We start from the raw sequence: 66,709 nt of genomic DNA, 5'->3' as shown, positions 1-66,709 counted from the left end.
CCTTTGTTATGGGTTCCGACATCTGGGGTTTTAACAAGCTTCTGTTAAAAGCTAATTGAAAATCTAAAGAATCAAGTTCTTTAACTTTCTTTTTTATTTCGATTTTATATTCTCGAATTTCTTCGTTATAGAAAGCTATTTTTTGAAAATAGGAACGGGTTTTCATTTTACTTTTAAAATGATTTTCTTTTTATAAAAGAGTTGTATGGGTGTATACTACCTTCTATGGGTACATCTACTTTCACTGTTATCTTTCTTCTATGTTCTTTTCCTCCAGGAGTCTACAGTTCTACTGCTTATCTTTCTTAATTCTTAATGTACTGTTTCTCTAGTGTGCTAAGTGTCTAGGTCTCTTGTCTATGTGGTCTTGGGGACTGGTCTCTTGTCTATGTGGTCTTGGGGACGGGAACACCAAACCGTGTCCTGCTCATTTCGCAGCCTCCTGCCTTTTCGAGTGACGGCGGTCTATTCAGGCTTACCAACGTCTTATCCGGTACTTATCCGGTTACCTCACACTAAGACCTCGAGACTATGTCTTAACCTTGACGGATACCTCACACTAAGACCTTAAGACATTTCGTTAACACTATTTGACACCGGAGAATAAACACATTAAGGATCGAGGAAGACAAACAAGTAGTTCTGTACTACCAGCCGGTTATAAGAACATGATAAGATTATAACAGGATTTCGACTGAACCTGTTATAATCTGACGGATCCTTTAATTTGTACAGAACTTGCTTTGATTTTGAATAAATCTCCACCTTTAAGGTGGCTTTAACTAAAAAAAAAAAAAAAAAAAAAAAAAAAGATCTCTTTAAACAAAAATTTGGCAAAGAAAATAATTCTTGAAACATCGATGGGATAGGATAAAGCCCATGGATTGAGGTAATATGGTGGATACTCGTTTTGTAGTCAAACGAAGCCATATAGGCCAAAGATACTACTATATTTCCTATCCCTATGGCGTGTTGTAGTGTTTTGTAAGGTTGAGTTTTACTCTTAATCCATAGCCACAAAAGGGGGTGCGTTTGAGATGCACTTGATGGATTTACTTCGAGTTTTACTCTTAATGTTTCCACAACCCGTCGTAGTGGTCTTATCGAGAAGACTTAATGGATTCACCGTTTGATAAGAGAAGGTTGATCTTATTTTTTTGCTCAATGATTTCATAGCCTTAAGGTGGTCTATTTGAGATAGACTTGATGGAATCATCTATGTGAATGTAAAGGTGTGGTCGCCTTTTATGAAAGACTTGGGCGAGTCTTTCTAGCACTCATAAGACCCAGGTGCGTGCGTGACCATAAAAATCACTTTGTTAGTATCGCGGAGTTTGCATAAAATTAAGGATATCGTATGTGTTGTGGGGGTCTCGACTTATGTCAATTTAGTTATAGAGTACTTCACTTTGGGGATAATAGTTGTTGCCTCATTTCACTATGTGTTAATTCAAATCGAAAGATATTGACCCTTAAATACATGTTCCTTCTTTTGCCCAAATTATTTCTTATTATTTTTTTGAGATATGTGGGGGATTGTAAAATATATATAATTATATCATCAATATCTCAAATAAAGAATAAGAATTTGCAGGTTTGAATGAGCGAGAGTTGGGTCAAATTTAAATGGATTAAAACGGCTCATAGTCCTATTTTTCTAATTTTTTCTTGGATCAAAATAGCTCGAGTCAAGATTGGATCGTTTTCTATTTTCCATATAAGAAAATGGGAAAATTATTATATATTTTTCTTAAATTATTAGCACAAGTTTTCAACTTTACACAATTTTCTATCTCTAATTTCTTTTGGGCATGTTTGGGTTTGTGTTGCATTTTGACCCGTTGGGTGATACTATGTGATCCCAATATACAATCTGATGCGTCATTTCAAGTTAAACCTGTCAAGTCAAGTTAACCAACGGGTCATAACCCCCTTCCCTCACCCCTGTCCCCCCACCCCCGTTTAAAACTTAGGATATTCTATCCTTCTAAAATTAATTTGGATCAAAATGGACTGAGTCAACATGGGTCAAAAATGGATCACAATAGCAATCCATCATGACCCAACCTCCCAAAAAAATTTAATTTTTCTTTTAAAAGAAAAGGTTTGGATTGCATTTTGACTCGTTGAGTTATACTATTTGATCGCAATAATTTGGTGAGTCATTTCAAGTTCAACCTGTTGAGTTAATTTAATAAATATGTCATGACCCTGAGCATTTAAACGTGGACGAATACTAAAAAATGGGTTGATTTTTACAGCTCTATTTGCAGGGATCACTATTGCAAAATACATAGAAGAGGTGGAGGCATTAGAGACTATGTAAGTCAAGAAGAAAGACAGAAAAAATATGCTATGTTTATGCAAATGGGAGGTTACCCTGCAGGATTTTTCAATGGACAAGCTAGTTATATGCAACCTCCATATTAGTATTATGGGCCAGATTATGGTTTTTATCCCCCGGCCCAGTCCATGTCAAGTTTCTTTTAGGTCTCCACTATTATATTTTGTGAAGATTCTCTAGTTCAAAATTTTAGTTTAGCTTTTTTTTCCACAGAAGTTATGCAGTACTTTACAACTTATGGTAGTTATTCTTTATACTTTTTTACTCTTTCTTGTTTCCTGTCTTTTCCTAAATGTATTGGTTGTGGTTAGAAAAATATTTACTCGCGCCCTATGTGTACAATTACATCAAACAATTTAACCTTGACAGTCATAAAGTAACATGAGAATACCTAACATATAAATGGTTAAGTGACAAGTTTATGTGCAAATGCTCATTACAAATTGCCTAATAAATTTTAATTTATTCTATTTATTTGTTTTGGGTAAATAGTGTCTTCTATTCAACCAAAATGTTCTTTACAAATCAGGACTTGCTGACCAACTCCTATTCTACCTTTGACAAAACCTATACACAACACAACTAGCATCTAGTAAACATAAACGTATTACATCAGATCCTAACTACATACTAAGGTAATGAGTTCAATGATGCAAGATGTTGCTGCCAGCTGGGAATCTTGTTGCCTCTGATGTGTATATGGAGTGCAATCTCTCTACCAATTCTATCTGCCGAAGTACTTCTTCCCTGAAACCTGAGCCTATTTCTGTCCCTCCAAACCAAGCAGACAAACATACCAAAGACATAAGCAACTATAGCCCAGTATCCAGACTTCCTCTTAGCACATTTAGTCACCTATTGCACCTCATCTTGCCAAGTAGTGATTGGCTTGGTCTGACCCCGCCATGTCAACAGCCTGGACCAAATAGTTTTCACATAGAAACAGTCAAAGAACAGATGCCCAAACAATTCATCAGCTAGACCACAGAAAACACATGATTGGAGGACCTGAACTCCAAATTTCTGAAGCCTATCTACAGTAGGCAGTCGACCATGAGCTGCAAGCCAGAGATTGAACTTAAATCTGGGATGTAGACTAGGCTGCAGGATCATACTCTTCCAAGGCACTTTTGGATATTGAGGCTGAAGCAATTGATATAGTTTCTTAATCCTAAACCTTCCATCAATGGTCTGTATTTGTGTCAATCTGCTCAGGAGGTCACCTTGCATACACTGAAGTCCTAGGATGAGACTTCTGAGGCCTATAATCTTCCTGATAACCCAGGCTGCATTCCTTGGTATAAGCATTGATTCCACATCCTGATTCTTTATATAAAAAGCATGTAACCATTTAATCCACAGACAGTCCTTCTTCTTGGCTACAGCCCAAAGATGCTTAGCCACAGCTACTTTATTCCAGAGATGGAGATTCATAACATTCAGACCACCAGCAGCTTGAGGCATACATATTTTCTCCCAAGAAACTAATGCTTTCCTTGAGATAATAGATTTCCCAGTCCAGAGGAAAGATCTGCAGGTAGCTTCTATCATTTTCAATACTTTCTTAGGGAGTAGGAAGATTTGAGCCTAGTAGGACTGCACGCCAAAGAGTACAGACTTAATCAGTTGTAGTTTTCCTGAATAAGACAGCATTTTGGAGCTCCAACAATTTATTCTTACAGTGATTTTATCCACCAGTGGCCAGCATTGTATGATGGACAACTTCTTAGATGCTAAAGGCACTCCAAGGTACTTAAATGGCAGTTTTCCTTCTATGTATCCCAGCTCATTAAGTATGTCCTATTTCAGATTTTCAGAAATGCTAGCTAAGTATATGGAACTTTTATCTGCATTTGCTTGCAAACCTGATGCCAATGAAAAATTTATAAAGGCCTGCTGAAGGAGTCTAATAGAAGGAAGGTCAGCTCTGCAAAACATTAACAAGTCGTCAGCAAAGCACACAAGTATTACACCTAGTCTTTTGCATCTAGGATGAAAGTTGAAATTTCTGTTCAGTGCCAACTGTGCAAACTCCCTCTGTAAGTATTCCATGGCCAACATAAATAGATAGGGAGACATAGGGTCTCCCTATCTAATTCCCCTTTGCCCTTTGAATGGTTTTGTAAGACCACCATTTAAGGTTAAAGAGTATGTGACAGTTGAAATGCATTCCATTATCCATATCACAAACTTCTGAGGAAAACCAAGGTCAATCAGCAACTTCTTCAAGAAATACCAGTCTAAAGTGTCATATGCCTTCCTGAGGTCTACCTTAAGAACACATCTAGCTGAGATACCTTTTCTTGTGTATCCTTTAAACAATTCATGTGTAAAAAGGATATTATCAGTGATACTTCGCCCTTCTATGAAAGCAGATTGTGACCCTCCAACCAAATCACCTATGACACCTTTAATCCTGCCAGATAACACCTTTGTAATGATTTTATAGAGGGTAGTACAGCATGTTATAGGCCTATAATCCTTCACCTGGGTTGGGGAGGATATTTTGGGTATAAGGGTGACTGCAGTACAATTTATAGCCCTATGCATCTGACCAGTGGTGAAAAACTCAAGAACAGCAGCAAGCACATCATCTTTCACCTCTGTCCAGTGTTGTGTGAAGAACTCTATTGGGAAACCATCTACCCCTGATGCCTTATCAGTGGGCATACTCTTGATAGCATCTATAATTTCCTCAGAGGTTACATCCCTAATCAGGTGAAGTTGTTGACTCCTAGACAAGCAAACACCCTGTTTAATGATTTCAGTATTTGGACAAGGTAGGATATCTGCTGCCTCTCCCATGATCTTAGTGAAAAAAGTGATAAACTGGTTTTCCACCTGTACAGGATCAGTTAATTTAACCCCTGTCTCAGTGTATACAGAATTGATAGAGTTGAAACTGGTCCTTATCTTCCATTGGGCATGGAAATATCTAGTGTTAGAATCACCACATTGCATCCAGTTGGCCCTGGATTTTTGTCTCAAAACCTGCTCCTCAATATTACTCCACTTCTCCATTTCAAGTAATACTTCCTTCTCTTGATCATTAAGTGATTAACAAAGTGGTTGCAGATTTATACCAATCTGTACTATCTCTAGTTTCTGCCTACTCTGGGCCAGTTTTTGCTGATATGAAGCCATATAACTATTCAGCTCCCTTAAAGCTTCCTTCAACCTCTTAAGTTTTTGCCAAACTCCTTCCATGGCCCCTCCATCCCGTACCTAATTCCATGCCCTTTGCACTATGCCTTTAAAATCTGGATGGTTCATTACAGTGCTATATAACTTGAAAGGTTTTGGATGCAAGTTTGTATGATGGCTAGCATGCTCACATTTTAGTAGAACTGGAGAATGGTCTGACACACCTGGGTTTAGGAAATCAGCCTCTATGTGTCTAAGGTTCAATACCCACTTGTAGTTACCCAAGGCCTAATCAATTTTACTATATACCCTTGCTTGTTCATCTCTCTTATTACACCAAGTGAAATGCCATCCAGTGCTTTTCAAGGGTGTTAGTTGCACTTTATCAAGGAGATCTCTGAAGCCTTGAGTTTCAGCCTGAGTAACCGGGGCCCCAATCCTATCCTTTGTATTTAACACATTGTTAAAATCACCACATACCAACCACTCAGTCTGCACCTGGCCTCCTATAAGTGTAAGTTTATCCCAAAGCTGTTGTCTGTGCACCAGTTCATTATTTGCATAAATCACAGTAAACAGGAACCTAAGCTGAGTAGCAGGATCTTCCACCTCACAATGGATGAATTGAGCATCAGCCTCTAGAATCTGGACCTGTATATGTTCCTTCCAAAGTAGCCAAATCCTACCATTATAGGCATGATCATAGTTATAACAAGCTTTCCAATCTTTTGCTACTATTTTAGTGATCTTCTTAGATTGATTTTCTTTCACCCTTGTTTCTATTATTCCCATGACTTCTATCTCATTCTTCCTCAGAAAGAGAGACATCTCCTTCTGTTTTGAGGGCCTATTTAGCCCTCTAATGTTCTAAATGCATATGATCATGAAGGTTGGAACTGGTCTGTATCTCTTTCTCTCAAGGCTGGAGAATGATGATACTGACTAAGCACTTCAAAGCTGTTGGTGACCACTGTAGCACTAGTAGAACAACTAGCGTGGGTGTAATTTACAGTTTGCCTATGCAGTCCATCCCAGCGACACTCTTTTCCTGTGGCAGTTGGCTTAACTCCTGAGCTGGTTGGTTATGAGATACTGGTTCCTTTTGCATTGGAACCATGGCCTCAGAGGCAATATTTGGTGCCTTGGTACTCATCTCATCAGCTAAGTGTTCCTTGTCGTTGGCCAACCAAGTTGGAACCACCTTCTTCCTCTTCCTATTTCTTCTCCTTTTCTTCGTCTGTTTCTCAGCTTGTTCAGTTTGTTCCTCATTCCTAACTTTTTTCCAACACTCCTCAGGGTCATGACCAAACTTAGCACAATCCATACAATATTTTGGTATCCAGTCATAGCCTATACTCTGATGTATCACACCAGAGGGGTTATGGATTTCAATACATCTGGGAAGGGGTGAGTGACATCAGCCTCAACTAACACCCTGGCATAGGAAATTCGATCCATCTCAGCTGTAAAATGATCAGTGTACATAGGCTTACCCACAACACTAGCCAGTTTACTCAAAGATTCAGTGGACCAATAACCAACAGGCAGACCTGGAAATTTAACCCATAATGGAATCATACTCAAACAATCAGGGTCAAAATCGAAATCTATAGTCCAGTTCTTCAAGATAAAAGGCTTGTTATGGTACGTGTATGGTCCAGATTGCATAACACGATCTCTATCCGAAATAGAATCGAATTGGAAAATGTAATAACCCTCATCATGATATAAAATCTTAGGTTTGACTACGAAATTCCAAACATTCACCACATAATTCTCCATAGACTTGACATAAGGGGTATCACCCAATACATACCCAATTAGTGATGAACTCCAATATTCCTCCTGCTCACGGTAATATCCTTTTCTTCAATTTGGACAACAAAAGTATCACCACGCATAGCAGGAGGGATGTATGTAAGTGGCTTACCCATTTGCGAGCTGCGATTCCTTTGATAGGGCTTTTCAATTGGGGGAGTATCCGCCTTTTCAGACTGCACATTCACCGGAGGCGATATAGCCGATTTGTCTGGGATTGCAACTTCTGAAAATTGTAGTCGGCGTAGAATTTCAGAACCAGTACGTCGAACTGCACGTTTACCCATTGGGTCTGGTTGTATCTCAGTGTGTATCCCATCCTCCGATTCCTCAGGGATTGGTTGAAATTTCTTAGGTAGAAAACTGCCAAACGTTAATGGAAGCAAGTGTTGTTGAACCCCACTCGCCGGTGTGACTAGAGATGATGTCATCGCCGGCAAAGGTATGCTTAGCCGAGTAGAAGTCATTTCTCACAGACTGCATACGTTAGCAGACCTCATAAGTTGGTAATATCAAGCAAGGGGTTTTTATTTTTACAAAAACACAATGTCGCGATTTAGCTTATATTTTTGCGAGAGACTTTTTCACACCATAAACTCCCATATCACGCGACGGTAACTCTTACTGTTGCCCCCAAATCCCATCATAACAAAGTATGAAAAGGTTAAACACCTATTTTTTCCAACAAAAAAGCCTTCTATTCCAAGAGAATGACATTCTGCACATTTTGATCACCGAGTATAGTACATTACATTTTCACTGCCCTCTTTCAGTTTACTTGTGTTGACATTCTGATGAAGAAGGCCTAACATAAGCTAATAGAAGGAAATAGAACAAATGAATACTTTGATTGTAATTCTTAACTGATTTTGGTGACAAAACAAATCAAAATACGAGTCGTGTCTCAGAGACCGTCTTCTGATCTTCAGAAGTGGCATTAGAAACAGTCTTACTGCTCCATCTGGAAGTCCTCTTTGTAGCAACAAGTAGATTATTCTCCTCATCATCAAGTTCTTTCAATATTTCAAGTTCAATCCCTCTGAGAACGGGATGCAAATAAGCATCCTGGAGATACTCTTTCAAGTTAAAGTTTGGTTCTGTAGTTCGTTCTACTGTATCCTTCACCACTGCGTCCTGCAGAGTGCATCAACTAAATATATCATAGTGGAATATATCAACAATAACCTTGTGCTAACAGCACCGAACAAGTGTCCTAAACATAACGTAGCACAATATCTCAAACTAGTTTGGCAGTGATGCGTTATTGTTGTAAAATGATTTTATTCTCGAGAATATGATGGTTTTTTAAAAGATGGTGCAACAAAAAAGATTGCAAGAATGATTGACATTTTCTCTCTTTAATTCTGTTACGCATAGAGGCTTTAAATAGCCAACTTAACAATAGAAAATATGCAGAATAATTTCAAAAACCTAAAATATCTCAACAACCTAATCTATCTAACAAAAATTTAACTTTAAACAAAGTAGACTCCTCCTAGTAGATTACTTATTATTCTAGTAAATCAATAGTAACAGAAGCAAATTTCAACAGAATATGTTGTATAATCCCAAAATTGGAACCTCATTGCTTAGAACATCAAGCGTAAGAGGTAAAGAACACTAACCTGCAAGGGGAGTTTGACAAACACAGACTCAAATCTGTCCTTGCAAAATTTATGGAACCAGATTGTCAAAACTGTAAGCACTATCAGCAATGGAGTTGATTTGGAAGCATGTCTGGTGCTCAAGAGACCAATTAATAGGAGCTGGGATATTCCCAAACCAATAAGTATACGACGATTGACATCTGGCCAAAATGATGCACCGCTCTCATACTTCTGATCGTACACATTAATGATCTAGCAATAAAGAACTAGTTTCAGAATCTGATACAAATTGAAAGATACAGAATGTCGTGAAAGTAATATTATGCATATGTGAAAGTAATATTATGCATATGATGCTTGAGACCTAAGAATAATCATGTTCTTATCTAAAATAGATGAAGCTGCATTATCAAATATTTTATCACAGGGTCCATTCTATCTCCTTAACATATATTCCCTCCATCCTAATTTACGTGACACTCTTTTCTTTCTAGCCAGTCTAGAAAAGAATGACGCGTTACTATATTTAGTAACAATATTACTTTAAAATGTTTATTCTACCCTTAATGAGATGATTTATAGCCGCACAAATATCTATGACTTATTTTAGCCCACAAGTTTCAAAAGTCCTCCTTTCTTTATTGATCTCCGTGCCCAGTCAAACGCCATCACATAAATTAGGACAGAGAGAGTATCTATTATTTGTTCCAAAAGTAATAGCAAAACATACCTGATGGCGGAAAACCATATAAGCAAATGCAAAGAAGACAATGATGAAAGGCAGGAGAATTGGTGTGACCACCGAGTACACAAGGCCTAGTAAGAAGTACAGTTGTAAGCGAGGCTCTGCTACAGAAAAGTTCAATGAACCAGGGTCCATTGCTTGTTCCCTGTCATGTTCTGTCTTTACTAGAAATGTATTTTTAATGTGAAACATAACTAACGGAACCAATCTAAGGATCTCCGCAGCAATTCCAGCCCAGCCATCAACCATTATGAAGGTAATAAAAAAAGTAGCTTTCATGGGAAGAGTTACACCGATGGTTTTCGGAATCCTGTATTGCAAGCGAATTTTAGTAATTTCATATATTCTCAAGTGCAGAAGCAGAGATGTTTGCAGAGTACATCACCAGTAACTAAAGGAACCCTTTCACTTACACTGCAGATAAATTATATCGGACTGGTGGAACGGGTCAATTTAATGGTTAATTAAATGGATAGCTTTTTACTTTAAGAATTTTGGCTTTCAAAAATTTCCACGTCAGCAATATCTACGGAAAATTTCACCTGAGTTGGTCAAGTTAATTTGTAGGTTAAATGACAATAGTTGAGTGACTTTTCTATTCCAAAAACAAAGAAAAGTGACTTTCTGAGATAATAACTATTAGTTGAGTCACCATCTGAGAAATGAGTTATCAACTCATGATAAATAGTAAATAATCCTATGATTAAGGTATTGTGTTTGCTATGTAATTTAGACTTCTATCCATTACAAGCACTCCAAATGAGAGTGGTCGGCAAGTTAATATGTTTTACTTTTAGATGAGGAACGGAACTCACTCTGTTGGAGACTGGTGGAGAAATCTCTCAAGCTGTTCAAATGCAGCACCAGTTATGATACTTCCAAAGAAGACATTTACAATGACAAATAAATGATATTTAGCCGCTGATCTTCTGTCCAAAGATGAAAGCGATGTAAAGCCTTCTAGTTTTGACATGATCATTAGAATCATAGGAAGAAGAATCAGAAATATCTTTAATACTATCCCGGGTAGAAAACCTTGGACAAATGATTTGATAACATCCCTGCAACAGAAATTCCAGCAGCACGGACTTTAGATATCGATTTGCAAAAATACAAGAAGGTCCATAAGTACAACTACATTCAAAATAGCATTTAAACTTTGAGTCTATTCAGATGTTTTCTTAGTTTTTATTTTTATAAACAAACTACAAGCACACATATAGCAAATTTATCCAAGTTAGAAGGATCACTTACATATCAATTAATGGCTTCAAGAACGGAAGAGCCTTTTCGATGCCATCAATGCTTGCAAATGCTTGAACGAATCCAATTGGGATCATAAAAAAGAAAGTAAGAAAGAATAAAGCAACAGCCATTAGCAGTCTCCGGACAGAGAGTTGAACATATGGTATTGAAAGATTATCCCAATAGACATCACGTGGTTCAGGAGCCCAATCTGTCAACCAAATGGTTGAGTTTCTTGATTGTTGCGTTTGAGCACATACAGCTGCACCCCAACGAGATTTAAACGAGACAAATGCTGCAGGAACTATTGCGTTGGGATCACTTATAACCTGTTCTCTTTCTTCAGCTTCCTACATCAAAGAGAAAAGTCAATTACTGTAATGCAAGTGTGCAACAAAAGATTCGATATAATATTCTTTAACTGCTTTAAGCTTTCTCTACTACCAAAATTTACCCATAACCCATGGTTAGAGAAACTTACTTCTTCGGTCAACTTCTCAATTTCAGTCATATAATGGTCGATGGCATCCACGGATTTTCCCCAAAGACCCCAAAATCCTGTCTATACATGACAGAATATGAGACTCAGTTATGAGCAGAAAATCAATACATTTACCATGAAGAAGAAACAGATAAATGAAATTGAAACAAAATCTCGATAAACAAAGAATAATACCTTAATTTTTGGTTTCTTCTCGGGGTTTCTCTCATACTTGGTTTGGTAGTAAGTAAGCCAATTATGGAAACTCTTTTTCTTCTCCACCAATTCAGCAACCTTATTTGCATTATAAACAACCTACAAGTAGCATGAATTCCAGATAGAACATACTTTGACTAAGTAATCTAAGACGAAAGAGACATGATATATCTTTGCCTGTCACATACTTCATACAGAAATATTGCAATTCAAACCTGATGTCCAAGATAATGATCTGGATGATTCACACGAAAGAAATGTTCTACGTGCTCGTTCACTGATTCATCAGGATCTGGTGGGACATTTCTAACAAGGACCTATGAGAAGAATCAGAATTTGTAAACTAATCAAACTTTGTTTTTGGGAACACCCATAACAGTTGTGGTCAATAAAATACGTAAACACCCACCGTGAACTGATCTGGCCGACGTTTTTCAGAGGAAAGAAAATGCAGTCTCATTGTTGATATTGTCTTGTATTCTTTGTACAGAATATAGAAGGTCCAAAATGTGTATACATAAGCCATCGCCACGTGTGCCCAAAACCTGAAAGAATATAAAACTAAGCTTTTTATTAGGAAAAAATCTGCAATGGCACGAGTCACTTCCTATGAGAAACGAAAAAACATCAAATTTTGTAGAAGAAATACATAATCTAATTCATTCCTTTGCAAAAATTTCTTATAATCTTCCATGTGGATACTATAGTTTGATAGGTTATCATGGTTATGTGTGCAACTTAAGGTAAGTGTCCCACGGCCTGCCAAGGATACTAAAATGAAGAACTACTTTTGGTACACTTTCTGTTTTGTGTTATAGAATGGAAAAAAAAAACAACAACAAGACTGCGGATTTTGTGTCATGACTACATGCTCATAAATATCTTTACAAACATACAAAAAGTATATGAATATATCTTTAAAACCTTCAATATAGCAACTTATGATTTTTGACAAACGTGTTCATGATTTCTGATGTGCATTTGTTCAACTAACTGTCAAACATTTTCTACCAACAAACTCCTATAAAAAAAAATGGTTGGTTAGAAGCAACTAGCAAGTACTCTCATACAACAAAATCATATACTAAATGGAAACAAGTTAACCCTCACCTCGGTGATCCTGAAGGGACATTGGATATGGAAAGTTTATCAATATTACTGAATGTTAGATCCTCAATGTGATCCAATGTTTCCCCAGAAGTCCAATTAACAGGCACTAAAACCGCAAAAGAAAGTACTGCGATAGGAACAAAGATTTTCAAGCTGCATCAATAATTCAGGAGTTAGATCATAATTAATATACAAGGAACTCAACAATTTGTAAAACAAGTTTCCAATGTCTACTACTTATCCTTTTAACTTTCCAAATAGTTGTGGAACTCACCCAAGAAGATAAATCCGTATATACACTGCAGAATCAAGACCAGCATGATGTATAAGCTCTTGTTCTGGCATTTTTAGAGCTGCAGGCATCCAGTTCAAGAACCTAATGTATGTTCTGAAGTCCAAATTGACAAATTTATTTACAAATGAACCGGAACTTCTAGGACTTGCTCGTATACCCTTCAAATACCATTTAGGGAAGTACACTCTGTCATTGATTGGCTGAAGCCTTACAATTGCAAAGGCCAGCAGGAAAACAAGTGCAGATACAAGGTTGATCGCAGCTGAAACAGAAATATCTTGAACACTAGCCATGTCTCCCTTGAAGTGTTAGCTATCACCTGTTATTTGGGTGGAACATTTTTGAGAATAATTGACAGGGTAAAATGAGCAAGTATAGATATTATTGACATTACGCATATAAACTAAGAGATACTGCTTAGCCTTTTTCATAATTTCTCATTCCAATATTGAAAATATTTGCCAATAGTGGCTGAATGAGAAAAATAAGCAGTGTTTAAACAAAGCAGCCTGATAGAATTTGATCATCCAATCCAAAACATTAAAGAAATAAGCGGAGTGGCCTAAGACACCTTTAGATGGCTTTGAATATAAACACCTCCTGCACGTGTAAGCGAGTTCCCGGTGGTGGAATTTACTGCAAACTAATAAGTATGACAAGAATTTGCCAAGATTTATTTTGAAAGGGTGCAAGCATCCAATCTTCTTGAGCCGAGGGTCTATCGGAAACAACCTCTTTACCTCTCAAGGTAGGGGTAAGGTCTGGGTATGTTGTTGTTGGTACAAGCATCCAGTCCTACAACTGAAAGGTAATAAATGGAGTGATCCAAAGCCTTTACAAAGCCATCTTGGATACCCTTTTCTAGCCGACGTGAATATATCAAAAAGCAGAATCACATACATATTGCCAATCTTTTGTCATTATCAATAGAGTACTATTTTTGGGATGTTGAGAATTCCACAATACACTACATTTCTAGATTTAACTTCCTAAGCAAAGCTTCTTCAGAACTTAATAGCCTGTTTGATCAAGCTTCTCGAAAGCCAAAAATGCTTCTTTTTCAAAAAAAATTTTTGCTCATTTTAGAGCTTGAGGTGTCTAGCCAAGCAGAAATTGCTACCCTAATTTTGGTAAAAGTGCTTTTCAAATTGATTAGCAAACACAAATAGTTGTTCTCTAAAAGTATTTCTTACAAAAAACACTTTGCAAAATAAGTAGACTTTGAAAGTTTGGCCAAACATGTTATTAGTTTTTGAAAACATGGGGAAGATCAAGAACTGTGACTCAAAATGTCAGCTTTAGAAGAATAAAGTAAGAAACTAACCAGAAAAATGCCACTGCCAGAGGAAAATGCGATGTAAGATTCTTGCACACAAAACCATATGCATAATAACTTGGCCTTTGTGATCATAAAAGGTGAGAAGAAAGGAAGAATTGAGTTTAAGAAAATATTTGGTTTGCTTAGAAATATAATACATAGTAGAGTTTATTAGCTGGATTACTTGGTCGGTAGCGGGACCTGCGAGGGCGGCAACAAGAATGGGATCGGCCGGCTTATGGATGGGCAAGACCATGTGTATATATCCGTCGCATCCCAGTTTTCAAAAGTTAACTGCTAAACGGATAGCACAATATTTGATTTTTTTTTTTTTGTCAATACCAAATCTAGTTTAGTTTTCGGATTACTCATACTCGTATAAATATTTTACATTATTAATGTAGTTTCACATAATATTATTATGGTTGTTTACTTTTATTTTAGTATGCCAAATCAAGCTTGTTATAAGTTATTGGAGGTCAAATCAACTTGATTAATCTATTGCAAGAAATTTATACGTTGTTAAAGGCATTTTTATACGGTAACAAAATAATAGTATTATCTTATCAGGATAATCTTTGAGAATCTATATAATCCCTCCGTCCATAATTAGTTGTCACTATTATTACAAATATCCATCCTTAAATACTTGTCAATTTATAAAATCAAGATAGAATTAATCCTTTTTTTTTTTCATTTTAATCTTAAAATTAATTTTTTTGAAAGTAAACAATAGTAGTATGGATTAGCTTAGCCTTGTAGTTTATGAAGAAAGATAAGGGTAAATTAGTAAAAAATACTTTTATTTATGATTTTTTTATTGGGTGTGCAAAGGGAAATCATGACAATTAATAGGGCTGAGTTCGGAGATAAAAGAGTATGTTTGTCCCTATCTATACTCAATGCCAAAGCATTCTTCATTTTTTACTTTGTTCCATTAAGGGATCGATTAGTTTGAGGTACTAGGAAAGATAATTTTGGTATAAACTCTTGCACTACTTACTTATCGTGATTAATTAATGTGTGTTAAATGCGTAGTGAAAACAAATCTTGAGTACTTAACTTGGGCACGACCAAATTTGTTTGCTAGCTCTGCTACTCGAAAAACAATTACATGGGTCAATGCCCATATCGAATTAAACAATTTAATGTACACATTAAATGATAAAAGTATACATATAAAATAGTATATAACTTGCATCTAGCTATCTTGTGCAAAATTAGTTTGTTTATTAGCTCCATCTAGTCAAAATTTTAAACATTGGCTCTATCTCATGTTGCTACTGCTGGCCTACAGCACGGTTAGTTGGTCATTGGCACATGTTAACAAATAGTGTTACTATTCTTGCTTGAAAAGGGGTTCTAGTTTTATCTAAGCTGTTCTCATGTTAATTAATTACATAGAAATAGAATGCTTTAGTGGAAACAAATCTTGAGTGCTTAATATTAACACGAAAAACAATTACTTCCCTTAATATTTATATCAAATTAAACAATTCAATGTGCATATAACATAAACTTAATTAAATGATAAATAGTATACATATGTGAAAGAACATGTATTGCATCTATCCATCTTGTCCAAAATTAGTTTGTTTATTAGCCCCATCTAGTCAATTTTAAACATTGGCACATGTTAGCAAATAATCCTTGCTTGAAAAGGGGATCTAGTTTATCTAAGCTTTTTCGTGTATTATAGCGCTTAAATTAGAATCAGTCCACATTGTCAAGTTAATTTAATGAATGAAAAGTTTATCCTAAAAATAGAAAAAATTAAACCAATGATAAACTGTAAATTAAACAACAGGCTAAACTACAAAATTTATTCATTTCATATTCTCAAGTTAACAAACAACAGGCTAAAGCTACAAAATTTCCCTCCTCTCTACTCTTTCTCTCTCAAGAATTAAGCCCGTATTCAAACCATTTAAAGACCCATTTATCACTACCTGATTACCACCATTAAAATAAGCTTCCTCACTGCTATCTTCTTCTTCTTCTTCATCATCACCGTCGATTTTTTCTTCATCTTCATCGGACGATAAAGGAACAAGCCAACAAGCCCCATATAAATGCCCATTAACACACACAAAATACTCTACCCCACTTTCCATTGAACCAAGCCGCCGCGCCGCACTTTTAGGTATAAGCTTAGCCGCCGTCATACTCCAAACCCTAGCTCCACAAAACGGACATTTCCCTCCTTCTTCAAGCTCAACTCTTCTTCTAATCAAACACGCCCTTGTTCTACTCTTCATAAATCCCCAAAATACCCCTCTAAATAACCCTAAATCATCATCTCCAGTTGGATGCTCACACGGATCACTCACATACAGCAAATCACTCCTACATTTCTTCACTAAAAAACTCCGACCCGAAGTCTTCGAAAAACGAGAAGTCTTCACGAAATGACCCGGTGCGGGTTGACCCACTTGGAAATGTCGGGTCGATTGACATCCGTTACAGAAAAACATCAATTTTGCCATGGCTTGCCATCCGCCAGCAATTCTACCGCTTGGTGAGCCGTTAGTTAACGCCGTTATCATTTGCGGAGCGCGATAAACACAAAGCTCTCTCCATAGAATCCTTCTTGCTAATGCACGGAGTTTTTTGTTAACTGACGCCGTTTGACAGAGTGTACGGATATCCCAATTAATAGACCTAAATACGAGGATTAGAATCCTTTCATCGTAGATTCCAGAATCTTCTGAAACCGACGACTCTCCGAATGGATAAAGTCGCTGTCTTTGGCTCCGATTGCCGCCACTCATACTTTCCAACTTTTTTTCCGACGACAATTTTGTGTTTGTTGGCAACTTAAATAAACGGATAAATTAACTGCCTATCATTGCTTCCCAAAATAGAAATTTATTGCTACGTGGTGTGTTTTGATTGGACGATAGAGACAATGCGCATATGATATTTCTTTGAGTCAATGTAATCTTGTGGAAGCAAGCAAGGATCTATCGACACGTGTCCTCTTGTTAAATGTTATTTTTTGTGGCTCGAAAATATCTTGCGTAATACGTGGCGGGGTTTTGCATATTTGGGATTTTGTATATGTTTGTGACGCTTTCTACTACAAGTGTGTCTGATAATATAGGGTACACGTATCATGTTTTGACTTGTTTAGAGTACTGATTTGAAATCCAGAGTTTTGTAGGTTTGTATGAGAGACAAATAGCATGTCCTAGGTGGGCATTCGATTTTTTGAAAGTTAGGTTCGATTTCGATTTTTTGAAAATGGACATTGAATACCGCACCGAATTAATTAGATTCGATTTTTAATTCGATTTTTTTCAGCATGGGCCTGAAATGGGCTAATTTCTGCTTGTAAAATTAGGGGTGGACGTTTTTATCAGCTAATAATTATTTTATCGAGCAAGGTCAATTTAATTGGATGGCTCTGCGTAGATTGTAGAGTACTGATTATTGAATGTTTATTGATTGTTTCAAAATGAGATGCTTCATATATATGACGAAGTCCTATAGATAAGTAAACATCATCACCAAAATATTGACTTCTATGTTAACTTCCAATTCCACATTGTTTTGTTACATAACTTAAAAGTTAAAACACATAAGAGGACATAGAAGTTGATATCATACAGAAAATAATATTAAGCAGCTAAGAATCAATAAGAAAATGGATCATGAACAAAGCCTATCAAAGGCCAACATAAAGAACAGTTACCAACGGTTCTGAACTTCTGATATACATAAACTAACCAACTGAAGATGTACCAATATTAGTTATATTCGAGACAGACATCACATTTAAAAATGAATACTAAAAAATTTGAACTCGTGATGTAATCTTTTGTATTATGGATGTCAAGCTGATCATTAATTAAACTGACTGCAATTCATCATTTCATTAAACTGAGGACATAGGAGAGGAACTGAAGAAATGAAGTTAGGGCTTAAGTCAAGTGAATGAAATTAGGGTAGGTCTATACTTTATAGAGATGGACTTGGATACATTAATTTGGGCAGTGGACTGAGTGTTGTAAAAAAAATTGTATTCATGTAGTAAATCTTCAAAAAAAAAAAAAAAAAACTTCGGTTAAACCGAAATACCAAAGAACCGTTGAGCCGGAACCGAACATCGAACTGAAACACCGAAAAACCAAATTAATTTGGTTCGGTCCGATTTTTTAGTTTTCGGTGTTTATGCCCAGCTCTATGTCCTATTACGGATTGAGCACTATAAAAGAGGGAACTTTGACATTTGTTATACTCCCTCCGTCCTAATTATGTAGCACTTTTCGTTTTTTGAAAATCACTTTGACTAAATTTTAAAGTTAAATTGGATTAGATTAACTCAATACTTTAACATTAAAATTTATATATTAGAAAACTGCACGAGAAGTACTATAATGGCAACTTTTCTCATAGTAATTTGCTGAAAAAATATATCTTAAAATGTTGATCAAGGTTCATGCAATTTGAATCTCGAAAAGTGAAAAGTGTCACATAAATTGGGACAATGGGAGTAACTTGTTAGTTGAAAGATATTTGTTGAGGTGCCTAAGATGGAAGTAGTTGATAAAAGCGTGACAAGTGTTCTCACCCGAACACATATACAGTTTATGAAATTAAATTATATACGCTAATAATATATTTTATTGTCTAAGTCATCTTTTAAGTGTATAGAAACTGTATTTTGCTGTATAGGATGACCCAAGAAACTTAAAAGACATTTTTAGCCTTTTTAAAATAATTTTATTTTTAGCCATTTTTCAACTAATTTCAGCATATGTATAAAAATCTATCATATGTATAAAAATTGTATCATTGTTGTATAGAATATATACCCCTACAATATGCGTTTAGAAAATGTATCATTGTTGTATAATTTCTGTTTAATAATTATACAATCAACATATACTTACTAATTATACACATATTATACTTGTTTTGGGATATTTCTTGAAGGCTCAATCAACGTATACTTACTAATTATACACATATTATACATGTTTAGGATATTTTTTGAAGGTTCATATATATGAATTTTTTCCTCGACCTGTAGTAGCGACTTTTTTATCTTTGTGGCGAAAGCCGCCACAAAGAGTCTAATCTTTTTGAAGTGAATCTTTAGTGGTGACTTCTTGATCTTAAAGTCACCACAAAAAAACTGACATTTTTGTAATGAATCTTTAGCGGCTACTTTTTGATCAAAAAGTCTAATTTTTTTTGGGCCGTTGGGCTAACACCTGGGAATAATTTGGACCGAAAGGCCAACTCGCACTATTAACCCCAAATGTGAACCGAACAAATTCTTAATGGCTAGGTAGTGTCCTTTTTCCCGAATAATTTTGCCTTAACTCAGAATGGTAGATACTAGATACATTGCTTTTAATTCAGAATGGTAGATGCTAGATACATTGCTTTTCTCACGGGCTTCTCTTTCCTTCATGTTTGAGTATGGTTATATTCTCGGATTGTCTTTTTACCAATGTGAGACAACAACAACAACTTTATTCTTTACTTAATTCTTTTTATCTTCATGTTCCACAGATACCATAATTTTGTTCTCTTTGTTCAGTGATCATAATAATTTAATTATCAGTACTCCTGTATAGGAGTGTATAAAGAAAACCGATAGACCGCACCAAACCGATAATCCGAATCAAATCGAGAAAAAAACCCGATGAGTGGTTTGGTTTGACTTGATTTGGTATTGGAAAGAAATCCGATCATAATTGGTTTGGTTTGGTTTGGTTTTAACTAAAAGAAGTTAAACCGAAACTAAACCAACCCGATATTACATGTAACAAATTTTTTAAAATATTTTATACATAAAAGATTTACTTATAATGTAATCTACAAATTTTTAAGTTTTTTCATAGTTTTTGTCTTTTCACATATTATTTCAAGCTTAGAATTAGAAATTTGTATGTTTCAATAAGTTTTATAACCCATAGATATTAGTAACTCAAATAAAGTCCAAACCAAAACCAAATCAATACTAATGCTAATAACAAAAGCAATTGAATCTTAACAATAGGAATGACAATAGTGTTGGATATCTATTCTTTATTTTTGCATTGTTAATTAAGACAATAAAATACATAACTTAATTTTTTTTTCTCTGTCATGTAACTAATACTTATTAGCTGTATTAGTTGTACTTATTTTAGCATGACTTAGTATTTTTAGATTATGATCATTTTCATTATGCCTTATTAATTTGCAATATTTATTTTATGATATTTCATTATTTTTTGTTGAATATTTTATTACAATACCATCACTCATTTTCACATTTTCGTTATTTTCTTAAGAAACACTTTAAATGTATAGTTGTATCTTATTAGGACTAATGAAATATTTGAAGTGAAAGTTATATTTTGTATGAAGATTCTTCCGGGAAAAAAAATCGAAAAATCCGAGAAAACCAAAAACTCCAAAAAAATCCAACTTTTATTGATTTGGTTTGGTTTATCGATTTAAAAACCCGACATAATTGATTTGGTTTGATATTTGAAAAACCCGAACCAACCCGGTCCTCTATATTACATTGAAGTTAACAAATATTCCTACATATGCTAGATAATTTTTGATTTATTTATTTCAATTGTAGAACTTTTTAAACCTTTCATACAGTAACAAATATGGCCGAAAAGTAGGAATATATTTAACATTCATTAGAAGCTAGTTTCTAATTCAGTTGAGGATTCCCTCATTGTAATTAGTAAATAATTGGGGGGAGCCAAAAGGAATTAACAGGTCACCTATATATAATATTTCTATATATAATATTTCTATATATAATATTTCACCGTAATAATTCTTTCTAGTTGTCTTGGTATAATAACAGATTGAGAGGCTCAACTAGAAGGAACAGACAGGAAAATTTTCTGATGTAATTGACATTTCTCTTAGGGATCGTTTGATTAGTGGGATAAGGATAATAATCATGGGATAAAATTTTAGATTATTTATCATGCGTTTGGTTATAGATATTAATTAGTTTCAGGATTATAAATTGATGGGATTAGCTATTCTATATAGAAAGTGAGATAGCTAGGGATCTCATTGTCTATCCCATTCCACCAACAAAATGACCCCTATGTATAAATGTATGTCTAGTAGTAGGTTCTTTGATAATCTTAGGGGAAAATATATAAAAACCCCCCCAACGTATACTCGGATTAATTATGACGCACCCAACCTTTGCGGGCGACCTATTACCTCCCTGGCCTTATTTTTTCTGTATTTTTGTACCTTTTTTGGCTGACGTGGCAAAAAAAAAAAAATTAATAGCGAGTGAAAGCAAGAAAATAGTTTGTATATTTTAATAAAAAATAATTTTTAAAAATTTATTAATATTTTATCCTCTCACCCAACTCTCCCCCCCCCCTCCCCTCTTTCTTCCACATTTCAATAATTAAAGGTACTAGTTGCAATTTATTTTTCTCTTTCTTCTTCTTTCTCCTCAACCACCCCCACCACCGCCGGCGCCACTGACGCTGCCATGATTGAACATAGCCTAGAAAGGAAGAAATTGCACAGTTTGTCCTTCAAATGGCAATTTCTTCAAATGGGTGTCAATGGCAATTTCTTCAAATGGGTGGGGCAAGAGGAGCGAAAGTTGGGGGGGGGGGGGGCGGCGCAACGACAATGAGTAAAACAACTGTCCGACCCATTAAAACATAATGCCATTTCGGTGGAGGAGATATTTTTGTGTTTGATTTGCCTTCAAATGAATGTGTGTATTAATAGAGGAAGAAAATGGGTTGAATGTGTGTGTTAATGGAGGAAGAAAATGGGTTGAATGTGTGTGTTAATGGAGGAAGAAAATGGTTTGAATGTATGTTGTTGATGGAGGAAGAAAATGGGTTGAATGTGTGTGTGTTAATGGAGGAAGAAAATGGGTTGAATGTGTGTTGTTATTGGAGGAAGAAAATGGGTTGAATGTGTGTTGTTAATGGAGGAAGAAAATCGGTTGAATGTGTATTGTTAATGGAGGAAGAAAATCGGTTGATGGATTTCTTGAAATGAAGAAGAAGAAGAAGGGTTTAGTGATGAAGAAGACAAAATTAATGATTTAATGGTTAATTAGAGGTTAATTAGTGTAAATATAATTAATAAAAGAAAAATCAAATGAAAAAAAAGAAAGGAAAAGTGGCAGTGTCGTGACAATGACATGGCAGTGATGTGGCACTGACGTGGCACCAATGTGGCGGAGAGTGTGCAACTGGGCATCAATTTTTTTTTTTGCAGTCAAAAAGGGGTACAAAAATACAGAAAAAATAAGGCCAGGGGGGTAATAGGTAGCCCGCAAAGGTTGGGTGCGTCATAATTAATTCGAGTATACGTTGGGGGTTTTTTATGTATTTTCCCATAATCTTAGTGACTCTTATATTCGAAAATGCACTTTTAATGGTTAAATTATGCGATTTGCATCGACTATATTTAGCCTGGTTTTGTATATGGTAAATTTGATAAATTGAAAACTTCTAAAAATGTATATATCTATTTTAATTTAACCGTACCTATTGCTAGGCCTACCAAATTAAATGCCGGATCAATTTGAGTCCGGAACCAAAATGACCCAAAAAAAAACCTTTTGAATCAAAATACCCCAACAAAAAAAAGGTGACATAAATACCTTTAGCGCAGTAAAATACTGCGCCAAACCAAACTGTCTCTCTCCTATAGCGCAGTATTTTACTGCGCTATAGGAGTCTACCATTTTCCCAAAACAACCACTTATTACATTTTCACGCTTTTTTACGTAGTTTAGCCGTATATTAATCATGCTTTGATACTCCGGAACTTCAATACTTTATATAGAACCCTACTTATATTTGTACGATTAATAAGGTAGGCTCAATATTTCAAGAATACGCAAAAGTTTGGATTGTCGTTTTAGTGGTTGAAAAGTGCTCGAAGTTCATTTTTGTTTGAAGACTTGTAGTCATTAGCTTTACGTTATTTATTTTTTAGGATTTCGTGTTATTTTTAAATTAATGCTTAACTTTATTTCGAATGTATCACCTTTTTTTTCTATTATCAATTTAGGATGTGAAACTATAAACAATAATAAAGACTAAGATAATATTTATAAATATAAATATATATACAAAAAATATATAATATTTACGATAAATTGTACAACACTAATGTATATACACTATCGTGAATGGGTCCCACATGTGGTATGCTTGAGACTATCCTTAGGCCTAAGGCTCATACCATTCCCACCGCTCTCGCCATCGTCTCCATCGCCCTTTTTCCTCTTAATAATCGGGCGCTCCAAGTCATGATCATCTTCTCTTCCCCTGGCCCGTGCGCCCTTGACTAGAATGTTCTTCTTCATGGGATCTAGTCCCGCTAGCACGGGCAGAACCTCATGTTGACCTGCATCTGGAAACTCAACCTCTTCCTCGTCGGGAGTCGCCACCGCAGGCGCCGAAGGATGAACCTGAAAAGTATATAATAATTAGTACCATTTCTTATTTGTATTGAATACATTAACGTTTGTTGAATAATCAAACTTGTGTATCAACGGGCGCCTGAGTAGGCTCCTGAGATGGGTCTGTAGGCTCCTGAGATGGGTCTGGTGCAGAATATGAGGTAGTCTCCTGGACGAGATGTTGTTCGAAGTCCAAATAAAGGTTATAAAAATTAAATAAATATTTACCTTATATTGAATAAAATTGATTTTAAGTAAAAATCTTACCTGCGCCTCGGTAGTCTCATGAGAAGACACCTCTGCCTCGGCAGGCTGATGAGAAGGCTCCTGAATGCGCCTATCCTGTGGACCCACAGGCGTCGAATCCTAAAATATGAAGGAAAAAAAACGAAATAATAAGTAACATACATATTTAAAATAAATATTTTAAATAATCAAATATGTATTTTAAATATTGTCTTTATATTGAATAAAACTAATTTTAATAAAAAGCTTACCTGTGGCTCACAATACATGGGAAGACACCGCTGGCTTGGCCAGTGCCCATGAGAAAACGCCCGAGTGGGTGGCTCTTTGTGGACTGGCCCGCGCGCCGAATCCTAAAATATAAAATATTACTAAGTAATGAGTAACATATATATTTAAAATAAGTAATTTAAATGAACAAATAAGTATTTTAAATACTAATTGGGATAAAAAACTCATCGAAGTCAAGAATCCTGGCTCCTTCTGAATTCATCACAGGCCGCTTATCAACTAATGAAGCGTGTAACGCCGCCCAATCGACGTTATCACGCTCCTCCATGTATGCATTCTGACTCAACTGTGATGAAGACCTAGGTATCTCTCCCATGCCCATAATTGTAAGCCCTATTAGAAAATACGATTTTTTTAGTCGTCGTTTCAAGAGGTTTGTTTACATTAAAGGAACGCGCACTTAAAATAATACCTGGGGAAGAGCAAAAAATCCACACCGGTGCGAAGATGGAAGGTATGTGTCTCCGGGCTCCACCGCTCAACCATGGTCGTAATGAGCGCCCAATCATGTTGTACCCGACCAACGGACACGCAGGGATAGATGCCGCCAAGAAACAATATCTCTAAGACGCGAGGGTGTGGGGGCGCTCGCGTAAAAGAGTTCACGCTCTGCAATGCGACCTCACGGGGACGGAGCCTAGTCGATATCCCTAGTACCCCATAATAACTCTGACCTATGATTGCCTTGCAAAGACAATACTGATCTATCAGCGGGCCCCGGGTGAATAGCGGGCCCCGGGTGATCATCGGGCCCCGGGTGATCATCGGGCCCAGGGGGAACATTCGGATCCATGAAAGAGTCCGGTCTGTACAAACTAAATTAGTCATTATTCTTGAAATGAAAGATAAATTATATTAACTAATTAATAATTTGTAGGGAATATGTGAATTATGTTGTATTATATCTTGTGAATAATTAATATGGGATAAACAATTTCACAAATAAATAAAATAACAATGGCATAATTAACATAATAGGAGATTACTATATTTTGGGGGTATGTAGTCTCTATGTACGTCCGCTACACGAATATTTCTTGTCGATTTTTATAATATTATTTATATTCTATTGATAAGAAACTTGAAAAAAAAATATCTACTTATTATCTTGAATACAATATTTAGTTTGAATGTATAAATCTTTATTAGATAGTCTTTTCCAAAAATTATTTTCACTCTCCAACCAAATATTGGAATAAAAATAATTATTTTCAACATAACTTTCGTCATATTAAATGTACAGTAAATTTAATATATGATAGTAAAGACACATATGTGATGGCAAAGACTTTCAAGTTAATTAGTTTTGAATTATGTGATAGCAAAGACTTTTAAGTTAATTAGTTTGGGAATCGAAATTCCGCAGTAATATTTGTTTAGAACTCTATTTTGAATATGTGATATATTTTTAGTTGACCAAATAGCCATCACAACTATGATAAAATTAGACTAAAAGAATATATTCGTCGACCACATATTTTCCTACAAACTTTACATTTTTATCGTTAGCTTATGTATTTATGAAAAGAAGAACTTTAACTATTCGTTTTTAGATAATCTTTTTTTATTTAACATATATATTCATGCTTTTAAAATAATATAGATTTAACAATTCATAATCATTTACAACGTGTTTGGATGGTTGTTACCTATTGTATTATATTGTGTTGTTAGTTTAAATACAATGTTTGCTTTGATTGTTACTATAATTTTATTGTATCGTATCGTTAAATCCATCGTTAGGTAACGACGAAAGGTCCTATTTTATGTAACGACTGATTTGGTCCTATACAGTACAACACAATACGATACATTATGAAACAATACATAACAATCTTCCAAACAAAGTGTTAACAAAATAATAATTCATCAACAATCAACTTCTTTCAATTCATAACCAATATTTAACAACTAATTAATTCATAATCAATATTTAACAAATAATCAATTAGCAAAATAATAATTCATTAACAATTAACAATTAACAATTCATCAACAATTAACAATTCATAAATAATTAACAATTCATAAACAATTAACAAATTAACAACTCATAAACATATAACAACTTAACAATTCATAAACATTTAACAAATTAACAATTCATACACATTTAACAATTAATGAATTTGCCAAAAAAAAAAAAAAAGGGAACAGTGGCAAAAGCCACTGCCCAGCCGATCAAACCAAAAAAAAAAAAAAAAAAATTGACTTTTTTTTTTTTTGGAAATTAAGGACGATTAAATGTTAAACATGCGTACAATGTAATGTATATAACAAATTAATGACAAAAGTTCATAGTAGAAAACCTTAATCGAAGATTTTTTATAGAATTGTGTTAATCGAGTTGTACACCGTTTCCCACAATTCGAAACGTAATCTTACTCGACTTGAAATATGTTAATCTAAACTTTCCCGACGAAAATTAATAGAAAATGACATTTTTTTTAAGTTGGGACCACCTTAAATCGCCTCCAATGGCATTTTTTAAATTTTTTAACGCCACTGTATAATCTTTGGTGGAGCCGATCGAGTTTTATGGTGGATTCTATAGCGATAAAGAATTCGCGCTTTATGAGAATACTTGGTTTTTAAGCCGCAGATATTTTACTACGCTAAAGTGCTTAACGGCTTCGTTACGGTTAAGTGCTTAAATACTGTGCTAAAGATATTTATGTTACCTTTTCTTTTTGTTGAGATATTTTGATTCAAAACGTTTTTTTTTTTTTGATCATTTTGGTTCCGGAGTCGATCAATTTTGGGTCGGACCACATTAAAAAAAGTCCAACTGCAAGCTGTAGTTTGTGGACTGCCTCAATTTTCTGATCATGGGGACCTCCTTCATCTTTCTTAAAAATTTCTTCATTTTCTCTTCCGTTGAACCGAGTTGCCAAGAATCTCCCCTACTCTTGGAAACTATTCATCTTTTAACCCATTAATAATTGATGAGTTCTGAGAGTAGGGGGACATAGAATTATAAACAGAGACCTATATTTCCCCTATCAAATGGGTGCTTCTCCATCAGTTCCACAAAAATCAATACACGAATTCACCGTCAAGGTAATGCTCTTACAAAATCATCTTGTTCATTTTCCTCTCTTATCAAGGCATTATCATTCTCGTATGTACGGGCGGATTTAGAGGGTGCCGATGTTGTTCAACCAAACACCTTGTGCAAAAAATTACAGGGTTGATTTTCTGTGTTTATATAGTTTATTAACTTTTGAATATCTTGAACAAATGTAAAAGGTTAGCTCAAGTGGTACAGAGTGTTCAAAATTATTTGTAACATCCTAGGTTCGATTCCTGGGACAACATTATTTTTTACATTTAGCTTTTGTTATTTTTTTCAACCCCCTGAGTGAAAATCCTGAATCCATCACTGCTCATATGTTGATCTTTTGTTTCTTCATCTTGTTTTTGGGGTTGTTTCCAATTGACAGGATAGCAAAGGAAAGGATGTAGACCTCAGCATCTACAAAGGAAAAGTGCTTCTTGTCGTTAATGTTGCTTCCAAATGGTTTCCACTTTCCCCTTCTTTTTCATTTTTTGATATAAGTTTCAAACTTTAAGCTTTACTGTATTAATTTCTACTTTAAACTTTAGCTTTTGTGTTTGTTTTTCTCACAACATTTTTTGTATTGTTCTTATGATAAATTACGTCCTTGCGCATCTGGTGATGGTGTGCGTGTTTGTTGTAACAGTTCATTCACAAACTCAAACTATACCCAGTTGACTGAACTCTACAACAACTACAAGGATAAAGGTGATTTATACGTTATAAGTGTATACATCATTTGACCCTATTTTTATCTGAAGATGTGATTGTTACTGACTATACATGATGACATAATCATATTAAATGTAATGCACTTGGCTCATTATTTTTATCTGAAGTATGTTTATCACTCTGTACACGCGCCAACATATATGTATATTTTAATTTTAAAATCAGGCTTTGAGGTCTTGGCCTTCCCTTGCAACCAATTCTTGAAACAGGAGCCAGGGACAAGTGAGGAAGCACAACAATTTGCTTGCGTAAGATTCAAGGCAGAATATCCCATTTTCCAAAAGGTAAGATGACATAAATGATAGTAGTATCTTTTATATTTATTATTGAGACCTTTTCACCTATTGACATTGATTTAGTTATTGTTACAATTGCACTGATGCTCTTAGTAGTCTCTTAGGGTGACAAAACCAGCTCACAATTTTCTCCGTTGGATGCTGAAAATGTACAAATATAAAGTGTGCACAAATCAACTAGAACATAATACTTGTAAAAAGCATCTCTGTCCGACCTTGATGCATTTTGAATCCAATCATTCCATCGTTTATGATGGCATCATTTCCAGTTATTACTTCTTGTTCGTTGTTTACTCTTTACTTTTGTTCAAACTTTCCAAGAGCAAGTTTCATATGTGCTGCACCCAAGGGTGTGGCCCAACATTCAATAAAGCTGGACTCAACACCAGAAGAGACCAGGGTTTGAATCCAGCAGAGGCAAGTAAGATATACAATTTCTTCCTATCTGCCGATTGAAGAATTACTTGGAACGTGCACTGGTGGGAGGATATAGGTACCTAGTGGGATAGTCAAGGTGCGTGTAAGTTGGTCGTTTGTCGGGTGGCCCAGACAAAAGAATCTCAATTTGTCTTTGTTGTCTACTTATTATCTCTGTTAAAACTTTTCGTTAGTAATCCTCGTTTGTGTTTGTTGTTTGCTTTTTAACTTACGTATTTCTATACCATATGTCAATTTTTCACTTTGGATCCTTTCTTGTTGCCATATGGTCATTGTAGCATTTGATATCAGTTACTTTGCAGTATCTGTTTTTAATTCTATTGGTGAGTATTTTAGTTTTAGAGTTATCCTACTGAAAACTTATCATTTTGCTAGATTCTTCTCAAAGAAAACTTATCATTTTGCTAGATTAAATCTTGTTACAAGACCAAAAAGCTGATCAAATGTATTCGAAATGATAGCCATTGTTGAAAATGGATTATCTCTTTACCATTTTGGCGCGGGACTTCCCTAATCTAATTCTGTAGACTCGGCACAGATCAGCAGGAACTGTTTAAAGGCATTGTGTGGGGTAGTAATTGCTTTTTTTCGCTCTGCTCCTTTACTTTTTAGCCATTTGTATTCATTTTCTTTCGGTATTTCAATTTAAAGGCAATAATTTAAGTTTTTCAATTATGTTGTATCATTGAACATGTTTCACCTTTTACCAGAAGTTGGAAGGACCTTTTAGCATTTCATGTATTAGTCAGTCTTGTATATCAAGATTTTGAAGAGTCTATCTCAGCTGGTTATTGAGAATAACTTTAATTGTTTTATTGCACTCTTGTGGACCTAATAACAAACTTGTAAGTCAAACTAGGTTCTAGTTAATGGTCCGGACGCAGCACCTGTCTACCAGTTCCTCAAATCAAGCAAAGGTGGTTTTCTTGGTTCCAGCATCAAATGGAATTTCACCAAGTTTCTGATTGATAAGGAAGGGAAAGTTATCAAGCGTTATGGCTCCACTACTACGCCCTTGGCAATTGAGGTTTTCCTCTCTCTAAACACAGAAGTTTATATGGTTCTGCTTGCCCTTGCCTTTTCATCTCAAATCTTTTAACAATTCTCCACTAGGATGATAAAAAACTTATGTCCTCTATGGTTGTTTTTTTCCTAATGAAGCTAAAATACTGATTCCTGCAAGCCTTTCTTCTATTCGAATGGCCATGAGCCCATGATTGGTTGGACAAGATAATTTGATGGACAAATTTATCCAGAGCTTACTTGGTCTCATGGGAAATGAACCTATCCAAGATCTTTATCTTGTTAACATTTGCATAGAATTTTCATTTCAATGTAGTAGTAGAAAACATGCCTTGATCAGTGCACTTGCAGTTTAGAATTTTCCAGTCAGGTTGAGGAGGCTTCAAGTTGCTGCCATCTCTTCTCACTTATATAATGTTCATTTACTTATTTCTTGATAAGCAAGATCCCCATTATCTCATGTGCTAATGGAAGATTACTAGATTTACTGAAAGATAATTTTGGTTGACTCCAAATCAAGAAGCTAATTTAGTGCCCTTTACGAGGTTCATGTACATCCTCTGAGGCGTTTTTGAGTCATTCTTGGTTTTACTTGCAGGCTGATATCCAAAAAGCACTAGGGGAAGAGTGAGAGGCTGTCAAGTTCAAACACTTCAGTTGATGAGCTCATTTTATATAAATAAAAAACAGAGAATGGAGATATCTTGCATATTCTGTTTGTTCAACCTGCATGTGCTCTTGTATGTCTGGGGTTCAGTTTTTGCATGTCTCCTACCTCCCTATTCCTATCTCATCAATGTAAATTATATTGAATACAATATATGGTCTCTGTTTCATGGTACAAAAAATGTAAATTATATTATATTATATTATATTATATTATATTATATTATATATTATATTTATTCTTGGGCACATTCATGGTGAGAACCTCTCAGAGTTGCAAGATATCAGTTTGCTGTTTAAACTGTCCAAATATAATACTACTAACAATATTCAAATGATTAAAGATTTTGGTTACAAAAATGATCAGAAGAATTTTATTTAATAGTAAGATGTTATATAACCAAACGTAACACAATGAGTCATACTACATTTAATCTTTTAGGAGGTTAATTAAGCTCTATATCCCCTCCTAAATATCTTATCTTATTGTCTATGAATATAGTAATAGGAGTCTGTCAAACTCCATGCGACGTGATGTTTTAATAATAAAACAGAAAAAATCATCTGAACGTACTTCTGTTATGAAGGTAATGAGATATGAGCATCATGGAGATTGCGGTGACTTCTGATCATTTTCAGAACGCGGTGATTTCTCATCATTTTCAGACCGCGGTGATTTCTGATCATTTACTACCCTAATCGACGAACTACACGTGAAAGTGACACTGCAAGCTGGATCAACCACAGCAGTATACTGATGGATAGGCCTAGCAAGGAAAGTAGGCAAATGAGCCAATAGGGCACAAACACATTCGCTATCGACCGTTCTCATCCACCTGCAACATTCTTCTTCTGCAGGTGTTTCTATGTGGGGCAGGCTCGGAGGAGAAGGAGGTAACGGTTCTGGTGAGGGCGCGGGTGTAGAGTCGGGTATAGGTGCTGCTGGAGATGGTGGAGGCAAAGGAGAATATGGCAGAAATCGACATGCATTGTTCACAAGTGCAAATTGGTTGAGACAAAGTGGACGATTGACAATAGTGGGCCAAGGCATAAACTGACAATTTGATCCTCCTAGGTGAATTACTAGGAATAACAAAGTTGAAACTATTCCTTGGATCATGTTATGTCTGTTCATTTTGCTTGTTATGTTTGTCACTAATAGCAATGAGAAAGTAGATATATATCCTTCATTGATCCTATGTTACTTATATAATGACAAAGTTGCATACATAATCTTTATATGTTCTCATAGTTAGGTAATTTTTTTCTGGTTTTGCAAGTAAAGAAGACAAAAGGGGGTGAGTAGGACTCATTCTTTTTATGTTAACAACACTTCTTTAATCAGCTGACGATAACTTAGGGGTACACAAAACAATTGAAACACCTAAAATCATCCTAACTGGCCGTAAAACTGAATTTCTTTTACGTACTCGTAGAATTCAATTACATTTGACTAATAATAATAGGATTCAAGATATATTCTCGGCAGTGTATAGTTTTTTATCACTATTAAAATGAATTTTAACCTTTGATAACATGTTAGTTATCATTTTTACCATATTATCAATTAGCGTATTGAGAGATTTACCTTTAATTATCTAATAGGTGATATGATTATGTGAATATTATTTACGCATTAGTGTAAAAATGGTAAATGACCTGCTATCACAAGTTAAATTAAGTACACTGTAATTGCAAATAATATTTGTACCATTAATGTAATTTAACCTTCAGATTACCAGTTACAAAGACTATATACTACGCCCTCTGTCCCAATTTATGTGACGCTTTTCGGCATTCAAACTGATGAACTTTGACCAACATTTTAAGATGTATATTTTCACCAAATTGATATGAGAAAAGTTGCAACTTATAGTACTTCTCATGTAGTTTTCAAATATATAAATTTTCATGTTAAAATGTTGAGTTAATCTAATCCAATTTAACTGCAAAGTTTAGTCAAATTGACTCTCGAAAAGCGAAAGTGCCACATAAATTGGGACGGAGGGAGTATCATTTTTTCAAACTAAAAAAGATAATTATTAAGAATTACCTACCTATACTTATCTTTTAAGTAGTATATACTCCATGCAACTTTACCATTGTGTTTTCTCAAGGCCACAACGTTTCATGCACGGTGCGTGCATGTTAGCTAGGTCAGACTAACAATATTTGCATCCTTATCCAGGGAAATTCTTCGGAGTACCACAAATTAAATTTTCAGATTTACGTTTAATGACATGTCTTTACAATTTAAATACAAGTTCCGAAAATCTGCATTTTCTCTTAAATTTTGTATCTAGTCAAACAATGCGGCGACAAAAAATAAAATAAAAATGAAGGCAGTAGTACGTTCTTACTGTCTTCACGTCAATTTTGATAATCTGAAGCAGATCAAGTTGGTGACAGTCTTACCAGCTGAGCCTGAGAGTGACATACATTGAGGAATAACAAATTAAATTATGTTTATGCCATAGGTGGACGTATAAGAATGTTATCTCCCAGTCCCAGAACTGCCAATGCCACTGGAGTACAAATTTTTTAATTGTACCACAAGGTACAAATTAATGCACAACTTGCTAATCTCTCTTTCTTATCTATCTAATTAAGTAAGTGTTGGGATCGAAATAACATGGCGTCATGCGGAAGCTAACACGATAAATCAAACAACAATAAAAATATACTAAAAAGTTATAATATTATAATATGATTTGGTCAAGTGACCTACGTATTGAAAAAACTCATATAAAAAAGAAAACATTAAAACTATGAGAGAATAAATCTCCCCTTAAATGAAACTCTTTTAATGACTACATTGTGGATGCTTTTCTGTGTGTTCTATTATATGAGAGGGATTCTTCAATATATAGAGGTCCGAAACATTTTCCTCTGAGAAAAGGACTAACCAAATATGAAAGAGAATTATATTTTTCATTTGGAAAAAGTAAAATCAATTATGGTAAACTCTTTAATTTGCCCTTCCTTCAAGAAAAAGTAAAATCCAAATATGATAAGAAAATTAAGGCAAAATCCTAACAGTAAGATGCTTCTGCCATATCCAAAATATCTCTGTTAATGTCTGTCCCATCACTACAATTCCTATAATTTTCACACAAGAATTTAGTGACAATGTTTTTGCTCTGTCCCACCACCAAATTCTTCCATAATTCTTCTGCCACCTCTTTCTCCTTCTCATTTCCTCGTTTTTTAAACGTGATTTCTGTTGCATCCAGTCGATGTACATTCCATCCCTTAACATTTGTCAAACGATTTATCTTCTCTAACTGCTGGCTTGCTAATTTACAGTTGTTAATTTTGACTTTGTTAATGGCTTCTTCAAGTAGCTTAACACGTGTCTCCGCGTCGACGGATTTCGATAATTCAGCCCGGAAATAACGATCGAATTCTGGGACACCAATTGCTTTTCGAATGCCTCTTGAGTAATCTTGATTCCTTGGATTGAACATGTTTCTTACCTCGTTGACCATTCCTTTCTCCACCATTTTGTCCACTCGTTCAGCCAAATAAGAACTTAGTACGTGCATGGACACGTCGACCCAAAGGAAACAAAAGTCGTACCTGGTTAAAACGTAATTAGATAAATAAAAATATGTTCTCTTGGATAGTTTAACCGTTTAGATGACATTGTAATATGAGTCTCTGTTTGAGTTATTTGTTTATATTAAATTAAAAAAATTAAACTACATGCATACGGGATGTGTTAAAAAATGAATAAAGGCAATTCGCAGGAATGCCCTTATTTTGGGGTGGTCTTTAATTTTTGTCCCTCAAATTGGTGGTCTTTAATTTTTGTCCTTCACCTAATACCATGAGGTTTGGGGTTCGAACCCCGGCTCGGTAAGAAAAAAAAATTCGCAAGACAGAGTTTTATGGCAAACCTAGGCTAATTCAGGCCAAAGTTAGGCTCGGCAGTGTAATTTTGCTCGCTTTAGGCGGCATACCTCTGCAACGTGAGCGGAGCTACCGCTCGCGAAACTCGCCTTGCGAATCAAATTCTTCCTGCTAGCGAGTTTCGCGAGCAAACTCGCCTCGCGAATCCAAATTCTACCTAGCAAATAAAATTTTTGACTGAGCGGGGTTCGAACCCGGAACCTAGAAGTTTTAGGCGAAAAGCAAAAATTAAAGACCAACCATTTGAGGGACAAAAATTAAAGACCAGTGCATTTGAAGGGCACTCCGCACAAAAAAATGAATAATTAAATGTTGTAATTTGTGAAAGGGATTATTTGCACCATCTAGCCTTTTCTGGAGCTACTCTTTAAATTTTGTTCTCTTTTAATCCAGTGGGAAAATTTTTTGCCTTTAAAAGTAGTTGAAAGAAATTTTTTTAGACAAATTTAGTAGCTCACTAGACAAATGGCGGACATAATATAAAGTGTGGCCTCAAAAGGCCATTCATACAAAATCCCCATAAAAATGTGTCCTCCAAAATAGTTTAAACTTTTAATTTAGATGAAATAGTCACACAATTTCAACAATACCTTGTAGATAACTTGTAAATTTTATCATAAACGAGTGCCTCGATGAACGAATTGGATCCTCCGGCGATGATGGGGAGCTTTCCACGGTCGGTTATGGAGTCGATAGCAAGTGAAGCCATGTTACAAAAGCTGTTGGCGGTAAACTCATTGTGAGGATCAATAACACCTAGTAGATGGTGAGGTATCCCACAACGTTCTTCTTCGGTAATTTTGTTTGTTGCAATGTCAAGTCCTTTGTACACTTGTATTTTGTCGGAGTTGACAATTTCTCCTTTGAAATGAGTGGCTAGGTCGACTGAGAGTCTTGATTTTCCAGCGCCGGTGGCTCCCATCACCACCACAACCTTATCCATTTGCGGTGGTTGCCGATGATTCCTAATATTTAACAATGGCCACGTTTGGTTGCACATTATTGTAGATATTCTCATACCAATCATACAACGTAATTAAATTGTAAGAAAGTTCGTAATCAGAACTCTAGTGTTTCTCCTCTTTTAGATGTTTTGTATATCAACTGAATATATACCATGCATGTATGATGTATCTAGTCTACTTGTTTTCCGCAGCCAATGTCGAGTATTTATATGGTGGAGTATCATAGACCATTTGCATCAAATATTGTTCGAATAATTTTATTCTTATAATACTGCATCAAATATGATCGACTTTACAAAATTGGTAACAAACTTGCTGTCACGGATTAAAATCCATTATTTTACACTGTCAATTTATACAACATAAATCTATCATGAGCGGATGCAACTTTTCTTTATCGAATTCATTTGAATCAAATACTTTTAGTGCGGAACATATATAAATTTATTATATGTAGTTGCCACAAAATAGTAAATATAAACTTATAATTTTATCAAAATATAACGAATTCAATGTTAAGAGCATTAAAAGTTAACCCATAAAGTTATATTCAATCGCTTTCTAAAGTGAGTATGAATTTTGCATTATATCTAAATTCAGTGGGATATAACACTTTTCACCTTTAAGTTATTCTAGCCATGAGTCGTTGAAAATGATATTGAAATTCTTGTTGTACGGAAGTGGAAGAATATTTTGTGGAAGTGGGTTGACGCTTTTATCTGTTGATAAACTGACAATAGGAGAGAAACATATCCTCTTAAGGAGAGAGATACATAGAGAGAGAGAGAGAGAGAACTGACAAAAGGAGCAAATGGAATTTTATCCTTATCACTTTCAGGGTAAGTTTGTTTAACTCAAAGATAACATAAACAATTTCTTTAATTACTTTAATGAAATGACCATTGATACGCATGTTTGTGATAAGCATATGCTTAGTGTTCTTAAATTACAAAATGGGAGTTAAATAATTTTAAAAGTAACCAATCAGATGATAAAATTAGAACTTGTGACAAAGCATGAACATGAAACAATGTACTCCTAGTTTATGTCTTACTCTGAGTAATTTGAGAGGCATTTTAGTAATTTAACTAATTGTTTTTCATGTCATTTATTAAAGTTCAAAACTCCCTCTAGGCCCACCACTTAACTGTGGTTTCGCGGTGGTCAAATTACTAAATTGAGAATTGTCCTCTAAGGAATAAATACCTTACGAACAAAATGAAATATGATCATAACTAATTAGTGCTAATGGAAGTCGAATCATGTTTTGTCGCTAATCCTCTTTTTTTTTTTTTTTTCCAACCTTAACAAAGTTGACCGAACTAGCTTATCCATGACCACGGGAAAGTAAAAAAGACAGATGCGGACGGTGAAATTTCAATATTCAAACCTTACTAAAGTCAATATTTTCACATCTGATTCCTTATCCAAGTGGGAGGTTGATATAGTTTCTTCACTCTTTCGCCATCGACTTTTCATTAACTAACGAGTGAATATACTAATCACTTGTGCTGGTGATTAGATGTTAGATCTTTTGTTTTTCTTAACCACACCGAGTATTTTAATATACATGGTTTGATTAATTCAGATTCATACGGAGTATGTCTATTATTGAATGAAACACTTTCTACCTGAAGTTCTTTATCCCATTATTCAAACCCGAAATTTTTGATTAAAAATAGTGGAATTGCAACAAGTACAGGCAGCTCTAATATTTTAGTAATATAGGCCTCTATCCTATTCATGAAATCAGGTAAGATCTTATGATTCGCAAGCTAACTAATTAAACAAATTAAGGAATAATAGTGCTCTTAAAAAAGAAGAGACTTATTCTGGATAGAAAACATTCACTTATTTAATTTGATCATCCCCACCCCCCTACGCCAACCTAACTAGAAGTTTTTTGATTTATTGGGTTCTTTATTATGGTGGATAACAATTTGTTCCTTTTGTAATATATGGCCCAAGTTAAACCTACTGACAAACGTATCTACGCGATCAATAGGTACAATTGAAAGATTCACTCGGCTATAAACCTTGTAAACTTGTTTTGAATTGGCCTTTTGAAGTTTCAAGGGACAACACAGAAACAACTAGCTCGTTGCACATTAAAGGCTTTGTGTTTATTTACCGATTTCATGTGTTATTTTTAATGGTATGGTATACTCAAAAAATTTACTTTACCGAAAGGGTAGAATCACAAAATAAAAATAATAAAATGTAGAGTTTGGATGGCATACGACAATGGGGTCAATTAGTTTCGTAGTCCGTTAGAGATTTATAGGCACAAGAGATCTGCAAATTCCTTTTCTTTTCATAGGCGCACGACAACATTTGACGAAGCCAACGTGGCAACTCATAAGAAGGATAGGACAGATATTTAGGCCTCGTACTATCAAAAATATAAAAAGGAAAAATGGGAAGGCCGTGGTTGATCCACAAGCTCGTACTGGAAAATTGGAAACTGGCCACCATTGCATCCTTAATCATCCACAATTGATAGATGAATTATCGTTTTCCTATTTCTCTATTCTCGGTCTTTTTGTCGTTGGGTTTATATCCCCAATTTAATTTGAGCGACATAATTTTGTTAGAGGCAATGTTTAAATTTGCACATCGCGCATTGCATTCTCACTATACATTAACTAAAAATTCTGGACCCAATTAGCTTAAAGTTTTCTTGATCTCGCCTATGAGCTTGTTTGGATGAGCTTATAGTGGCTTATAAGCATAAGTCATAAATTATAAATTTAACTTTTATCTTTTGGCTTATTTTTATTATCTTGGTTTAAAAATAAGTGCTTAAAATCATTTTTGTTTATCTTACTCATAAGCTACGAAAGTACTTAAAAGTTATTTTGACTTAAAAGGATCTAAAATAAGCGAATCCAAACAGGCTCTATGACACGCTCTTGAGGCCTTGATTGATGCTCGGTGACAGTTTATTTTCATTCAATAGGGAAAGAAGTTTTTGAGTGCCAAGTGCCAACTTATTAACAACTTACAAACTAGTGCACAACACATGTTCCATCAAGATACAATCTTAGCTTAGGCATTTGTATTATATGGTCCTAGAAAATGTGCAAGGAAACTGCAAAAGAGATGGTCCTTGAGCAATGGACCATATCAGATGTGAATTGATTTAGGAATTGACCACTCCCTCTTTTGACTGGATCCACCTTGACTCAACTTAATCATGAAAACTCACGGGGCCAATGGCTTTGCTTTTCCTATATGGCCCTATAGTTGTGGTCAACCCTACTGATATCAAAAGAAAATGTGCCCCCCGAACAATATGTAACCAGTACTTTGAACTTTTTGGTTTTGAAAATGATGCCGAATCACAACTCGCATGCATTTCAATTATTTCACTGAGTCTATTCCTTTACTATATCGCAATACCAGGCCAGTAACTCTCTCCACTAAAACTCAGACATATGATAATAAATCATCAACCTGAATTTCTCATCATTTTCATCGCAAGTTATTAGTAATTAGACCATACTCTTGGTTACAAGTAGTAAGTGGACTACTAAAAGTAGAGAAAATAGGAGAAAAAAAGCATTTAACTATCTGCAAAATATAAGACTAGCTATCATTGGCAGCTATACTTGTTAGCTAAGGACATAGGGAAGTTGAATAAGAAAATTGTCTAAAGTAATTCGAAAGCATCCTTCAAAGTTGCCACTAGTACAGTGATCAAGAAGATCCACGGATGTAACATCTCGGACAATTATTCTCTTTATTGTACTGGAAGAATTAATCAAGAATCCATGAATATGTTCCATGATCAAGAAGATCTAGGGATGTAACTTTACTTGATATATAGTACTCCCTGCTAAACTAAAATATACTCTCTAGACAAAGAGATCGTCCTAGTACTTTATTTCTAAAGATTTTGTCAATTTTTTTTTTTTTTGGGTGATTCAATCTCCAGTCAGTTTATTGTTCAAACTAAAGAACAAATGTGATATAAGCAATACCTGCATTATAAAATCCGTTGGGATATCCCATGGGATAAAATAATCTCGTGACTAAATAATACGCATTGCCACACTCAGAATAAAATAATCTTATGGGATATCCCGAAATTATTATCCTTATCCTACCAACTAAACGACCCCAAGTGTTAAAAGAGACTTCATGTATAAAAATTCAAAACCACGTCTAGTCGATTGTGCCTTCCTATTTCTGCTAAAGATGAGACAGCGAATGTATTGTTGGCATTTTTTTGCGCGTATTGACCATCAAATGCACTGGCCTTTAATTTTTGTCTCTCAAATTGGTGGTCTTTAATTTTTGCCCATCGCCTAATACCATGAGGTTTGGGGTTCGAACCCCGGCTCAGTTAAAAAAAAAAAAAAAATCGCAAGGCAGAGTTTTGTAGCAAAGTTAAGTCTATTCGGCCAAAGTTAGGCCTTTAGGCAAAGTTTTGCAAGCTTACAACTGAGATAAAAAAAAAAAATTGTCTTAATGCAAACCTCTAGAGTTTTGGCTTATGCCTGAAGTCAAAACTCTGCCTTAAGAGAGACTTTGGCTTATACTTGAAAACAAAACTCTGCCTTAAGGGAAACTTTGGCTTATACTTGAAAACAAAACTCTGCCTTGCGAATCCAAATTTTATCTTGCGATTTTTTTTTTAAAATTTTTGATTGAGCGGAATTTGAGCCTGCAACCAAGGAGTTTTACTGAAGGGCAAAAGGACAAAAATTAAAGACCACCCCCGAATAAGGCCAATCGTACAAATTGCCCTTGATGTTAAGTATATGCAAGTGTACATATAACCAATTTGTGAATCGTTATTAATTAAAGGATGACTGAAATTTTTAGTTTTTGTAAGTTTAGCCCGTGAAGTTGAAAAAATTGAGGTCTGAAGTTACAAACTTTCTTACATAAGGTTTTGGCATGTTGTTTGCGCTAGAAAACTGAAGTCTAGGTATGTCTGAAGTTTGATAATGTATTCATTCCACTCATGGCACTTCATTCATTTCTTCCGTGGTATCTCGACTTAACTTATTACATTTTAGTCTGAAATTGATTTATTCCCCGAAATTTCACTCACGGTACCTCATCTATTTGATTTATGACACCTCTACTTACTTATTCCTTTTCAAATAGAAATTAACCCAAATTAAACATAGAAATTTATGAAATTTTACGATATAAAAACTGAAACACAGAGAAAAAAAAGAAAAAAAGAAAAAGAGCACTACATATATTGGTAGCTCGCATAGGAAATCTCTATTAACCAACATCAGGAAAAACTTTTGAAGAAGGAGGGGAGGGGCATACTTTTGTTTAAGTTTGTCAAATCGACTTAAATACATACTTCCTCCGTCCCAACTTTATGTGACACTCTTTTCTTTTTAATTTATAATCATGTAAATTTCTATGCCTTATTAGACTAAAAATTTCAAAAGTCTTTCTTTTTGATCTTAACCTTGGCGGAGGATACAGTAATATTTAAAAACTAGATATAATTTAAATAGCAAGGAAAAAAACTGACTACTGAGTGCAATTACTACATGAGACGGCGGCCCACGTTTAGTCGATTGGGCCTTGCTATTTTCTGCCCAAGATGTGCTCCGGGGCACACATAAAATACACGACGCCGTTTATAACGGGAGGTTGTGTTTTTGAATAACCCTGGCGCTCCTTGCCCTATTTCCATCTGTGCTTCGACTTCAAGCCCTAGCGTGTCTTCTATTTCTTCATCAACAATGAAGCTCGTCAGGTAAATGCCAAGTTTCAATTTATTCTCAGTGAATACTTTTTTTGTGAGCTTAGTCTTGGATTTAACTTAAATTTTTTGTGCAGATTCTTGATGAAGCTGAACAACGAGACTGTATCAATTGAGCTCAAAAACGGCACCGTTGTTCATGGAACCATTACAGGTCTCTCTCTCTCTCTGTGCCTTTCTGTCAATTTTGTTTTGGTTCTTAGTATATAACTTGTGTAGCTATTTACTTATATTAGGTATAAGTTAAAATTTTGCACACTGTAAGTAGTTGAATTGCTCACGCCAATATGTGTTTTTATGGATTTGATTTTCTGAGTAGAGAAGTTATTTGAAATTGTGGCTAACTGAAAGTGTTGTTGCTGGGAGGGATATGCAAGTTGCTAAACTGAATTTGATTAATGCCACAAGTTTAAGTTAGTTCATGGTAGATGAATGGTAACTGCAATAGTTTACTTCACTCTCCTTTACTCCACGAGTCCGTATGTGTATGTCTATAAATACATGGAAGCTAGGGAAAGAGAAGCTATATAAAGTATAAGACGTAACCCTTCTCGATTTGTCTTCACTTTCATTACGAGTCCCTATTATCCTCTCTGATTCTCACTTTTTATCTCCCCTTTAATCCCTTTTCAACTCCGAAGTTCAACACTAATAAGAATTAATTCTGTAGTGTAGAGCTATTACTGCCTATCGTAACTGCAGTTTATGCCTAGAGCGTTGTAGTTCCTCCTCTCTGTTAGTGTAACTTTTACCTTATCCAAAAAAAGATTCCTCTGTCAATGAGTTCATTGTACTCTGTTCCATTGTAAAGGATATCTTTCGTCCTCTTTTCCGAAGTTCAAACTAAAAGTTGGATTATTACACAAATCGACGAAATTGAAGTGTTGTATATTTACTATAATCGTTCAACAATTCCTTCATGAAAAACCTTTTTCCAGTACTATGGGACACTTGTTTTAGGCTCTCTAACTCTGATATAATACCTTTTCAAGAAAATGATGCATGGAGCCACGGTCAAGAACTCAAGTCTTCTATGAATTTCTGCGCATTTTACTACAACTATTATGTCTCAATCCCAAACTAATTGGTTGCCCGTATAAATATCCTATATGTGTAATGCTCTATTCGGACCAGTTTGTACACTTCATGTACTGACATGCAAATCTCTAAACAACCAATAAAAAATTGTGGGCGTGAACATGGGATTCATACAAAATTTTTTTTTGTCAATTTTCTTAATATTTTTCATAAGTTATCCATTCACAAATTCTTTTCTTCAAAACTTAAAACTATGTTTGGTTGGGGTGAAGAAGCTTAAGAGGAATGTTAGGAGCTAATTTTTTGCAAGTAAGAAGGGATGGGAAGCAAAACTGGATGGGAAGCAAAACTAGATAGGTTGTGTATCTTCCATCTGGAATTTTCCTTGTATCTGAAATTTGTGGAAAAAGAAAACACATTTGTCTTACTTCTCTTCCAACCATATCAAATAACCAGAAGCATACCACTTCTCTCCATTTGAGGGATGTAAATCACGGAATAGCCAATAATCGACTTAAGGGAGGTAAACCAGTATGACCAATGCTTCACTTAAGGGAGGTGATGAGTAGAATCTCTCTCTTTGCTGTACCCTTCCGTCAAGGGAACTTTTTATTTTTTTTTTATTTTTTATGTTTTATTTTTATAATGAACTTCCTTCAATGACAACTTGAGGTTGAGATCTATTGTATTTCCTAATCCTTTTCAATTTTCACTTGTAAGACTGTTACCATTATTTTATACATCAGTAGAAAATATAAATAACTTCTAGTACTTTTACTTTATTTTTATCATGAATAGTATTTGTCCGAGATAAGTTAGATGGAGTAACATGTGTCAGTGAGGATTCATATAGCCGACCCCAACTTTGTTTGGAACTGAGATGTCGTTTTTGTTGTTGTTGTAAGACGGTCACCATCATTTTGTCTATGCAATAGGTGGATAGCGTAATGCTCTCAGAAACTTAGGTTATCATTCACGTGGCTACAGATCATCATGCTACTATTGTTCTCAGTTCCCTACAAGTGAAATTTCTACGCTGGAATCATTTGGTCCAAGAGCTTTCTTACTTTTGATGCAAAACCCTGTTTCCAAGATCTGCGTTAGTTGCTCTTATCCCCACAAAATATAACATTAATCATCAAAACCTGTGTTCAATGATCAATTTCATCTGTATAAATTTTGATTACCTAGTTGTTGCTATGTCATTACTTTATCTTTGGATAACTGATTATATAAGCAACAGCCGTGATGCCTTCCCTATTTGTCACTGTTCATATGAGGCGTGAGTAAGCTATTAGGTTCCAGCTTGAGGTTAAAGTTTTAGGTACTTAAGATCAGAAGTGAACACATCATGTTGAGTACTATAGGCTGGTCACATTTGATATTTGGGCTTGTAGAACTAGAGAATAGTGAGAACGTGGCATATGAGATGTTGTGTACTCCAGCAGTCACTTTTGCTATCAATGTTTACTGATCTTAGATTAAACTAGACAAGGAGCTAAAGTTGTGTGTGGGAAATAATAAATGTCTAACTCCTGTTTTTATGACGATAACACTTAGTGGTGCATGTATGATTCTTTTCTGTTGTTGTACTCTTGTTGTCAGTGCTATATACAACTCATTGTACTATACCATATCAAACAATAATTTATCTGCTGTAGCCTCTTTGTCTGGCAATGGAGGATGCTACTTAGCCATGGTCTCTTAGCAAACTTAGATAGGTACTTATGGTAAGTGCTATAGCTTGTGCTGGTTGCGGGATGCATCGAAAATGTCATTTGCTTTCTTTCTCCCCTTCCTACCCCCACGCCCATTGCTTTCTTTCTCCCCTTCCTACCCCCATGCTTGATCCCCACAAAAAAAAAAAAAAAAAACAAAACCAAAAAAAGGAAACATGAACACATTTTTACCATGCGAACCAGGGAATCAGCATCCAAGTTATGGGTCCTAATTTTTCATGGAAGCATAGTTGATGGCTATCTCTGTATTGCAGAAGTTTATCTCTGCTGGAGACCTAGAATAGTCAACAATTAATGTTTGTCTTATCCTCCTCATATTTAGAGACGTATATGCATTTTTCCTTTCTCTGTTGGTTGTCCTTTCCATGCTTTTGACTTTTATTCCGTGAGGGTTGTTTATACCAACAAAAAATTGCTAGATATATTTGGTATTTAAATATGTTTTCGAGCATATCAGTATGTGTTTTGATGTTGAGTAGGCACAGTGGCTACTACTAAATCCGTCTCTTTATTGACTTTACTAAATTGAGAGTTGTGTGTTAAAGTTTCTAAAGGGGGTTATATTTTATAGGTGTGGATGTTAGCATGAACACACACCTGAAGGCTGTCAAAATTACACTCAAGGGAAAGAATCCAGTGACGTTAGATCACCTGAGTGTGAGGGGTAACAACATCCGTTATTATATCCTCCCTGACAGCTTAAATCTCGAGACGCTGCTGGTGGAAGAAACACCTAGGGTGAAGCCAAAGAAGCCAACAGCTGGTATTGTCATATTGTTAAGGATTTTGTTCAGACGTTTTTCATGCCTTATGGCTGTACTGTTTAAATTTCCTTGATGCTTGGACATCCTATTAATATCCTCTTCCTTTTATTCTTTCTCTTCAGGAAAGCCTTTGGGACGTGGTCGTGGGCGCGGCCGTGGTCGTGGACGTGGTCGAGGCCGCTAAATGCATTCCGGCTGCTCTAATTTTTTGCAGTGTTGCCTATGTAAACATATGTACGGATTGAGAGATTTGCTCTTAGTTTTCCGGCGGAAAAAAGATTGATCTTATGCAACAATTTATTCTGGATCTTTAAAGTTTGAGCACGTTATTTTGTTGCATCATATGGACTACTAACATTACTTTCGTATCTTGTTCAATTTTGAGCCGCCTAGTCAAGTCACTGAAGTATATTCGTCACTTTTGCCTTTGCTTAGTTGCATTTTGCCTATCTGATTTTTCCTTACTGATGTATTACTTTTAAAGCGTCTTACTGCATTAGACCTTTATGAACCTCCGTAATGCTCAGACTGACTTCAAAATTCTTTTAGAGTCGAGGTTGCGTCCTTGTGCATGTAAGCTAAGCTTCTAAACAAAAATACTAAAGGATGTATCTCTTCAAAAATTCTTTTTTGACTAATTAGTCGAGGTTGCGTCCATGTGCATGTGTGTGATTCTCGAATTTCTATTCATAACTTGTTTATCTATCAACAAAAATACTAAAGGATGTATCAACTAATCTTCTGTAAAATAAATAGTGTTTAATTCATTTTTTGACTAATTATCCAAGATCACATTAACCAAACTGTGAATACAACTCTTTGTGCGAAGTACTTTATTGAAATTATAAAAGGTAAGAGGAAATGAAAAAGAACCAAGAATAGAGTTGCATACTGCTATTGCTATAAATTTGCAATTCATGTAATATTTGAAATTTCATATGACTAAAGTTTAGGTACATACGCTTGAAGTTTAGTCAAGTACATGTGACTGAAGAAAAATATTTTTGCTTGAACTTTAACAAAATGTGGTTGATTTTGGTAATTTTACCTACACTTTAACCATTTTCCCCTAAACTACAGACAAAAATGTTTGAATTTTAACCATATAATAATATGTTCGGATATCGAATTCATATCTAGAGTTACGTTTTCGGTGCAACTTTTTGATTTTTTTTATTTTCTGAAACGTGCAAATAGATTTTAAAGTTATGTACAAATTAAATAGCATGTCCTAATACCCCTATGAAGATTTGAGGTAAATTTAGACTTTTTTATTTTATTTTATTTTTACGAAATTTTGAAAAATATATCCTAAAATATAGTCGGGGTTGGTATTGAACATTAATCAAAATACAATTAAAAATATGTCAAAATTTTTGGCTATGGTCTTTAATCTAACCAAAAACAACCAAGAACAAACGGTTAATTAATTATTTAGAGTTGCATTAACGTCTTCAAACGAAAAAAAAAAAAACGAAAATATAAGTTAAATACACGAAACTAAAAATCGGCTATAGAATCTAAAAAGATTTGAATTATTGAAATTAATGAGTAGTTAATTAGAGATCTTGAAATATTGTAAAGCGAAAATGGAGGAAATTAAGGGATATTGAGCATAATGGCGTGTATTTAAAGTTAGAGAGGGACTTTTTTTTTTTGCTTAAATTTAGGGGTAGAGTTTGAATGAGTAGTAAAAAAGTATAGCTATAGAAAGTAAATATGTTATATTTTAGTTTTTAATTGAGCGGACAAAAATTAAAGAACAGTGTGCAAAAAAATGGTTTACTTTACCAGTCTACAGTTGGACCAAATTGGGAATTGAAGGCCCTAAGTAATCGGGCCCAATAGGATTCGGTCATAACGGGAGCTGACCCATATAATTCCCCTTGTCGTCGCAGTATAAACCTACGACTGACAGTAGTAAATCGTCTTGAAAGCTACAACCTAAAACCCTCATCGGCACGTATATCTGAAAACTGCACTCTTTTCTCAATGGCGAAGAATAACAACTCATTGAAATCGACAGCAGTGGTATTCGGAGCCCTAGCTTTTGGATGGCTGGCAATAGAGCTTGCTTTCAAACCGTGGCTTGAAAAAGCCCGAGCCGCCATCGACAAGTCTGACCCTACTCGTGACCCCGATGATGATGATGAAGCCGCCGATCAAACTTCAGAAGCCGCCAAGTCTCAGGTCGATGTTGATCCTCCCCAGAAAAATAATTGATTTCAGAGTTCCGTTTAATTTTTGGGATGTAAAACCCCCAATATATATGCTTTAATTTAACTTGGTAATTAAAAAAAAAAAATAGTTGGAATATTATGAATATGGTGACTTGTTCGTTTCTGTTTTCCTTCAGTATGTGTTGCTAGAAGTTTAAGTGAGATTTCATCTACCTTGCTGGTGTTGATTGGAGAACATGTCAATAGGCTATCTATAGTGGAGTATAAGCTTTTGAAATATCATTAGATTGCCCTTAATATAAGCATTTGAACGATTTATTTTTCATGTTGATATAATGCATATGCATACTTATATCTTTTGAAAATGATAATGTGAAATTACTTCTGTTGGAATTTCATCTTCCACAAACTCAGATTTACAGAGAACATTGAAACAAAAGAGAAAAGAAAAGGTCTTGCTCAATGATTTCAAAGACCCGACTGTTTTTGGTACACAAAACACGCGGCAAGATGAAGTGGGCAAAAAGGGACACCTGTCAACATACAAAAAAATAAGGATTAGAAACTAGACATAAATTAATTTCAGTTTTGCATTTATTTTAGTCACATTGTATAAGGAATAATATTGTACGAGTGGCAAAGTTTGATAGATAGCTTGTACAAGTTTGTTAGAGAGAGATTCCTTTTTGATGTGTATATATACGTGCAAGACTGCATACCGAAAATAGAGAAAATTTCCAAATACTGCTTTATTTTATTGTTTCATTTCAAATGGTATCGGAAGCGGGGATAAACATCCTGCTAACTTTCGGATCTGCTATTTCTTTGTTTTGTTCACGGTTCATTATTTTTTTTTCTCGAATTTTAAATTTACTTAAAACTCTTTTGATTCTTATTCCATCATGAGTGATGAATCCATTCAGGTAACTAAGGTGGTTGAATCCAAGTTAATGGATTCCGATCCCTCTATTATCTTCATTCATCGATTTCTGTATGAATACGGTGAACTTCACTTTTGATGGCAAAGGGTATGGAGGTGGCGTAGGTCGGTTCTGCGTGCTTTATCAGCCAAAAATAAAATAGGTTTTATAGATGGCACATGTAAAGAACCTGCTATTGATTCCACAGATCACAAATTGTGGAGCAGGTGTAATGACATGGTGTTGTCTTGGCTCTTAAATTCACTTTCAAAAGAAATTTCTGATAGTGTCATATACTCAAAAACTGCCAAAGCTTTATGGACAGACCTTGAAGAAAGGTTTGGTCAATCAAATAGGCTAAATTATACCATCTCCAAAAGGAACTAAGTGATTTAGATTGGGGATCTAATGATATAGCAACATATTTTACCAAGTTGAAGAAACTTTGGGATGAACTAGACACTCTTAATCTTTGACATAAAGCATGGATGTAATTGTAGGCTGTGGAGGAAAGGATAAACTAACCAAATCTATATACAAGATGAGAAGACTTATGCATTTTTCGATGGGTCTAAATGATTCATATGCATCAGTTAGAGGAAATATGTTGATTATCTCACCTCTCCCTAATGTGAATGTGGCCTATTCTATCTTAATTCAAGATGAAAAACAAAGGGAGGTTTATGTAAATCAACAGCACCCTGGTGAATCATCCTCCTTTTTGGCAATAAACCAACACAAATATACACCCTATGATCAGCCTATTCAAAAATTTTCTAACTATGATCAGTATAACCAGAAACATGGAAACTATGAGCAAAAAGGGAAAGGGAAGTTTGATACAAGAAAGAACAACCTGATTTGCTCACATTGCAAGAAACCTGGTCATAGTATAGACAAGTGTTATGGGATTGTGGGCTTCCCTGCGGATTTTAAATTCACAAAGACAAGGAGAAATCGTGACTTTGGCACATAGTAATGCGATGTTTTGAAGAGAAACACAATGACTATGCGAGCAATCAACAATTTTCACGAGGCTTGATTCGGTCAATTGGTTCATCTTTTGCAACGAGGTTAAAGTTAGCCAATCAGGTCCTACAAGTTCAGATGCAGAAGCTGTTGCCAACAGTGTAGTGTGCTTTGGTATAACTAATCCCTTACACCATATCCTAGCTTGTTTTGCTCATATTAAATTCAATTCCTGGATCATGACTCGGGGCAACCAACATATGACTTTTGACACCTCGATCTTTTTTAATCTAACTCCTTTTCTTACCTTTAAGTGTTAATCTACGAATTCACAAAAGGTAATAGTCACTCACAAAGGGAGTATCAAAGTTTTACGGATCTTATTCTAGAAAATGTGCTTTTAGTTCACGATTTTAATTATAATCTTACGTTTACGTGAGACTTTGTCAGCAATATAAATGTCATCTAATGTTCTCTTCCACAAATTGTGTCTTTCAGGCTCCTTCTATGAAGAGGCCTCAGGTTCTTGGTGAATGTCATGGAGGTCTATATCTACTCAAATCTGCCAGCACTAAGTCCAGCCATCAACAATATAGTCTTCTTAGTTTTCCAAGTTTCAAGAAAAATGATGTTGTTCTACTTTTACAGTACGTTATTCCGGTTCTAAGAAAGATGTTAGTTTATCTTTTTCCAATTCGGTAGTAGCTAAACGAAGTTGATGTAACTTTACTGTAGCACTGAGAAATTGGGCCACTTACACTATTCATCAATGAAAAATATCAAGTGGGTTTATGCTTTTATTCATTGTCATTACGAACTTCCTTGTGATATTTGTCCTTTAGCAAGACAAGCAAGATTACCTTTTAAATTAAGTTCTATTAAAAACCAAATCCATTTTTTTGAACTCATTCACATTGACACATGGGGACCTGTAAAACAACTACTTATGATGGATTTAAGTACTTCTTGACCATTGTAGATGATTATAGTAGAGGAACTTGGACTTATTTATTGACTACCAAAAGCAATGCTTTCTTCATTCTTAAAGCCTTCCTCAAAATGGTAGAAAGACAGTTCAAAACTCAAGTTAAAATTATTAGGTCTGATAATGCCTTAGAATTAGGAAGCAGTCATAGCACTTCTGAATTTTTTAAAACTCAAGGGATTTTACATCAGACTTCGTGACAGGAACACCTCAACAAAACGGAATTGTAGAAAGAAAGCATCGACATCTTCTTGAAACTTGTAGAGCTTTAATGTATCAATCAAAAGTTCCTGTTTCTTTTTGGGGAGATTGTCTCCTCACTGCTACTAGCTTAATAAACAGATTCCCTTCTAGTTTCCTATCTGGTTCAAAACTCCATATGAAATCTTATATAATCAGCCACCATCCTATGAGTTTCTAAGAACCTTTGTTTGTTTATGCTATGTTTCAACTCTTCCAAGTCATAGATCAAAATTAGAACCTAGAGCTATTAAAGGGATTTTTCTTGGTTATCCCACTGGAAAGAAAGGCTATAAAATCATGGACCTCAGCACTAAGAAAATCTTATTTTCCAGAAATGTAGTCTTTTATGAACATTCATTCCCTTCTACTCATTCTAGTCCTCCGCTATATTTCCTCGTACTTTTTAACCACACACTCAATCATCAGAACAACCCTCAGAATCCTTTTCAGACTCTGATGTCTCACACCCTGATCTCTTCCCTGATTCTCCTTCTTTTTCTCCTACAATTTCACCATCTATCCTAGAATCCCCTACTTCTGACCAATCTTCCTCACTTCCGTCCTCTTAATAGCACTCCTTCTATTCCTCACTTCATAGAATCAACCCTCACCCTTCTCCTATTCCTCCACTCCACAAAATATTTTATCTACAATCTCTATTACTAAATCGAGCGGACCAACTCACACCCCATCTTATCTTAAAGATTATTATTGCAATGTTGTTTTCCTTACCAACTTAACTTCTTCTTGCTTTATCCCAGCTGTTCATCCTCAAACTCTACCCTTCTCGACTTTCTATGACTAATCGACTCACTCAATTCTATTTCAAACATAACGGAACCCACGAAGTTATAAACAAAAGACTACATCCTGGTCAACAGCAACGTCCATGTCTATTTCGAATTTGAAGCTGCGATTTTGCCAAGACTTGGGATGTTATGGAACTACCTATGGGTCGTAAGGCTTTAGCATACAAGTGGGTCTACAAGGTCAAAAACGGGTCGGATGGGAGTTTAGAAAGACTCGAGGCCGGACTTGTGATAAGAGGGGATACACGAAATAGAGGGAGTTGACTATCTTTGAGACTTTTTCTCCGGTTGTTAAAATGACAACTATCGAGATGCTTGTTTCTTGTAGCGGTCAAAAAGGCGCCCATTTATCAACTAGATGTAAACAACGCTTTTCTTCATGGTGAATTAGAGGAAGAAGTTTACATGAGGTTTCCCCTGGAATGCGACCTCCTAATCCTAATTTAGTTTGTCGATTAAGGAAATCTCTGGTCTCGAAACGAGCATCAAGCGGTGGTATTCGAGATTAGCTAAACTTTAAACTTCAAAGGATATGTTTCTTCCTTAAATGATTACTCTTTGTTTTATAAAAAGGACAGGGATTTCATCTCTTTGGTTGCAGTTTACGTTGATGACATATTAATGACGGGGGAACAATCCTCTTGAACTAGCTTCAAAGCAATTTTTTTGGACTGCGAATTCAAAGTAAAGGACTTGGGGAAAGTTCATTTCTTTTGGGCATGGAAGTCATTCGTGAACCCGAGGCATTATTTTGTGTCAAAAAATATACCTTGGAGTTATTGGATGAATTTGAAACTCGAGGCCTGCTCTCTGTCGACTCTCATCTGAACCCGCTCAACTGACTCAAATCGATGAGGGTGACCTTAACTGTGATCCCGCATGTTGACGGACGTCTACCCATTGGGAGAAAATTAAATTTCCTAACTCACATTTCGGATACTCTGTCTTTTGCCGTTCATCATCTCGGTCAATTCATGTCCAAAGCCTCGTATTCCCGTTTCTTGGTGGATTACGGGTCATTCGATATCTTACACTTGCTCACCAGCAAGGCCTTTTCTTCTCCGATTCCACTTCCTCGATCTCTTGGCTTTGTGACTCGGAGTAGGGTTCGTACCACGACTCTCGTCGATGCATGAGTGGGTTTTACATCACCCTTGGGGGATCTCTATAGTTGGAAATCGAAAAAACAATCATCAATTTCTTTATCCTCCCTGTGAAGCGATATAGATCTATGCGAAGAGTTGTTGGGAACTAACTTTGGTTGGTCCGTTTACTTGATGATTTCTCCGTTTCACCATCGTTGCCCGGTTCCGCTACATTCGACGGTCAATCGGCGATCACGTCGCGAAAAACCCGGTTTTTCACGAGAACGAACCAAGCATGTCGAATTAGATTGCCATTTCGTTCGCCCGACAGTACCCTCTGGCTTGATCTCGTTATCTTTTGTTCCCTCTTCGTCTCAACTCGCCGATATCTTCACCAAGCAGTTGGCTGAGGCCCTTGGCATTTCTCTCTTTCGCAAGTTGGGTGTCGCCGACTCCTCCACCTTGAGGGGGGGTGTTGGAATTTCATCTTCCACGAAACTCGGATTTACGAGAGAACATTGAAACAAAGAGAAAAGAAAAGGTCTTGCTCGATGATTTCAAAGACCCATTTTTTTGGTACACAAAACACGCGGCAAGATGAAGTGGGCAAAAAGGGAGACACTCGACATACAAAAAAATAAGGATTAGAAACTAGACATAAATTAATTTCGGTTTTGCATTTATTTTAGTCACATTGTATAAGGAATAATATTGTGCAGGTGGCAAAGTTTGATAGGATAGCTTGTACAAGTTTGTTAGAGTAGATTCCTTTTCTTTCATGTATATATACGTGTATATCATACTGAAAATAGAGAGAAAATTTCCAAATCTGCTTTATTTTATTGTTTCATTTCCAGCAACTTCATTGTGAGGAATGTCACATGAGATGACATTGATGCACAAAGTAACATTACTCAGAAATCGATTGAGTAATAACATTGATGCATAAAGTAACATTACTTTGTCTACAAATAATAATGTACTTAAGCCAAATGAGGGGTCTTATAAAACTATAGTCGTCATAACTCACTTTTAAACATCAGGATTAAAAAAACATTCGACAAACATAGGTAATAACAGTAACAACGACAACTATACTTCAATTTTTTAAAACATAGGTAATTATGTCTCTTTTCCGGAATGGTCAATTTGTATCCTATACATGAATATCCTTAACATTTATTGTTGATTCATCATACATCATATAATATATACTCCCTCCGTCCCAAAAAGATTGTCTTAGTTTGACTTAGACTCAGAATTTAAGAAATAAAGGAAGACTTTTGAAATGTGTGGTCCAAAATAAGCCTTAGATATTTGTGTGGCTGTAAATCAAATGTTTCTAAATATAGAAATATGTTAATCTTTTTGGGACAAATTAATAAGGAAAGTAATACAATTTTTTGAGACAGAGGGAGTACTAAAGGTTGTCTACAGAGGATACACTGCATATGGCAGCAAATGAGAAGGGGCCGACACAAGAAATTTGGAATATTACTAACTAGTAGTAGTACTATTTTTTATCTGATTTTTCACATTAAAGACAGAGATAGGATTGAGAGGGATGGTGTTATTAAATTCAATTTGACTACTTAATTATGATATGAATATATATGTTGACACCACCTCTTTACATATTGGTCATAATTTCACCAGATTTGTGGGCTCTACTACATGGATAAGCTTGTGGCTCTTGCTTAACATCAGCCTTTTTTGTGACTTCTCCAACCCTCAACCACAAATTAGTAGTGTTAATGACAGAAGTAATTTTACTTATAAAAAAAATGATACTAAGAGTAGTTGTAAATAATATTTCACTATTTCTAAGTAATACTAGTTATCGCACGGGCCTCAAAATATAAAAGCCTGTATTTTTATCGCACTTTTTTTAGTAGACCTTTCTGGGCCATCTAATTTCTCCACATACCACATTGAAATTGTCAGAAGCAACTATTTTTGCGAAGCACAATCTAATTCAAGCCTAAAAGTAGATTATATTTACATTGCATTTAGCAACAAGCAGTTTAAATTATAGTTACAGGACTCCCAAGTTGTGCTACTTGACAAAAACACATTTTCACAGTGGACAAAACTAAGCACATTTTCACAGTGGACAAAACTAAGCACATTTTCACAGTGGACAAAACTAAGGCTAAAAGCTATAAGCACGGATAGTCCTGTATATTTTAACTGCTGATCCATGACCGTCTGGGTCATCAAAAGTTTGGTATGCACAAGTCACCAAAAGGCCTATGTACAAGCTCGCCACAGTCATAGTGAACTGTAAATAGAAATAAGAGATATGTGATTAGTATCAAATGTAGATAGATAAAATAGAACAAACATGTTAGAGATTTCAATAGAAATAAAAAGGGTTATAGAACAACAACTTTTAGCGTATTTAAAGGTGTATTCAGCTAGTCACTTAAGAATTTACCTCTCTTGTTTCATGGAGCGAAAAATCTAAAATGTAAGGTAAATAACATGTTGCAAGTTGCAACAGAGAAATTTATATTAATAGTGTAAAATTCTCTCTGGGAACAAAGTATCTGAGTTAAATCCATGTGATATTTTTATCCAATATAGAAAATATTATTTTTTTACCAACATAAGCAATCATAATGACATACGGTGGATACCAAGTTTTACTTATAAATACGTATTATCCGGAACCACGGGTTATAAATTTGATTCTATGCAATGTTAACGTTACGGTTCCATTGTTTCTGTTGCTTTGTAGTTGAAATCGAGCTAGTGTGGAAACAAGGTTAAGGTACATGGACTAAAGCTTTCGGTGTAGACCGAACTCACTATTTTTGGCATGGACATGTAATACACGACACACCATTGCTATGATGTAATATCCTAGATCAGCATTTGATAAGGTGAATGTTAATCTACAATACTTCGTCCGTCTTAGTTTGTGTGGTATGTTTGGAATTTCCCACAAACAAAACCATTTGTCTCAAAACCATATATACAACAAAGTTAGAATTCCCAATGTTTACTTTGACTCTTTGGGTTTTTTTTGGAAAGTGTGAGCAAAAAGATGGATTCTTTATTTTCACCACACATAGCCATCCATACATGTAAAATGTAAGAATAAGAAGATAAACTATTCGTCTCAAAATCATATACACAACAAAGTTAGAACCCCCAATCTTTACTTCGACCCTTTTGATCTTTTTTGTAAAGTGTGAGCAAAAAGATGGATTCTTTATTTTCACCACATAGTGTCATCCATACATGTAAAATGTAAGAATCCAAAAAGGGGATAGAAGGGACAAAATGGGAGAGAGATAATGGAAATGCAGATACCACTACAAGAAAAAAGATAGTAGACTAACAAGACACGAATTCGGTAAAAATTTATCGGCATTTTACCTTAATAGATCACTATTAAAATTAGCTATTGATTATAACATAGTCATATTTGTGCTTGACATTTTCCTATTGGTAAGAAGTATTTCTCTTTTATCATTCATCTAAAGTGAGGAATAGAGCACGAAGCATATATGTGTACCTCAAATTGGTTTGCACAAGAATCCAACGGGGAGGTAAAAGGGAAATATTTCTCACAAACAAATGGTGGTAGGGTAACGGGCCAATAAACGGATATTTTGCAATTGTTAGTGCTATCGAGCCACCCTACACTCGAAATACCTATAAAAATTCGATCGGAACCTCTTGTTTACCCATGATGCACTTAAGAAACTCCAAGAACTTGATATACGATTTGATCGGCGTTTTTGAATGAGTAATGTTTAAGTTGTAGCCGTTAGCTATCGGATAGCCTTCTAAAACCAACCTTAATTAGTTTAGCGTTTAAGTAGAAGATGACTTCCATTTGTCGTGTTATTGTATCTTTCACGTCGTTTGATGTTTATATTTTGTAATCGAGGCAAAGTGCTTATTTTGTTTTTCACGTTCCATAAAAACCAAACTCTATTGTTCCACGACGATATTGTTCAAACTACTTTTCTTTCAGAAAAGAAATTTTTCAAACTATCCTTAAATCTTTAAGCGATATAATGAATTTTGTTCTGTAAGCATAAAGAGCACACAAGTATAAATGTAAGTGGCATGATAGAAAGAAGAATAGTAGATACATCATAATATATGCACATACAGGATATATAAATCTGTCATCAACGTGAACATTTACTCGGCGTAAAGAAGAGCAAATCATTGTTAAATTAAAAGCTTACATGTACAATGTTTGACTCTTTATACGGAACGCCCTTTTTTTGTGCTCCAATGACGAGAAACAATTATAGTCCTTGAAAAATAAAATGATGTTAATTTAGTAGTCATTTAGGCAAATCTACAAACATAAACCAGAGGATGATTGTTTGTCTATTTTTCAAGTACAAAGGCAAATATACTTCTATCTTAACAGAAATTTCCAAAAATAATCTAATTTTATTTTTTAAACTTTATCTAGAATATACTTGGATCACTGAATTCATACTAAAAAAGTAAAGCCATAATTATAACCTCATATCAGATCAATGAATAATTCGAGATATTTAAATTAAAAATTCCAGTTAAATTTAATTATCAGGATTATATTGAAGGAACCAAACGGAGTTGGTAATTACCAGGGATTATTCATGGTTTTCCCTCAACCAAACGTGGTTGCTAATTACCTAGGATTATTCATGGTTTTTTCCTGAACCAAATGGGGTCGCTGATTAAACTTGACATAACCATCAAATGAATGCTTCACACGAATAATAGGCAAAAGCTACGGCTAGTACACTTAAACCAATGTGAGTGCGAACATTAAATAAACACAGAAAAAAACAATAATGTAACAAATCAAGTGAACGTTTGACATCACGATTTCAATTAGCATACCACCAACTCCAAAAAAGTTGGCTTCAACGATAACAATAAGACTATAGATACTCACGAGTTTACTTTGCTACATCAACGGATCATGTGCAAACAAAATTTTATTCTCAACTATGCCAAGAGCTATTATTACTCTTTTCTTCTTTGAATCTTTATTCATGAAATGCACGAAACGGCAAACTTCTAGGCAAACGGATTAGCAAGCTCTATCAGAACGACAAACTTCCTAGGCAACCCGAGTTTCAAAATATTTTTTGGTAGAAGCTTGAAGGCAATTCTCGAATTTGCATGGGAATAAACATTACGAAACGGAGAGAAAGTCCATCTCTCAACCCAATCTCGAACGGAAGCTAATACTCCTATTAATATTCCTGTGGGCCGATATTTTGATGCCTTGGAAGGGCCGAACTTGACAAGCTTAGGGTATGTTTTTTACGCTTTTATTTACTAATGTTGATTCTTGTGTTGAATTAAAAGATTATCTTTTTTGATCTGTTACCATCTCGATCATCAAAGTATTTAAAAAGTTCATAGTACTTTCGATCATTTCAAACACGGAGAAAAAAGATTTAAAAAAAAAAAATTGGTGACGTGATACCTATTTGATCTCTTAGTGCAATCTAATGTAAAGGTTCTTGGTGCTCCAATTGATTTTCCACTCTATAGTTATGGAATCAATTTACTTGGTTAACAATCTAGCCGATATCCGGGACCCGAACCTAATATTGGACATGTATTTAAGTAATTTTGTAGCTAAATAATGCTAATGTATTATACAAGGCAATGCAAAAAAAAAAAGATCCGGTCAAAGTGATTATATTTCGCCATAACACGACTACCGCATAGGGGGAAAGGACAAACCAGCAAAGAGATGAAAGGAAGTCAACAACTTTGCATTAAAAGTAGGAAATACTCCTATGCAAGAAAAGATTATTTTCCTTATGAGCTATGTGCTCTCATAGCCAAATACACATCCTTAAGATTTTGACTATGTTAAACCCTACAATGATTTGTTCCCTTCCGTCTCATGCACGATTACCATACGACCACATCCCAATTGATTTTCTTATTTGTGACTATTTTTTTTGGTATGTTTGTTTATCTAAAATAAGAACAAATATGTTTATCTAAAATAAGAACAAGTAATTAAAGAGTAAGCCTCAAGGGTGTTAATACAAAAGTTACGTGCCTAAATTGGAATTGATTTCACATTGTAAACTTTATTTCTTGTTCTGCATCTTTTCATTTCTATAGTGAATCAAGATAGTGAGTTGGTATTGCATTTTTCCTCTCGGACACGTGAGGAAAGTGTTCTTCCGGAAGAACAAGACATGGCCATTTCTACTCCGTTACCCTATTTCATCGTTAGGTATTATTCTTGGCGTTAGCGACGAAGCTATAATGTGGAAAGCCTTGGCCACTTACGCCTCGACCAAATTCGACAACATAAGCACGGACATAAACGTCGTGCTCTGCCTCATCTCTGTTTGCCGATGGTAACTTATACACGAAGATCACTTTCTACTTTGAAACGAGTTCGTAAGAGTACTACCACCCGTATGTGAACCCCAAAACAACACTTCTCCCTTCAATGACGACGGTACGAATACGCATTTCACCTAATGCCTCCATAACCTCTTCACTCAAACCCAATTATCCATAATCAAACAACAAATGTGCGTAAAGCCTCTATAACCTCTTCACTCGAACCAGGACGTCGTGGAACCCTTATGTGAACCCGAAACCACACTTTTCCCTTGATAACGATAGGTATCCTAATACGATGAATCTCGCTTGGTTCGAAATACCCATTTCACCTAAAGCCTCCATAACCTCTTCACTCAAACTCAATTCCTCAAAACTCTTGATTTTCCCTTAAAGTTGTAATCTTTACTAAATGAGACACCAAACAATGTTGGTTTTTATGATACCAAGAAACAAAATACGGAGCGGTAAAAACACCACTAAAAGAAAGATTATTAATAAGGACTATACTTATATGAAATGTAATTATGACTAACATAACTTATATTTCTTAATATCCATGCTCGGTTAAACTTCTTTAAAATCAAAAACAAATAAGATGAATTTTTTTTTAACAATTCAAGGGTAAGGAGAGATGTATATAACAAATAACAAAACCGATTGCTACCGAACAAACCTCATCTTCAAAAAAATTATAGTTTCCATAATAATTATCTAGTTCTTGCTTAAACCTTTAGTATACCCATCGGATATCAAGAAACACTCTCTAATTTGCAAGCGAAAAAACACCAAATCTAACATTAAAACGTATTGGAAAACACAAACATATAACAAATGGCCAAAAAACAAAATACAAACAGTAATTAGAGTTCATAGATCGTAAGTAAAATTGTAGAAACAAATTAAAATCATACCGGTGAGGTACAAGAAAACACCTATGTTAGATTATGATGGGGGTTTGTCTACTCTCTAAGGTTAATTTCGATCCTATTGTCTGGAAACATTAATTATATTCCCCATATATGGAGAATCTCAACAGAAAGTACCAAAAATAAAATAGAATCGGAAGCTAAAACCCTTTAATTGATTAGAAGACATTAAAAAGGTGGAAGAGAAAGATTTTACCGGGCTTGAAACTATGGAAGATGGCGGTAGGAAACAAATGGAAATCCATGGAGGGTTTAAGAAGGTCGGGAGAAGGTTGAGACCGACATTATTTTTGGTGAATCATCAGCAAAGGACAACAGCTGCAACACATCCATTGGAGGAAATAAGAAGTGAAATTACAAATGTAACCCTGTGAGGACTACAAAAAAAAATTTCATTCCCTCTTATATTAAGTAGTAATATATATGTCTAAAAGCCGAGCAATAATTTTAAAACAAAAGAATTCGTTCTTCTGCAAAGAGATAAAGCAACGCGACCCTTCAAGGTCTAGATATTATCACCGTTAGAACAGGATGAATTAAATTGCATAAAGAGAGAACTTGTTTCGAAAGTGATTAAAGTAGTTGGCTGGAAGAAAAAATTAGCTCAGTTGGGTCGAATCTATATTCACTTCATAACAAAGAAAGAGACTGGAAATAACCACAGTTTGTCCTTCAAAATGGAGTGGTCTTTAATTTTTATTCTTCAAAATCGAACTTATGTCTAGTTGGGCATAAGTTCTTTAACGGCGATGACACAACTTGTGAATAATATGATGTGTAACTTATGCCCCTCTATGCCTCGTTAGGCATAAGTTCAATTTGCGGGTATAGGAGTTGGTCAACTTATGATGCTCGCGACATGAAAATTGCAAGTTCAAATGCTATCATCGTCTGATTAGTGAAACATATTGCAAGTTCAAATTCAAATGCTATCATCGTCTGATTAGTGAAACATTATTCATCGAAGCAGAAGACCGTCCCAACCGGTCTACAGAATAGGGCTAGCAATACGTGCGGCATCTAGCTCACTTTTTTATAAACACAAAACAATAAAGACTAGAAAATTTTAATGCATGGGGTTGGCAGTATTTGGTTCTTGGGTTAACAAAAAGGTCTCTGCTCTATTTAATTACTGTGACATCGTGGGTGAATTTAAGTTGGCTGACACACGTCTTCACCTTATTAGGCGGATTAATCAATACTTATTTCGGTACTTTCTAATCTCAAAATTCTCAATTACTCCGTTCACTTTTCTTGTCGCTTTTAACTGTCACCACAAGAAATAATAAATGAAGTGCGTAATTTACCAAATGTACACATATTAATTGATGCATATTTTTATTGAATTTGAAAAATGATTTGAAGTCAGTATTTTATATTATGGGTAAAATAAGAAAAAAATTTATCTTCTCTTAATATGCTAAAAGTGACAAGTAAAAGTGAAAATCTATTTTTAGAATACTGGACAAGTAAAAGTAAATGGAGGGAGTATTAAATATTTCTACTCTTAGGAAGCTCTGATTTTTCTTTATAATTTATTAACCTTTTCTTAGTGACACTCTGCCAAGAATGAATAAACATGGGCAGCAGACATACGGTCATTCGGATCCCATATATTTCTACTTGTAACCAGTGAATTTACCCGCGCTTCGCGCGGTCATAAAAAATCTCCTTCCACTACTAAAAAATTGTTATTTCCCCACTAAATTTTTCATCGAAAAGTGTTCAGTGGCTATTCACACTGAATGTCGGTGAAAAATATCTAAATAATAGTATTTTCACACGAAAAATCCGTTTCAATGAAAACATGTTTCCCACCATGCAATTTTTCGGTGAAATACACCGTTCGTATGAATGAGGTGAAAGATCTTGTTTCATAGTACGAAGCTTCAAAATTTGAATGTCGATGGGAAAGCCCTCTATTTCTAAAAATGTTCAATATTGAAATATTTAGCATATTTTATCCTCCAAATACAAAGAGATTATATATCTCAAATTTTAATCCATTTTAGTATTAACACTTATTTTTATATTTTCCTTTAAAACTCATCAAGTAAAGGTTTAACTTTTACGGAGATACTTAAGATTTTGTATAATCTATATAGTTGGAATTATTATATGTTTTTCATAAATAAAGGAAAGAAAGAAGTTTAAGAAAAGCTTATCTTTATATGTGCACGTGCGAAATAAATTTTACACGATTTTTTCATCGTATATGAATACAAGTCTTTTTTTCCTTATATAAGAAAGTTAAATCTTAATATTTTCTTTCTCGTTGTTTAAATATAAAAGGAGGCCAATTTATCTTTGTTCCTTCTTATTCTCCCATTCATTTTTTGTTAAAAAGCTTGATGTCTATTGAAGTCTCTAAATTTTCTCGTTTTTCCTCTTCCCCATAATTGTAGTATGAATGTATCAAAGACAGGAGATTGAAAGCAGATGTCTCCACTACTTTCATCCGAGCGATCTAAATATATACTCTTGTATTTAGGTTCAATTGTATAATGTGCTACTGTAGATTGGATTTTGATTAGAGAACATGTCACTAGACTATCTTTAATATAAGCTTTTGAAAGATCATTAGATTGCCCAAGCTTCTGAACGATTTATTTTCTATGCTGATATAATGCATATGCATACTTATATCTTTTGAAATTGATAATGTAAAATTACTTCATAGTGAGCGATGTCACGTGAGATGACACTGATGCCCAAATAATATTGCTGAGAAATCGATTGAGTAATAACATTGATGTATAAGGTAACATTACAACTTGTCTAAGCTCACTTTTAGACTTATCAGGATTAAAAAAACATTTGACAAACATTGGTAATAACAATGGCGACGACAACTATAATTTTATTGCATGAAAAAGTTAACTGCGTCGCTGTCTCATTATGATTTGATATAGATGTGCATCGACAATTTTTTTCTTCCCGTGATGGTCAATTTGTATTTTATACATGGATGTGTTTCACACCACAAGACTTAAAATGAGATTTTGACATTTAACGTGTTGTTGTTGATTCACCATACATCACATAATATACTAAAAGATTGTCTACAGTGGATACAGCAGAAAATTAGAAGGGGCAGACACAAGAACTTGGAATATTATTAGTACTACTTTTTAAGCTGATTTTTCCCATTACAGATAGAGATAGCATTGAAGGAGATGGTGTTATTAAATTCGATTTGACTACTTAATTATGATATGATTATATTTCTCATAATCTGACCAGATTTGTGGTCTATACATGAAAATATCCTTCACATCACAAGACTGAGCTCCCGTTTAGCCATAGATTTTGGAAGCATATTTTTAAGATTTGCTTTCAAATTTTTGTTTGGCCATAATTTTTTTACAGATTTTGTAAACAAATCTTCAAGTTCTCAAATTTTGGCTCAAACCTGTTTTTGGGCCAAGGTTTGTGTTTTGACCTTTTCAAAACTTTTAAAAACTACCCCAAACTTTTGTGTTTTACAAAAAAAAAAAAACTTATTTATTTATGACCAACTAATTGTATCTACCATGTTTCTCCATTAAAGTCGTATCTATCATGTTTTCATAATTAAAGCAGTCTCTTTTATAAAGTGAAGATTGTTCGTACAATGATTGAGAAGATTATATTAAAGAATAAATTAGTTACTCTAGTTATTTTTTTTTCTTGCACGGATGGATCTTTGTATTGTAATTTGAATTATAGTAGCTAGTAAGTGTGTTATTAGCAATTGTTGTTAAAATATTATGTTCTGCATAATTTGAGATTAACAATTATGTATGTTTTGTATGGTTTAGTATTCTTGATAGTTTTTAGAACTTATGGGTATAAGTAATATTTCATGTTTTTCAAAACAAAAAGCGAAATATGTTTTGAAAAACTATGGCCAAACACATTTTCAAAACTTAAAAAATTTCACCCAAATTAAGTTTTTCAAATTTTTTTGAGAATCTATGACCAAACGCTAGCTAAGTTTGTGGCTCCGGCTTAACATTAGCATTTATTGTGATTTCTCCAATCCTCTACTACAAATTAGGAACAAAGGAGTAAGAGCTAATAATGCTGCTGAGTGACAAATTGCCGAAGTCCAAACAATTACTCCTTAATTAATTAAATGGTGTCCTACAAGGTAAATATTACAGTACCAGTCTTTTATTTCTTACACCTTTTGAGAAATACATTTAGTAGTGTTAAATGCTAATGATAAGAGCATTTGTAAATAATATTTCACTATTTGCAAGTAATATGTAATGTCCAAACGCCCAGCAAGAATTTTAAAACAAAGAGTTCGTCCATCTGCAAAGAGATAAGGCAAGCGGCCATTTAAGGTTAGAGATTTAAATCATCGTTAGAATTTCAGGGTGGACTAAAATTACATAAAGAAATAACTTATTTCGAAGTGATTGCAGTAGTTGGTTGGAAAACAAAGAGTCAGTTCAGCTGAATCAAAATTCTTTGTGTGGGTAGAATTCATATTCACTTCATAACAAAGAAAGAGAATGCGGGTAAATGAATTGATCCAACTCATGAGGGTCACGAGATGAATATAACAAGTTCGAATTTTGTCCTAGTCTAATCAGTGAAACATTATACATTGAAATAAAAGATTGGTCCCAACCCGTCTACAAATAGGGCTAGTAAAAGGTGCATCACCTAGCTCTATTTTTCCAAACACTAAACAATAAAGACTAGAAAACTTCGCAGTATTTGGTTTCTTGGATTAAACAAACAAACTCATAAAATCCCTACTCTGTTTTAATTAACTGTGGTGGCATCGTGGATGAATTTAAGTTGGCTGACACACGTCTACACCTTCTTAGGTGTATTAATCTATATTCGTTTCGGTACGTACTTACCTAAATTACTATTAAATATTTCTACTCTTAGGAAGCTCTGATTTTTATTTGTAAATTATTAACCTTTCCATAATGTAGTCTCTGCCAAGAATGAATAAACATGTGGCCACAGACATACGATCAGTCGGATCTCATATATTTCTGCTTAATTTGTACAGTAATATAGTTACCTTTTATAATAACCATCCTTTATAACAGTAATTTATTTATTATAGCGGCCAAATTTTCCTTAAAATACATTCTTCATGTTATTTTATTTTTTAATAATAGCATTTCGCTTTATCAGTAAAAAGTACTATAGTAGTAATATTTTGCATCTACTATAGTAAAAAGTGTAGATCCGCTTCTAATTATACTTGTTTTGCATGTAAAGCAGACAAATTTGTGAAATCAGAGAGCAAATGAAGTGCTCCAAGAATACATCCCACGTTTAGCCCACGTTCCCACATATTCTTCCCGGCGTTTCCACCGGCTTTGTACAGTTTCTTTTCACCACTTTTCCGACATATCCGCCACAAATGCACAAAAAAATTAAATTAAATATTTAACACCTTCTTTCGTATTTTAATTTTCCTCTGTTGTCGGTTTCTTGAAAACGTTCACACAAACATAGCAAACCTTCAAAGCTCACTTTTTCCTTTCACTATAAACTCAAAATACTCAAATGCATTTTCTGCAGGACCCCATTTCCCATTTTAGCCGTTTTATTGAATGTTTGTCTTTAATTTGTCCCCACCTTATCATCATCATCAACATCTTCTAACTCTCTACTCTTTTACTCTCAAAAAAAGCCCCACCTAGCTGTACTCAACTCAAAAGTTTTTAATGTGAACACATCTCCATAGCCCTCCAAATATAAGTCAACTTTTATGTTTTTTTTTTCAAGACTTGTTTATTCTATTTTGCTAATCTTGTTCATCCCAAGACTTGATTTTTCTTTAGTCTAAAGTAGAAATGAGTGAAAACCCATCTCCCAGAATCTTCAAAACAATGACCAACTTGAAGATTTTCAAGAAATTTAAACCTTTTGAGCCTTCACCAGGTGTACTTGGCTGCTTCTTTTTCACTGTTTTCTTGTTTTTGTGTCTCTTCTTGTTGGATTATAGAACAGTGAACAAAGGGCCTCGTTTGCATCAACCATCCTTGCTCGCTACTTGGATTGGGATAAATGGATCGTCCTTGTCCTATGAGAAAACTGAAAAGATTGATTTTTTGGAAAAGGGTGCTGAAAATTGTGATATTTTTGATGGTAATTGGGTTTGGGATGAAAGTTATCCACTTTATAAATCAAAGGATTGTAAGTTCTTGGATGAAGGATTTCGTTGTACTGAGAATGGTAGGCCTGATAATTTCTATACTAAATGGCGTTGGCAACCGAAAGATTGCAACTTGCCCAGGTTAATTTTTACATATTTTCTAATGATACTGAGTACTTTATACTGTGTTTGAGTCATGCTGGTAATTTAACTAAAGAATTTAAAAGTGAAGAAAGTGAAAGATTGCTTAAACTGTTTAGGCTTTGATATGATGTGTTTTAGGAAAACCCCTATTGTGTTTTTCTTGCATAGCATTTGCTAGTCGTTTTAGCTGAGTAAGGTTTTAATCATTGAATTACTAGGTGAATTTTGTTATACACACTGACAGTTGAAACTATTGTTACAGAATCATTACAATTTAACTGTTTACAACAGGGTCCTCATTATATTTTTCAAGTTACTATTTCAGTCTTCATATGAAGAATTACCTATTGGGTCAATTTTACTGGGAGTGGCAAACAGGCGGGTCAGGTCGGATATGTGCGGGTAGAAAACAGGTTAAACAAAAACAGACACTAAAATATATGACCTGTCCATATTTAACACGGATAAAATATGAGTTAACCTATTGATAATTTGGATATCCATTTTATCCATGGTTTCAGGAATAGTTAGGTGAGAACACAAGCTAAAAGATAATACTATAAGCTTAGCTTCCCTGAAAGCAAGAACTCATAAAAATTACAAGTAGACAAATGGGCATGTCTGGATATTCCTTTTTTTTTTTTAGTGGATAATATATATACTACAAAAACAACATACCCAGTATAATCCTACCAGGTGGGGTCTAGGGAAGGTAGTGTACGCAGACCTTATTCCGATAGACCCTCAGCTTAAGTGGATAATATAGATAATATCCGTATTTGATCCATTTTTAAAAAGTCAGTTACTCGACCCACTAGAATTGGATGGTTACTTTGGTTTATTTAACCATTTTGCCAGCACAAATTTTACTTGATGGTGTGTATTGAAAAAACATATACAATTATCTCTATATATTTTTTAAAACTCTTACGATGTCGGCTCTCGTTGAGCATCATCTAAAGTTGTTAGCTCGACGCTGAAGATTTTCATTGTTATTTCTTTTGAGGAGCATCACCTAAAGTTGTAAGCTCGACGCCAGGGGCGGATCTACGTGTAAGTGAGGGTGTTCACCCGAACACCCTCGACAAAAAATTACAGTGTATATATAGGGTAAATTTTCTGTATTTATGTGCATATATTAACTTTTGAACACCCTCAGCAAAAAATTACAGTGCTTATTTAGCTTCTTTTTTTTTCCGAACACCCTGAATGAAAATCCTGAATCCGCCACTGCTCGACGCTTAAGATTTTCATTGTTATTTCTTTCTAGGACTTTATGCTTAGTAGGCGGGAGCTTTTCATAACCTTTTCCATGATTATTGAATGCAGA

The 66,709-nt window shown here is 34.9% G+C and overlaps 9 protein-coding genes across 10 annotated transcripts in view; 5 read left to right on the top strand and 4 right to left on the bottom strand.

Annotated features, from left to right (window-relative positions):
- Positions 1-7,860: 7,860 nt before the first annotated feature.
- Positions 7,861-14,623, bottom strand: LOC132053089 (CSC1-like protein At4g02900). 2 transcript variants are annotated; one of them, XM_059444932.1, is made up of 12 exons: positions 14,330-14,623; positions 12,985-13,324; positions 12,711-12,863; positions 12,010-12,145; positions 11,816-11,917; positions 11,580-11,699; positions 11,385-11,465; positions 10,913-11,253; positions 10,474-10,719; positions 9,644-9,968; positions 8,932-9,165; positions 7,861-8,440 (listed from the first exon to the last, which is right to left on the bottom strand). In XM_059444932.1, exons 2-12 carry the CDS (start codon positions 13,296-13,298, stop codon positions 8,192-8,194), a joined length of 2,301 nt encoding a protein of 766 aa, XP_059300915.1. In that variant the 5' UTR covers positions 13,299-13,324; positions 14,330-14,623; the 3' UTR covers positions 7,861-8,191. The 2 variants fall into 2 exon arrangements, with proteins under 2 accessions (XP_059300915.1, XP_059300916.1); XM_059444933.1 differs by lacking the exons at positions 12,985-13,324; positions 14,330-14,623 and having other exon boundaries at positions 12,010-12,161; positions 12,711-12,844.
- Positions 14,624-16,132: 1,509 nt separating this feature from the next.
- Positions 16,133-17,224, bottom strand: LOC132053088 (EID1-like F-box protein 3). Its single transcript, XM_059444931.1, has one exon. It carries the CDS (start codon positions 17,092-17,094, stop codon positions 16,189-16,191), a length of 906 nt encoding a protein of 301 aa, XP_059300914.1. The 5' UTR covers positions 17,095-17,224; the 3' UTR covers positions 16,133-16,188.
- Positions 17,225-27,088: 9,864 nt separating this feature from the next.
- LOC132053087 (probable glutathione peroxidase 5) lies at positions 27,089-30,696 on the top strand. Its single transcript, XM_059444930.1, has 6 exons — positions 27,089-27,347; positions 27,731-27,807; positions 27,992-28,053; positions 28,243-28,361; positions 29,671-29,838; positions 30,433-30,696. Exons 1-6 carry the CDS (start codon positions 27,294-27,296, stop codon positions 30,463-30,465), a joined length of 513 nt encoding a protein of 170 aa, XP_059300913.1. The 5' UTR covers positions 27,089-27,293; the 3' UTR covers positions 30,466-30,696.
- A 408-nt stretch (positions 30,697-31,104) lies between these two features.
- LOC132054071 (uncharacterized) lies at positions 31,105-31,635 on the bottom strand. Its single transcript, XM_059446143.1, has one exon. The coding sequence runs from the start codon at positions 31,633-31,635 to the stop codon at positions 31,105-31,107; it is 531 nt and encodes a 176-aa protein (XP_059302126.1).
- A 1,775-nt stretch (positions 31,636-33,410) lies between these two features.
- Positions 33,411-35,547, bottom strand: LOC132054741 (adenylate isopentenyltransferase 3, chloroplastic-like). The gene is made up of 2 exons (XM_059446710.1): positions 35,003-35,547; positions 33,411-34,079 (listed from the first exon to the last, which is right to left on the bottom strand). The coding sequence occupies exons 1-2, from the start codon at positions 35,437-35,439 to the stop codon at positions 33,533-33,535; spliced, it is 984 nt and encodes a 327-aa protein (XP_059302693.1). The 5' UTR covers positions 35,440-35,547; the 3' UTR covers positions 33,411-33,532.
- Positions 35,548-40,979: 5,432 nt separating this feature from the next.
- LOC132053086 (small nuclear ribonucleoprotein SmD1b) lies at positions 40,980-44,997 on the top strand. The gene is made up of 4 exons (XM_059444929.1): positions 40,980-41,111; positions 41,195-41,271; positions 44,466-44,657; positions 44,781-44,997. The coding sequence occupies exons 1-4, from the start codon at positions 41,098-41,100 to the stop codon at positions 44,840-44,842; spliced, it is 345 nt and encodes a 114-aa protein (XP_059300912.1). The 5' UTR covers positions 40,980-41,097; the 3' UTR covers positions 44,843-44,997.
- A 1,567-nt stretch (positions 44,998-46,564) lies between these two features.
- Positions 46,565-47,156, top strand: LOC132054740 (outer envelope membrane protein 7-like). Its single transcript, XM_059446709.1, has one exon. It carries the CDS (start codon positions 46,651-46,653, stop codon positions 46,879-46,881), a length of 231 nt encoding a protein of 76 aa, XP_059302692.1. The 5' UTR covers positions 46,565-46,650; the 3' UTR covers positions 46,882-47,156.
- Positions 47,157-47,747: 591 nt separating this feature from the next.
- On the top strand, positions 47,748-48,734 carry LOC132054070 (uncharacterized). The gene is made up of 3 exons (XM_059446142.1): positions 47,748-47,761; positions 47,866-48,101; positions 48,259-48,734. Exons 1-3 carry the CDS (start codon positions 47,748-47,750, stop codon positions 48,732-48,734), a joined length of 726 nt encoding a protein of 241 aa, XP_059302125.1.
- A 15,809-nt stretch (positions 48,735-64,543) lies between these two features.
- LOC132053085 (protein trichome birefringence-like 10) overlaps positions 64,544-66,709 on the top strand; it is a 105,644-nt gene continuing 103,478 nt past the window's right edge. The window contains exon 1 of the mRNA XM_059444928.1: positions 64,544-65,376. Coding sequence (XP_059300911.1) covers positions 64,934-65,376 — 443 coding nt within the window. The 5' untranslated portion in view covers positions 64,544-64,933. The remainder of the gene's footprint in view (positions 65,377-66,709) is intronic.

Source organism: Lycium ferocissimum, chromosome 4 (genome assembly GCF_029784015.1).
Source record: "Lycium ferocissimum isolate CSIRO_LF1 chromosome 4, AGI_CSIRO_Lferr_CH_V1, whole genome shotgun sequence".
NCBI lineage: Eukaryota > Viridiplantae > Streptophyta > Magnoliopsida > Solanales > Solanaceae > Lycium > Lycium ferocissimum.
The sequence above is the reverse complement of the archived record's forward strand: the minus strand, read 5'-3'. Positions and strand labels throughout refer to the sequence as shown.

Bases quoted from the DNA above. Each gene is read 5' to 3' on its own strand.
- LOC132054071 (XM_059446143.1), bottom strand. From the start codon at position 31,635: ATGAACAGACATAACATGATCCAAGGAATAGTTTCAACTTTGTTATTC.
- LOC132053087 (XM_059444930.1), top strand. From the start codon at position 27,294: ATGGGTGCTTCTCCATCAGTTCCACAAAAATCAATACACGAATTCACC. The intron at 27,348-27,730 runs GTAATGCTCTTA...TCCAATTGACAG, and splicing joins TACACGAATTCACCGTCAAG to GATAGCAAAGGAAAGGATGT. The intron at 28,054-28,242 runs GTGATTTATACG...TTTTAAAATCAG, and splicing joins CAACAACTACAAGGATAAAG to GCTTTGAGGTCTTGGCCTTC.
- LOC132053089 (XM_059444932.1), bottom strand. From the start codon at position 13,298: ATGGCTAGTGTTCAAGATATTTCTGTTTCAGCTGCGATCAACCTTGTA. The intron at 11,700-11,815 runs GTTTGAATTGCA...TGCTACTTGTAG, and splicing joins ATCATTATCTTGGACATCAG to GTTGTTTATAATGCAAATAA. The intron at 11,466-11,579 runs GTATTATTCTTT...TGTCATGTATAG, and splicing joins AGAAGAAACCAAAAATTAAG to ACAGGATTTTGGGGTCTTTG.
- LOC132054070 (XM_059446142.1), top strand. The intron at 48,102-48,258 runs GTCAATCAAATA...ATGTAATTGTAG, and splicing joins AGACCTTGAAGAAAGGTTTG to GCTGTGGAGGAAAGGATAAA.
- LOC132053086 (XM_059444929.1), top strand. The intron at 41,272-44,465 runs GTCTCTCTCTCT...TATATTTTATAG, and splicing joins TGTTCATGGAACCATTACAG to GTGTGGATGTTAGCATGAAC. The intron at 44,658-44,780 runs GTATTGTCATAT...CTTTCTCTTCAG, and splicing joins GCCAAAGAAGCCAACAGCTG to GAAAGCCTTTGGGACGTGGT.
- LOC132053088 (XM_059444931.1), bottom strand. From the start codon at position 17,094: ATGAGTGGCGGCAATCGGAGCCAAAGACAGCGACTTTATCCATTCGGA.
- LOC132054740 (XM_059446709.1), top strand. From the start codon at position 46,651: ATGGCGAAGAATAACAACTCATTGAAATCGACAGCAGTGGTATTCGGA.
- LOC132054741 (XM_059446710.1), bottom strand. From the start codon at position 35,439: ATGATTGGTATGAGAATATCTACAATAATGTGCAACCAAACGTGGCCA. The intron at 34,080-35,002 runs GTATTGTTGAAA...CGTTTTAACCAG, and splicing joins ATTTACAAGTTATCTACAAG to GTACGACTTTTGTTTCCTTT.